At 43.4% G+C, this 72,089-nt stretch overlaps 1 protein-coding gene across 1 annotated transcript; it reads right to left on the reverse strand.

The window, feature by feature from the left end:
- Positions 1 to 11,607: 11,607 nt before the first annotated feature.
- Positions 11,608 to 49,451, reverse strand: APOB (apolipoprotein B). The gene is made up of 29 exons (XM_047745761.1): positions 49,266 to 49,451; positions 48,967 to 49,005; positions 47,867 to 47,982; positions 46,708 to 46,853; positions 44,486 to 44,639; positions 43,481 to 43,636; positions 41,851 to 41,975; positions 41,076 to 41,161; positions 39,690 to 39,909; positions 38,692 to 38,919; positions 38,354 to 38,471; positions 38,101 to 38,247; positions 37,226 to 37,437; positions 36,716 to 36,953; positions 35,965 to 36,141; positions 34,421 to 34,612; positions 33,164 to 33,331; positions 32,279 to 32,490; positions 29,378 to 29,560; positions 28,193 to 28,314; positions 26,203 to 26,413; positions 25,232 to 25,407; positions 24,923 to 25,110; positions 24,325 to 24,470; positions 22,962 to 23,335; positions 15,258 to 22,439; positions 14,760 to 14,874; positions 14,470 to 14,653; positions 11,608 to 13,528 (listed from the first exon to the last, which is right to left on the reverse strand). Exons 1-29 carry the CDS (start codon positions 49,339 to 49,341, stop codon positions 11,903 to 11,905), a joined length of 13,317 nt encoding a protein of 4,438 aa, XP_047601717.1. The 5' UTR covers positions 49,342 to 49,451; the 3' UTR covers positions 11,608 to 11,902.
- Positions 49,452 to 72,089: the final 22,638 nt, after the last annotated feature.

Genomic DNA, 72,089 nt, shown 5'->3' on the forward strand with positions numbered 1-72,089 from the left:
GGGTGCCATCCGGCTTTGCATCTCCTGAGGAATTTTCAGTTTGATTTTCTATCTGTGGGCTGCTGGGAATGACCGTGAAGGGTTCTTGTTCCAGTGGGCGAGAGGCTCCTTCCTCCCCGGCCCCCCGGAGGGGACAGGCCTTCTGCCCTAGCCAGGCCGGTGAGAGGGAGCTGCTAGGTTCTCAGGGGTCTGCGGACTTGAATTGTAGCCTCTCCCGGGGCTGTGTTATAGTCTCACCTCCAGGTTTTTATTTTGTTTAGAACCACTCACATTATACTTTAGCACTTAAGTCAACAGCCATAGAAAATATGCTCTTTTTACTTTTTTCATCTCTTTGACCTAAGATCATGTTAAGGCCAATTTCCTTTAAAATAATTCATTACCTGCAGGCCATTGGCGTGAAATCTCAGCGGTAGTCCCCACCGACCCTCTCTCTGTAATTCCAAGGCCTCCCCTCGCTCACCCTCCCCTTGGGGAGCCTTGGCCTCTGTGTTTATACACTAATGTTTTTTCTCACACATTCATTGTGCGGCTTTCCTTAATTTGGTGTCCCACCGGGCGCCAGCGGGAGGCCACTCAAACATTATGTCAGTGATCTCAAAATTGAACCCCAGGGCTTTCTTCTGCCAGCGGCCTGAGCAGATGTGTGGCACACTTTATTAACTCAAGTACCCACGAGTTGAAAATTTCATTAGTTTGAGGGGAGGGCTAAGTCCCATCCAGAGACCTGGTCTGGACAGATTCTTTGTGTCAACCTGACCCCTAGCAAAACGGATTATTGTTCTAAGTGAGACAAGTGACCTAATGTTCTGCCTGTTACGCACACATGGTCTGTAACCTTTTAAAATATGAGTGTGGGAAAACAGCGCATTCTGCCACATCCCTGACCGCAAATTCCTGACAGGTGGCAGCCAGGCTCTTAGCAACCCACAAGAAGCCTGGAATTATCCAGGGGCCACAGTGGTTCCCTTAGGCCAGGTATGGGCCAGGTCAGGAGGCTGCCGGCTGGGGGAAAGGAGCCCTCGGAGGCAGAGCCTCAACCTCCAGTGTCACCCTATGACAGGCCAGAGCACAGCCTTAGCCCCTGGGGGTGAGCTGGGAAGGGTGTAGAAGCAGCCCACCTCCCTGGTCCCCAAGGCATGGGTCCTAGGCTTTCCAGCAGCACTGGGGCGGTGAGGAGTGGGGGGAAGCTTTACCATGGAATCCTGGAGACTCATGCAGAAACAACGTTTGTTTGTTGTAAAAAGAGAGTTGGCCAAGGCCCCATGAAGAGCCTTGGGTGCAGCCACACCCCTGCTGAGAACAGTCTGTACAAACCTGCCTGCTCACCTGGGCCCCCTCCTCTCCTGCTGTTCTTAGTGACCGCACGTTCTACCTGTTAGGCACACGTGGTCTGCAACCTTTCAAAACATGGGTGAGGGAGAACAGCACCTTCTGCCATGTCCCTAACTACACATTCCTGTCCTGTCGCAGCTGGGCTCTGTGGGGAGAGGGAAGGACACGCTCAGCCGGGTTCAGTGACCTCCTGTGGCCTCCCCACCACGGCCCCAAGCTGGAACCTGGGGAGGAGAGACAGGTACTCTGACCATAGCCTGGGGGTGCATCGCGGTAGGGGATAAGAGGATGGCTGAATCACCAGGTTGACCTGGGAGGTACCATCTCCATCCAGCAGCGAGTGACTGGAAGAGAAAAGCAGTTATAACTGAGGGACTTGGGTAGGACCCGCAGGAGAGAAGGACCTGAGTAAGGCTTTAACAGACCAGAAGAATGGGTAAGGAGGGTCCTGAGTAGTAAGGGGATGAGCAGTGGGTCTTGACTGGAGTTTTGGGGGTGCTAAGAGGTAGCTAAGATTATTCATAACATATTTGTTCTGGACTATGCCTGAACAGTTAGTTCTTGGGCTAAGAGAGATTTCCACTTAGGTCTCCAGCGGGGTCTGTCATGGAGATGCACCCGTGGAGGATCCCAGCCCCTGTAGCTGCATAGGAACACCTGGAGACCTAGGGACACGGCCCCCGGGTCTGGCCCCGGCTCTCTCCAGAGTCTCCGTGACATGGCCTCCCAGGGAGCTGAGAAGAGGGCTGCCCTGGCCCCTACCTTCTGACAGACACAAAGCAGAGCTGGTTGTAAAATCTTAATTAAATGAAATATTTTAACAAGAAATTCCAAGAACAGAATGCCCTGCTCGTAAGCAAGCCCTCACAGAAATAAAAGCTGACAGGAAGCGTGTGTTCTGTCTGACAAGAGAAAGTTTCTGCAAGAATCAAGATGGTGCAGACAGTTGGCCTGAGCCGGACTAACAAGGGAGCCAGGCTGGTTCCTGAGGTCAGAGCCCAGAAGGAGAAGGGTCACTGTTCTGGGACAGCATGGATCCCTGACCATCCTTTATCCAGTTAGCACACCTTCATCAAGCATCTATCTTGTGGCCAGCGGTGTGCAAACCTGAGTGTGCAATGCTGTCAGCACCCACCAGATGTTTCTGTGTTCCTGTGAGAGAGATATATCACGAGATGAAGAACAGGAGTCTCGGGGAGGTGACGTGACTTCCTCGCCGTAGGTCAGAGCTGGGACTAGAACCTGGTCCTCCTGATTCCCAGGTCCAGGCTTTTCTTGACCTGACTTGCCCTTTCCACCACGGTGGACTTGCTGGTTGGCCGGAAGCAGGGCCACATCTAGGGCGGGGGGATGCTACCCTTGGGGGAGCACAACCAAATTCTGTCCTCGAGGGGGGCTGGGGGTGTGCAGGGAACGTCATCCCACTCTGAGGAGAGGGCCTGCAGACAAGACTGATTCAGGCCAGTGCTGCTGAGGTGCTGTGGCATGCCCAGGCTGGGTCAGGCACAGAGGGAACCTCAAACCTGACAGGGAACAGTGGGCTTCCACTGTGGGCAAACAGATGATCAAGGCAAGGGCTACCGGTCTTGGAAGACTTCCGGGAGGAAGTGGGACTTGAGGAGACCTTGACTATTTCCATAGACGGTCAGGGAGGGGGTTTCAGGCACAGGGAAGGGACTGAAAAAAGCCTAGGGGTGGATGGCAAAGCATGATGGGTAGCCAAGGGGGCAGGAGACTTCCCTGGAGGTGAGAGTGGATCAGCTGACTGACTCTCCCAGGAAACCTCGCTCTCGTGTATGTGTCAGTGATGACGAGGTGACAGGAAGCATCTCCTGTTCCTGTCAGTCTAGAGCCTCTGTAAAGACAATGCATAAGTAACTTGCTTGATTTTCCTTGATTGATTATTCCCTGGACTAGAAGTATTTCAGTAACAATAGAACAAATCCTTCTTGCTACGAAGGTGGGCTTACTGTGTACAGTGTCCCAGTGGCCTCAGTAGGACGTGGCCTGGTGCCAAGCTGACTGAAACACACTCTGTAAAAAACCCAAAATCTGCAGTGACGATTCATTTTAGGTACAATGGTTCACAGGATAAGGGGAAACTGCGTTATAAGAGTATTTCCCACCTGGTTCTTGTACGTTGTAAATTTCGAATATTCTTTGACTTAGCAAAGAGAATGCCCCAATTTTATTAAACCTAGTAAATGTGTATGGAACCTGAGGCAGAGCTGTGACTGGCTCAGCCACCAGCTTACAACCCAAGTGACTCTTAGATTAGGAAATTGCCTGCCTAACTGAATGTAATAATGGAAGAAAAAAGAAAGAAAATTGCCTGCAAATTCTATCCCCTACCCTCTCCCACCTGTTTCCTTCCTTTAGGCCCAGAAAGGGCACAGGCAAAGAATGTGCTATCAGGAACCTGAATCGTTCCCTTCTATGAAGTCCTGTCAAGCAACTCACTCAACACTGGCACGTGCTGTTTGTTGACTGACTAACCATTTCACTGAAGTGGTACTTCAAGGCTTTCCTCTCACAAAAACATTTGAATGGTTGGAGGAAGAAGCTGAGAATCCAGAGGACCCATCTCTTAGAACAAAACCAAAGACTTCAGTAATTTCCCCTGAGCAAGGCTCTCATCTTGACCTCTTAGGAGAAGGCAAGTATATGTGGACGTCTCTTTGCCAATCTACCTTGATCCAGGAAAGTTGTGTGCAGAGTTTTAGATCAATAGATTCTTTCAAATACATGATAAGATGAGTCATCGCTCTGTTTTATTTGTAAAAGATAAAAAAAAAAAGTATTTTAAATCTGGCTGCATGCAATTGGGAGTCTGGGGCCTAAAAGGAAGGCAACATGATTCCTAGTAAGAAAACTGCTTGCTTTTTCTTAAATGAAAATCGGTCAATGGGCCTGTTGGTTATAAAACACAAGAGCCCACCCCCTCCCTAGATATAACCACGGAAGAGTCAAACTGCTCCTCACGCCACAGGGGCAAGAGTCTTCCTCTGTTGGGTTGGGCAGACAGGGTTTGGGGACCTGGGGAAAGTTAAACGGGGGACACACAGAGAGACAGACCTAGACAGACAGGAGCGGAGAGCTCACAGGACATTCATGCGTTAGGGAGCCTCGGGAAGGCATGTGGGATGGCGCTCAACTGCTGTGTTCAGATGTCAAAGAGGGAAGATCTTGAAGGCTGGATTTTGTGGGCATATCCAGGCAGCCAACACTTGGTTGCAGAGTGAGTTTTAGGCTTGCATTCTAGATGGGTAGGTTTTGCTTAAAGTAGGGCCACTGTGGTCATATTCAGCCCACAGGCTGTCAGTATTGGGAGGAACATAAGGATAGAGACTCCGAGAGGACCATAAGGACAGGTCTCTAATTCACAGAAGTAGTCAGGTCAGGGACAGAGATGGAGCAGGAGCCAGGCCTCCCGACAGCCATGAAGGAGCTTCTGGAAGAGACAACTGTGGAATCTGCCAAGTGCTCCACTGATTGGATGGAGGACCGGGAGGCCTGGTGTCCACTGGGGTTTCTGAAGACTCAGTTGGGAGTTGCAGGGGAGTCAGGAAGGAGGAGGCCAGTTCTTGGGGGGATGGGAGCAGTTCCTAGGATGGGAGCAGTTGTAGAGGAAACAACAGGGGAGTTTTGCCTCCCCACCATCCTGAGCAGCCCCTGGCCGCTCATCTCCTGGGAGGATGCGGATAGTCTTCCTTCAAAGGACAGAAGTCAGCCTCAGGGGTCCTCAGCTTCTTCCTCCGACCATTCAAATGTCTTTGTGAGAGGAAAGCCTTGAAGTACCACTTCAGTGAAATGGTTAGTCAGTCAACAAACAGCACATGCCAGTGTTGAGTGAGTTGCTTGACAGGACTTCATAGAAGGGAATGATTGTTTTAGCAAAATCAATGAATCCCCAAGAAGGGCTGGACCCCTCATCTCCCCAGCCCTAAGATAAAACATAGAGGAAAACTGACAAGGCCCTAAGGGAAGCCCATGGCACATGGCCTGGTTGACTTCAGGGTTAGGTCTGGGGCAGCAACATGAGTCGGTAAAAAATAGTAGACCAATGCAAGCACAAGTCCTGGGTATGCTCCAGAGATGATCGGAGAAGACTTTGAAGACTAAGAGACATTGTTTGCTGGGCCTTGAAGGATCTCCCTAGTGAAGATAAAAGAGAGCCAGTCGTGGAGGCTCTCCACATGCAGGAGGACCCAGACTAATTCAGTGCATCTGGAGTGCATTACTGTAGAGCTCCCATTTTGCAGATGAAGAAACTGAAGGTCAGAGAGGGAAAGTGACTCTCCCAGGCCCCTATAACTAGTCTACCTTTCTCTCTCCCTGTCCCCATGGTTCCCCAGGGCCCCAGGATCCCTGTTAGTCTTCTTCATTTGGGCCCCTCCCACACTGAGGGCCTCCCCCAGCCAGTACCCTGAATGCCTAGGAGAGTGCCTGGCCCAGAGAAGGAGTTTAATAAGTAGCTATTAAAGACATGAGATGATTTCCTCTCCAAAAGAGGGCTTGTCCATCCCAAAATCCCAGGGTGATGCCCTGAAGGGGAAAGGGAAACACAAAATAAATTAAGTGCTTCATATGTGCTGGGCACTTAAAGGCTTGTCTTTTCTGTCTTTTGTTTTACATAAATAATCAACAACATAGCTAAAGTAATTAGTAACATATTAAACGCCCCCCAAACTCATCAGTCCCCACAAGAATAAGAACATGGCATAATTCACATCTACTGCACCGTCCTTGGGATGGCTAATGGCGGGTGTCAGCTTGACTGGGCCAAGGGATGCCCAGATATCTGGTGAAGCCTTCATTTTGGTTTTTTGTCTATGAGGGTGTTTCCAGAAAAGATCAGCATTGGAAGCAGCAGACTAAGTAAAGTAGATGGCTCTCCCCAGGAAAAACTTTCACCTTCCAATCTGTTGAGGTCTGAATAAAACAAGGAAGGGTAAATTTGCTCCTTTTGCTTGAGCTGGGACATCTGTCTTCTCCCTCCCGCCCTTTGGATGTCAGTGTTCCTGGTTCTCAGTCTTTGGGCTTGGACATCACCTGCTGGACAAAACCAGCTTTCCTGGTTTTCCAGCTCACAGAGGGCAGATTCTGGATAGTCTTATCCTCTATTTCTTAGCCAATTCCTATACTAAATCTCTCATATCTTACTGGTTCCATTTTCCTGGCATACTCTGACTAATATACCCATCCTTGCCCCTGCCTGTCTCCACCACATAGAACCTCTCCTGACTCTTGAGTTTATCATTCCCTGTCTTCAAAACTATAATTCTAGAAAACAAATTGTTTGGTTTTACTTGATTTTAACTTTGTGAAAAGGGTATTATGCTGCACTTCATCTTACGTTTTCACTGCATCCTTTATTTGTGAAATCCCTTTACATAGTTGTGTATAATCGTAACTGTGTATCATTCCTTTTTACTTCTGTGAATATGACACTATTAATTTATCCACTCTTCATATGCCAAGCACTTGATATACATTCTCTCTTTTAATTTAATTTATTTATTTGAGAGAGAGCGAGCAAGTGGCGGAAGGGCAGAGACAGAGGGAGAAGCAGACTCCCTGCTGAACTGGGAACCTTATGTGGGGCTCCATCCCAGGACCCTGAGATCATGACCTGAATACAGTCATAACTGAATGAGCCACCCAGGCGCCCCTACATTCTCTCATTTAATCTTCATTACAGCCCTATGAATAAGAGGCAACCACTTTCTACTACTGCTCAGAGTGGCTCAATCTATTCTTTCATAACTCCCATTTTAAAGATGAAACTGGAAAAACCAAGTCACTTTCCTGACATTACAGAACCCACCCATGGTGAAGCCTGAACTTGGCCCCAGTGCTGAGGCATTCTTGTGAAAAGAGATGAGTACAGGCTGCCCCAGGATTCCTTCTCTCTGTGAAGTAGAGCCACAGATAGCACTCAGTCGTCTTCTTACTGTGAATGAGTTTCCATGATCTTCTCGTACCTCCTGCAATTCCAGAAGTGCTCTAATGACCTCAGGTCACACCAAGCTAGCTCAGACCCGCTATAAGGCTCCTGGAGCTGTCCTGGTGTCCCCTGCTCTATAGGGACCCACATGACACCCTGAGCCTGACCTTCCCTGCCTGCAGAGAAGGGGTGGCGTGCACTTGGGGAACCAGGGGGAGTTGGTGGAGCTGGATTGTTCACCGATTACCCTTCCCTCAGGCCACTTTCTAGAGTCTCAACTCCAAACCCTTCCACTCAGTGTAGCTTAGAGCTCACACTGCACAGCCACAGCCCTATCCATAGCTTAAACACGAGGGTGGGGACACCAATCTACTGCTCATGGACCAGGCCACCTCCCAGGCCGGAGTCATCCCTTTCACCGAAACTGAGTGGTGCCATTTGAAGGTGTAAAATTGACACAGAGGTCAGGGCTTAGCACGTGGTGTCCCAGGCATCACTGATCTGCAGCACCGCTCAGATCTGAGCAGGGCATGAGCCAGTCTGTGCAGGAGGAGAAGGCAGGGCCCTTTCCTCACAGGAACATGTGCACCAACCCCACTAACTTTTATGAGGAACTGGATGTTATTTGCTGGTGACCACCCAACCATCGCACCAACAAATGGAGTGCTCAGAAGGGAGTTGTAGCTGACCTCTTAATGTGAAACAGCAAGACAAGGAGATGAGCTAAGAGGTAGGGGCTGTTTCTGCACATTTATCTCTGGTTATTAGACACTTTTAGAGGGAACATCTGCTTGACCACTCCAGCTCCCATACTGCAGGCCCTATTTGAGGGCCAGCTTGGCCTCTTCTTTGACTGAATGGGGACTAAGTCATAAATTAGAGCCAGAAGGGGGACCTAGAATAAGAAGTCAGGTGGGGGGTGTTTTGCTCATCTCATGGGTAAAAGGCCACTGGGCTCCTCACCTAACCAGCCTTGCTCTAAATGCACCTGGGGGTGCCCACTCCCAGTGAACTCATTTATTACAAGGTTTATTGTGGGGACAACACCCCTACTCCAGGCAAGAACCAGAAGTAAAACTAAAGCACACAGCCCGATCATGCTTTCTTCCAAGGTTCCAGGGACCTGGCCTGGGCTCCATTATTTCACTCTCCTTTGGTTTGAAACATTGGCCATTTGTTTTACAGAAAGAAGATCTGTGATTATAGTAGGATTTTCCATGTCACCTCACGATATGTTTTTAAAAGATGTATATGTTGGCTCACTCTCAAGATCATACCTAATTAATTGTACAAGAAAAAAAAACCTCTTTGTTTTCTTGTTAAGTTTCTAAAGATACTTATAAGTCATAAAATTAATGCAATATTAGTTAAAATTCTCCTTTGTCTCTATTCCTTTGAATATTGTCTCTCTAGCACATATCTCCAGCTTAATAGCTTGCTTGTAATTTCTGCTTAGGCATACCACCTCAACTTGAAACCTACCATAGTCCCTTTCCAGCTGTGATAGTCTGTGAGTCCATGCCTTACACTAATAATCTGCCCCCAGCACATTCCTTCTGTTTCCATGATGCCCCATAGCTCTTCAAGTTATTCAGGTTCAAAATTTTATAACTCTCCTGTCTGTTTCGCTCATTGTTCTCCTTTGCTCTTCTGGTGTCTCCTGTACCCTCTGCAATTCTTGGTGCTGGTGATTTATCAAGGCAACTTCCTTTCCAATAGCTTCTGCACTATCCCTTCTGTTCTAAATAATCAGCCCCTTAGTTCTGTCAAATATGCCTTCACGATGCTTCTTATGTCCTATCCCTCCTCAACATTCCTAGCAATCATGACTTGGCTAAGGCACTTAGCATCTTTTATTTGGATGCTGACAGAGCTTTGTATCCATATTCATCCGATTACGATTTATTCTACATGAGTTGCCATAGCAGTTTTCTTAGATCAGAACTTCTATCACCCCTCCTGTTCCAAAACTTTCATTGGGGGCCCTTCTCCAGCAAAGAAGGTACCACCTTATACCCTGGTTTTTGAGATCTCTGCAAACCTGCCAAACCTGCCTTTGCAATCCTGTCTCCCTTTACATTTCCTGTGCTCTGGCGACTAGATGAGCCAGCGTCTCTCTCACACACACCAATCTTCTTTTCTGCATGTTTTCCTTCATCTAGAATGCAGTTTCCACCTTATCACTTGTCATTGCATCTTCAAGATTCATTCCAATTTCTTCATGAAAATTTCTTGATTCTCATTCTTTCCTGTTATAAGCCCTCATAGTACTTTCTTTATGCCCATCACAAGATAACACATTCTACCTTTCATAGGCAAATGGGCAGGTACCTATGAACTGCATCATATGGACCTTGATTTCCTCTATAAGCCTTTGTGCTTAGCATATGGAAGCATTTAATGAAGGCTCATTGAACTGGATAGGTCTCCCTGCTTCCATTTCCTCTCCTTGCCTTAAACTCATTTAAATTATCAGCTAAAAATCATGGCACTTAAAAAAAAAAGTTAATGGTTGTAAAAGTTCTTTCACATGTATTATTCCAATGGATTTTTTTTTTTTTTTTTTTTTTTTTTTTTTTTATGAACAACCCTTCAAAGGCAGGCAGGATAGATATTAGCCTCACTTGGTAGTTTAGAAAACAGGCTCACTGAGGGGGAATAAGTAATCCAAATCTATAAGCAAATAAGGAATGTAGCCAGTAATTGAGCCCAGGGAAGTGTCCTGATTTATGGTAGAAGACCAAAGAAGAAATCAAAGTCGAAGTCCTCCCAAGTATCCCTTATCCCAACTTGATTGAGCATAATGAAGGTGTTCTAAGTCATCCAGGAACACCATGTGAAGGGACAGGTGGGCACTGTGGGATTACATGATCATTTCAGATTTGGTTCTATTTCTTCTTTTTGTTATGCCCTCGATGCAGATATCATTACATGAACATCAGAAACCTTGGACTACCCCTTGCCCTCCAAATTAAGCTGCAATTCCAGGCCTCCTTTCAATTTGGCACTTAGTACGTTCTTGCTACTCAGAGCTCATCAGGGGAACTCTTCTAGGGCTATACCTAGAAGCACTCATGTGATGCCCTGGGACCTGGGGCTAATTTTCCTCCATCTATCACATTTGGCATTAACCCCTCATTTACCCACACATTCACTCAACTCTCTGTCCATTCATCCATCCATCTGTCTGTCCATCCATCTATTGATTCATTATCCAATTCATTATCTGGTTCCTTCAGGACCAGATCCATACACTACCATGAATTCCACTTCCCTAGGACTATTTCTGGCTCCTTAGTTCTAAAGAATCCTGCTAAGATACCAATAGGTTAATGTGTTTTTCTTTTCCAGGTAATGCTTGTGTATTTAAACAGTGGGCTTCACCAAGGGAATGTGAAAGTTTTAGGAAATAATGAAGTTTGAAGTAATTTTGGGATAAAAAGAGTCATTTCCAAACAGACCTCATTTAGGATTCAGAAGGGGTGGTAATCTCCAATTTCCTATTCTCCAGAGGCCACACCCAGCTTTTGTTGTTCAATGCCACTGAAAGGAAAGATAGAGCTCACTTTCCCCAAGATATTGGTGATGGTTGTGCTGCACAGGTTCTCTGCAGCCTTCCCTTGCTAGAGCTCAGCTTGGATGCTCTGACGGGAGGTTGCCAAGGTTTAAAACTAAGAGTTTGAGGTGAATGGATGAGGCAGGAGACATTCTTAAGTTTTGATTATACTTGGGTTTGTTAGATACTAAATTTGGGGGAATAAGGAAACTCAAGAACATCAATGTATGCTTGGTCTCAGAAATGTTAGGAATTTATGTCTCCATGCTCCCTCTTCCACCCTTATTTTCTGTACTTTGCGTGGATGTTGCTAAGCTGCAGAGAGACATCTGAGGTTCCTATTATCATGAAGCCCTTTGGGCCAGGATTTCCTTACCATCCTTTCTCCATTCCTGGCAGGCTGATGAAATAAAGAGCCCATTGTTTTATCTCAGAGCCCAATAGAGCGCCTCGCCTGGTGAGGGCAGACTGGTGGGTGAAGAAGACTGTGGCACATGAAGACAAGTAAGTTGCTCCTTGGAATCAAATTACATGAAAGCCTTTAGAAATAGTTCTTCCTTTTCACTTGGCAAATACAATCCTTGATATCAGCTACCTTTTTAATCTTTTAGGTGGCAAAATATTTCCCTCCTCAAATTCTCCCTTTCCTCTTTTATTCTATTACTCTAAACTCTGCATGTATTCTTCTAGAAGTTTTGAAATACCAGATATTAGAATCAAAACCTTAATTTGTTATTTTTCAATATGAGTCAAATTGAGTGCTAGTATATGCAATAAAGAATTCATTTATTTGTTTTCCCCCCCCAAGTTTAGCAAAATAACTCAGATCCTGATTTTTTTTTTAACTGGCAAAAAAAATGTTATTTCCCAGACTTGAGAGACCTTCAGAGATCTGATACCAGCTTCCATGCAGATCCAGTTCATATGGGCTTCTGTTTATAGTGAGCTGCTTACCATAAGGTTGGCTCAGTGTGTGGTTATATCAATAAGTACAGTTTGAATTTCCCCCTACTATATGAAAGTTTAATTGAAACAAAAGAATGAATGAGAATTGCTATAAACAATTAGAAGGTGATAGTAAATTCTCCCGGAGAAACCGTGATGTAGGGGATCATGTTATTGACTGTGGTCAATTGTATCTCTTTCAGTAATTCAGTGATATATGTTAGAAACATGTGGTATTTTTGAATGGACAGGTCAATCAATCTTTTGGACTCAGTAATGAATTTTTCATTGTAATCAGAGAGTTGTTCTGAAAAATCTTGTAGTTTATATCTGAACTGCTGATGGTAATCAGAAATGATTTCCTTCATTGCAGTGGCCCAGCTTTTAATTTTTTCCTGAGCCCTGGTAGAGAGCTCTGCAATCTTCTCTTTCCCTTTTCTGTCTGCATCGGTAAGGATGCTAAGGTATTCCTGGATATCTTTCTGCAACTGCTGAACATGATTTGAGACTTCAGAAGACAACATAACAGTGCTGACAATGTAAGTGGAGTGCAAGTCCTTAAGGACACCCACTAGGTTCTCGAGGAAGCTGATGATCTTTTCTTCAAGTTCATAAAACCTCGCTGTCCAGCTGAACACACTTGGATCAACAGATTCTTTGTGAAGATCCTTTATGAACTGACGGTACTGCTGTAACTGTTCAGAAGCTTCCTGAAGCCTGTATTCAAGTTCATTAAACTTGCCAAGGTAAAGGGACAGGAGTTCAGAAACATATGTGATAGATTCATTGAAAATTATGCTGATCTTGTCTTGAATATAATCAATGAGATAAGTAAATTTTGTCCCCTTTAAGTATGGAATAACTTCTTCTATGTTTTGGAAAGTGTTTTGTAAGTGGCTCTGAAGATCACTTAGCATCTCTGTAGTCTTGAGAGACTGAAGTTTATTAAATATATCCTGTAGCATCTCTGATAAATATTCCAACAGACTCCCAAACTCTGAGATTATATTTTTTAGTTTAAAGTTCTTTGACTGAAAAGGAATTTTAATTTCTAAGTCCTTGATTAATTCAGATTTCTCCATCAGGTCTTTGAAATAGGAAAACAGTATTTCTGACCCACTGTGGATTTTTGAATATATTTTGGACAGCACCTGCCCTACTTTCTTCATGACCACAGTGCAAACTTCATCTATAGTGTATGTCCCGGCTTTTCCCGGGAGCTGAAATTTGGTGGACTTCAGGAAATCAACCAACGAGTCAATCTGATGACTGACTAAGACTTTGTATTTCTGAGTAACTCCTATTAATCTGTCAAACGTGTCATTCTTGAGTCCCTGGAAATCAACTTGGTCTCCCTGAGCCAATGACAGTTTCTGGTACAAATCCTGGGCCTTGTCCTTCCACTGCTGGTAGGTTCTAGTGGTGTCTCTGGCTATCCTCTGGAGCTCTATTTCTGCCTCATCAATCTGCCTCATGGCACCTTGATAGGCCCACTCAGCGCTATTCTGCAGACTTCTTCTCAGTTTTAAAGAAGCATCTCCCAGATCGAGTCCTGTGTACTCCTGGTGGTACTTGTTAGCATAGTTATAAAGAGCCCTCGTGGCCTTGGGCACATTGTCTTTGAGAGAGTTTAGTAGTTCAGATGCTGCTTCCTCTTCCCAGCTAACTTTGATCTGATGGTTCTCACCAGATTCCTGGTACCTCCATTCAGTTTTGAATATGTCTAGTTTTTTATCTAGAGAGGACTAAAATGAAAAAAAAAAAAAAGAAGATGAAAAGAACATGTTTTCCATTATCCTGATACATAATATACTACACTAAAACTTCATTAGCAGTTAAAAGTAAAGATCAGAGGATCTTTCATACTCTGAAGGGGATTTATCTTTCATATGTCAGTTCATGTGTTTGTGTTACGGTTAAACAAATTCACTGTTGTTAATTCCTCTTTATCATGTAACCCAGGAAAGATAAAATTATGCATGGCATTTACACAGTAACACTTAACATTAAGGCCTTCTTAAGGACTGAAGATTAGAAGAAGGGGAGAGTGTTGGGGAGCGGGAGGAGGAGGAGGAGAAAGTGGAAAAAGACACAGGAGAAGACTACTTCAGAGAAAGGAGAAGTAGCAAAAAGGAAAAAGTCCAGAGCCCATCTAGCAGAGTTCTAGGATACAAGTATGAGGAGCCATTCATTCTCCAAACCTGTGACAAACTCTTGCACTAGAACTTTATTGCTTCTTCATTTCTACTAATGGCAACTTTGATTTGGTCCCGGTAGAAGGTGTAAAGTACATGAGAGAAGTGTGGCATATCTCAGCTAACACTTCTATTGTGGGGAAAATTTCTGAAGCCTCAGATACTCTGGAAACCACTATGAGAAAACTGTACTCAGGAGAGTTTGCTCATGATTTAGATGATGTGGCATAACCCTCCTCACTCTAAATTTGCCATAAAGTAATAAAATAATTGTGGAAATAGGATGTCACTGTGCCCATCATAACTAAAATCAACAAAATCATGGTAGTACATTCTGGAGAGTAGTTTCTCAGAGAAAAAGTTCAGCCCGCTCATTGCTTGTTTTCCCCTACTTTGGAAAAGCCTTGAGAGAATACTTGTAATGAATTGAATTGATCTTTCCAAATTCGCTACCCATTCTCAGGGTATGTAACCCATTAGATGGGACTCACCTGAGGGCGATAGTACAGGTTCCATTTTAAGGTACTGTTATTTTCTTCCAAGTCCAAGGCTACAGTGCCTATGGCTGGGGAGGTCACAGAGGAGGAGAGGCTGTTCTTGCTTAGTTGGTGGTGCAGATGGACATCAGTGAATGCTGGGCTGGTGATGTCAAGGTGAATCTCTTTTTTCCAGTCCCTGAAAGTAGAAAAGCAGATGAGCCATCATGAAAGGGGCACGGAGTTGGGGGAAAAAAAATCACAGTGATTTGAAAAGAGGTGCGATTTCCATAAAAGTTCCATACTTAAGTCCTTGATATTTGCTATCTTCTTTATATTCTGCACTGATGTCACGGTGTGCAAATGTTCCTTTCGCCCTACAGATGAACATGCCATCTTCAACTTTGTGTGTTCCCACAACTGTAGAGGAGAAAAGCTATATTTCATTAGATTAAGAATTTCAAGACATAAGCATTTTCATTGAAAACCAGGAGAATTCCATCTCAACTACATGCTTTACATGTTTGAAACATGCAGTCCATATTTAACAACGATAAACAGAAGGAGACATTTTTAGTCCTCAGGTCATCACAGAAAAAAAAATACACTTTCTTGGAATCTATTCCTCTTGAATGTCATAGGTTTTCTATAGGATGGTTTTTACATGTGGGGTATATACCCTTCTCCTTCTCTCTTTTTAAAATTTTGCTGTGGAAGTAATTTTGCTTCCAGTCTTACAAAAATATCTAATTATTCATTCACAACTCTCATGCAAATATAGAGCATATAGGAGAGGATCTTACCATTTAGATTATATTCCAGGAATTGAATGGTTGAACTGCATGTGGCATTCAGGAATGTTTCAACATATTCTCCTTTGTTTTTCAAACCAGCACTCCAATTACCATTATACATGGGAGAGGCCACTCCAAAATGTGCAGTCAGTCCTCCAAAAAAGGGAATGAAAATTCCAGCAGGTACAGAGAACGTAAGGGTAGGAATCTCAATAGTCTGCTCAGGTATGGTAATGGCTGGTAACTCAATGTCTGCAATTTTGCTGGCCACCTCATGTAGATACCCAACAGCACTGTCAGCTGAAAAACTTTTTGGAAAGGTGAATTGGGACACAGTTAACTGAGATGCAGGCATAGTTATCTCAAAAAAGGGAATTGAAGAGTCTTCTGGTTCAGAATACTTTGTTAACACATCAACTTGGGGGAATTTTACTTTGGGTAGTGTTGGTATATAGAGGGAAAATGGCAAAGTGCTTAGCTTCTTATAGATTTTTATTTCACTGAAATCAAACGTGTAGGATGGAACCTGAAGATCTGTAAATGGGACTTGGAATGTAGGTATGACAAAACTTGAATTTAGATCACTTAGTTTCAGTCTGGGAATAATAAATTTATCAGCTAATTCTTGCAAAGGGAAAGAGAAATGATAGCCATTGGGGTTTTTGGTATACACAAGGGCAGTTGAAGCATGAAGATATTGTTTCGTATCAATGCTGGTGGTGACATCCAGCTTTAGAAGGTCCCATAAGCTCTTGTCATAAACTGGAAGGACAATATCTTTGAGGAACCATGGGGACACTTTTAAGGAACTTGCAATGTCAAGGCGTGCCTCTTCTTGGCCATTGGAAATTTGTATGTTGTTCTGAAAGAACTGAGAATGAACCTGGACCTCACTTTTCCAGCTGATCTTCTGGTTCTCAGTGTTAGCATGCAGGGACACCTCCTGGCCAAGGTAATTGATTTCAAGGAGGGAATGGGGCTGACTTTCATGGACCTGAACGAAGGCTGATATTTTCCATGGAGAGAGCAGCAGGGTGGCTTTGCTTGTATGCTCTCCAGATGATAAAATGAAGCCACCTAGCTGTAAATAGTTTTTTGTGTTGTGTTCCCAGGTGGCATAGATGCGTTGCAGAGTGACTTCTCCAGCAAAATTTTCTTTTACTTCAAGGTTCCAGATACCATCAGCTTTGGAAGCCCCTTGCAGCTTCACTGAAGACCGAGTACTCTTGGAATTCAAGTAAGTGCTGGCTTCGCTGGCAATAGTTCCTGAATATTCTATTGAAAGTACTGAGCCCTTGATATCTCCTTTGGTAGATGACTCAATGTAAAAGTAAGAGGTGAGGCTCTCTAAGTTGAGTTTGTGGTTGATTGTTCCTGTAGCAGTAGAATTGAGATCATACATTAATTCAATGGATGAAGAGACAGTAGGCTTCGACTTGGTATTTCCTTTAAGTTCTTGCTTGAATTTCATTCTCAAAATAGGAATTTGGACTTCTGCAGATGTTGTCACTGATGCCTCCATGTTTTTCTTGGTCAAACTAAAAGTACTGTCATGATTTCCTTCCACAAATTTATTACTCAGAGACAAAGCTGTGGCTAGCTTCAAGCCTCTTTTCCTCGTCAAACTTGAGGTGCCCTCTAACTTGTACTGCAGAGCATCAATGACAGAAGAAGAGGAAGTTAGGAAATAAGCAACAATATCTGACTGGTTATACAGTCCAACATTGGTATTCAGCGTGATGATGCCTGACTTAAAGGAAAAGTCATAGGTAATATTGCCCATGGCTGGAATGAAAATATCATTTGGGGTACTCAGTACCTGGAAATCTTTTGCATAAAAAGGAATTGGGATGATGTGCTCGTCTTTGTTTTTCTTATACTGAGCCTTTACACTTAAATCAAATGATTGCTTTGTTGTCTTCAAGAAATCCTTCAAGCCTGTTTTTTCCCAAAGGGAGAAATCTTTCACCTGGGGAGTTGTGAGTGTTGTGTAAGGTAGAGTCATTTCAGGAATCGTCAAAGGAATGTTGAGGAAATCCAGGTTGGCTTCTCCATTTATTCCTATGTGGGCCTCAATGCTGTTCTCATTGTTTCCAGCAGAGAAATTCTGATGGTACTTATACTGATTGAACCTGGCACTTGCTTGCCAACTTGCTTGTTGGGTGCTGGGACTCAAAAACAATGCGTAATTATTCAGGAAGTCTACCTTGCCTATCAATTTTAATGGAAAACTAACTTTCAAATTCCCTTCATTGTTCGTGGATGCAGTAATCTCAAATGGCTGTGCTGCAAAGAAAAGAGAATTTTTCAAATTTCCAATAACTTTTCCATTTAAATGAGCATCATGGTTGCCAGTTATCTCTGCCTTCCTTTCTCCAAGCAGTGCTGTGCCTTTAGCAGCCAGAACACTGCGCCCCACATGCTGGGATTCAACCTGTGACTGGACTTCAAATTTAGCAAAGTCGAAGAAGCCAGATTCATAAACCAAGATTTGGCTTAATCTTAGGTGTTTGCTATTGATCTTATTAGATAATCCAAAGGAAGCACTGGATCCTTCCACAGTAAAGCCAGCTTGTGATTCATGGGATCCTTCATCTGAGAATGTGTGGCATGCCCATTTCCATGACCCTATGCCAGAAGAATTCCATGCTACATGTCCGGCTCCCAACAGGGTCTTGATTTCATTACGCAGCTCAGCCTGGCTGGAAAAGTCCAGCTTGGGGACGTTCAATTTGTGAAAGTATTTTGTGTTGCTGTCCAAAGTAAGCTGATTATTTATCCTGACAAGCACACCATGACTAAGCTCCAGTGTATTTTTTTCTGTGTGTAAGCCTGCCACCGTGTTTGATTTTCCCTCAATCCTATTTCCAAAAAACAGCACTTCACTCTCGTGCTCTGTTTTCAGGTACTTGCTGGAGAACCTCATGGATTGCTTCATAATCAGTGGGTTAATCTCAGGGTCTGAAAGCTGTGCGTTGGCTTGAAAATCGAAATTGAGAACTTCTAACTTGGACTCTCCTTTGGCGGTGACGGAAGCTGCAATCTCTGCCCTGTTCCCTGAAATTGTTACATTCTGAACGTCAGCATTTGCATCTAATGTGAAAAGGGGAGACTGGATTTTCAAAAGGCTATGAAGCTTGCCAAAAGTAGGGACTTCAACTGTGGGTGAGATGCTGGGAAGCTGGAATTCTGGTATGTGAAGGTCAGGAACTTGATAATCTTTAAAATCAAGATTTGGGATTATGAGTTCTGGAATTGTGATTTCTGGCAGATGGAAGTCTGGCAGAGTGATGCTAGCAAGAATAGTGTCCACCCCCATCAGGTCCCTCAGGTCCACTTCTGGAACTGGCCACTGCAGCTTACCATGCAGCATTTGGTCAATGGTTCTGATGATCTTTGCTTTTATTTCTACCAAGTCAATTGTAAAGGAAGGCACATGGAAGGTATTAAGGACAGTAAATTCTGGCGTGGCAAACTTGGATGGCATCTCTATATCTTTCAACCTTTTGAAGTTGATCTGAATTGATGGAACCTTCAGATCTGTCAGGGGGACTATGAAGTCCGGGGTCTGATACGTAGCTTCCTGAAGAGCACGGAGACTGACTTCAAAGGCAGGCATGGTTCCGAAAGTGGTCTGGATTTCAGGAATAGTGAATCCTCGTTCTACCAAGGCTTTCAGGCTCTCAGCCCAGTCTTGGATAGAATACTGTTCTGCAAAGTCAGTGAGGTTCTTAGCGGCGAGACTCCACCAGTCAGAAATAAAAGTGACAAGTGTGCTGTAAGCCTGGCCGATCAGGGACAGGTACCGTTGAACTTCCTGCTGAATGTCCATTTGATACAACCGGTCTCGTATATCTTCTAGGGTTTCTCGGAATTTTTCTTTCATGTAGATTAAATATGTTGAACTTAAAGCTTCCTGCAACCAATCAAATAATATGTTTATTTGGGTGCCCTTCAGGTGTTCCAGATGGACTGAGACCGTGGCCTTGATGTCCTCTACAAACAGTGTCAGTGCTTTAGCTTTCTGTGAAAGTTCCAGGGCCTGGATTTCACCATTGAGTCTCTGGGTCACCTCATGGATTTTGTTATTGGTTTCATTTACAAACTGGTGGTAATCAAATGACCTTAATCTCTTTACCAACAAGTCAAGGGATCTGTTTACTTGTTCAATAATGTTTTTAAAAGACAATGCTTTAAGTTGTTTGATAGCATTATCAATAAATGTAACCAATTTCTCAAAGTGATCTTTTATCTTAACTTGTTGTAGGACACTGCTTAGCTTCTGAACAGTCTCTGTCAACTTATATTGGTGGGCCAACTGTACCGATTTATCCATTAAAACCTGGATGTGTTGGTCTATTTCATACATCTTAATTAACTCATGGGACATGGTTCCAAGTGCACTGATTTTCTCAGCTACTTCAAAATCTTTCATAAGATTTATAATATAGTATTTGACATGCTCAATCATTTCCTGTATTCTTTGAAATGGAATTATAGTTCTCAACCAATGTAAAAGAACTCTGACATCAGTAGCCTGGACCTGCTGTTTTAACTGTTCAGCAAGGTGCTGGAGGTCTAGATTCTCAATCTGTGTCTTGATCTGTTGCAATTTCTCTTGTATCTGGATTTTGATTTTATACTTTGCATCCACATTTTGAATCCAAAATGCAGTACTATTTCCAATTCTGCTAAAGTCAGTCTTTTCAATAAACAAACACACATCATGGATTGTTTTTACTAAATTTACATGGATATGATAATGTTCATCAAGAATTTTCAGATTTTCAATGATTTGATCAATAATCTTAGCAATAGCAGTTTTAAAATCATCTAAGTCATAATTATCATTAATATACTGATCAAATTGTATCACATATGTTTTTAGTTGAGACAGTTTGTCATTAAGGCTGATTTTGGTATTGTCTAATGTGATTTGTAGATCATTTTCTGTAATTTTATAATTCTCCGCGAGAGCAATTAGTTTCTCCTTGGCACTCAAAATTTGTCTCTCCCAATTAAGTGCATTCAAATAACCATTGACTTGTTGTGGGAGCTCGTCCAAGGCTGTTCTGTATTTCCTCACAAACTGATCAACATCAATGAGTTTCAGTTCTCTCTGTATGGTTTCCAGTGCGGTTATAATCACCATTCGTTTCTCCTCAAAATATTCTGGCAGGATTTCAAAGAATGGGAGGTTGATGGTGTGAACATCTTGATTCTTATCATATTTTACAGAAGCAACAAGACTGAATTCTTGGGGCTGGTCAACAGCATCCCTCAACCCTAAAGCATCAATTATGTTGGTGTGCTCACTGAACAAAAATGGCACTTCAATGGGGAAGTCTAGCAGGGTGAGGTCAGCCAGGGCTTGTCCTCGAAGCTCCACACCAACTTTGTCTTTATTATTGTAAGCATCGAAGTCCTGGCTGTATCCATTTTCATTCAGCCTGGTCTTGAGCTTCCAGGTGCTGGTTTGCTCAGCCGGAGTAAGCAGGGTGCTGACTTTGTGATCAAGAGCAGTTGTGATGCTGCTCTTCAATGGGAGATGGTGGCTTGTGGATCCTTTGTAATCATGAGAGAAAGTAAGGGACAGAGGTTCTGCTTTCAGCAGGAATTTGCTATACAGCTGCCCAGTGTGCTCTCCCCAGAGACTCAGTTTCCCATTGCCATTTGTGTGTATATCAACGGTCATTGTAAATGGGGCCACGGCAGAGTGAACAGCATTGCTGAAATGGAGTGAGTCTGAGTTGTAGTTTGTACTGATGTCGATGGTCGAAGCCAGCCCAGCCATGTTTGTGTTGACCCGATGTCTGAACTCTGTACCCTGCCCTTTAGCTACGGTGTCTGTTTTATAACTTGCAGATAAGTCAGCGTAAGAAATGGTGTAGATGTGTTTTATTTCATTGTTTTGGTAGAGTCCTTTTATGTTCCCACCCACGTTCAGCTTCAGGGGTTCTAGCCGTAACTTCCCACTGTTGGTCAGATCCAGGGCGTTGAATTTCAGGTCATTGTTTAAAGTAGTTACGAGAGAATAGGGCTGTAGCTGTACATTAACATTTTGCTTATAAAACTTGTCAGAGCTGTAAATGTTGTCAAGTTTTGAAGAGAAGTCCAGAGATAACCCTGCAATATTCAGGTTGTTTGTGTAGTCAAGCTTCATCTCCGCGTAAGATCCCATCATGTCATTTGAAAGCTTCAGGCCCTCCCGGCTAATTTTGAAATTGAAGACATTTTTGCTGTCGACGCCCAAAATCATGGCCTGATAAGCACTTCCCAGTGACACTTCTGTGAGGGCAGCTTTTCCATCCAGACTGAATTTTGCATTGTGTTCCTTGAAGCGGCCGTTCACTGTTAATTTCATAGATGCCCCGGAGAGGCCAAGTGCAGCATTCAGCTCATTCTGCAGCACCAGCGGGCTATACTTCAAGTTGGTAGTTGCACTGGTGGACAGTCCATCCTGGGCAATCCTTAGCGTTGCTTTGTGAGCACCACTGTTAATTTTGTCTGTGCCCAAAATATCAGCATTTAATTCAAGGCCATGGGAATTTAGTGATCCGGAAAGCAGGGTGAAGAACCTCAATGACTTGTAATCGGCCTGATACTCAGAACGTAGCAACGCATTTTGCCTGGAGAAGGTCATGTCCACTTTGTTAGAAGTGGCAAAGTCCTCATGCTTCCCACTGGTGTCTGATTTCAGGGTCAGCTCATAGTTCTCGTATCTTAGGAAAGCAGTATTTTTAATTATGCCATCTTGCAGATCCGAGGTGGAGGTTAAGGAGATAGCTCCATCCTCATAGCTTCCTGTCATCTGGTTGGTACCTTGGAGGTAGGAGGAGTTAAACCTCAGGATGGACTCTCCACTTAACTGGCCAGTGTTAGAATCCCTCTGGTAAGTCAAGCCATATGTGCCTTTAGCGTAGAACGAAGAGACTCTCAACTGCCCATCAATCTTGGCTTCCCTGACATACAAATGATGTTTCTTTTTTGAGTCCAAATGTACTGAAGCAGACATCTGAGGTCCCCAGGCACTAGAAGCTTCAAATGTGAGCAAACTTTTTGAGGCTGGATTATTTCTAATTTTTTCCACGTGGCTGAATTTCATCGTTGAATCCAGTAATCTGTGGCGTAGATACCCATCACATGATAATGTGAATGAATTCCTGCGGTCATAGGTTGTTTCTCCAGACCCTGACATAAAAATTAAAATTAGTTAAATTAAATAATAAATTTCCATAGCAATTTCTATGTCAAAAGCCTTTCAGTAATAAAGTACCCCCCTTCAAAAAAAAATAAAGTCCCCTTAATCTGGGTTAGTCATCTAAGAGTCTCCTCCATCCATAACACAAACATAAAATCTGACAGTAAAAGGCTTCCCTGACCACCACAGATCTTGTTGGGTTCCCTTATCAAGTGGGCCTTCTCTGGGCCTTGTACTTTTCCACTATACCCTTCATAGTATCTCCTATGCTGAATTTTCATTATCAGTTTAGCTGCCTTCTTACTCTGTTGCTGCCCCAGTAGAATGCTTGGTACATATTATACGTTTAATTAATATTTCTGTTAGTTGAGTGAATGAATGAATGAGTAGGATTCTAAATAAAAGGGAAATATCTGTAAGAAAGCCCAAGTCTTTTCCTTCCCAGAGGAGACTATACTGTCAGAGCATGCAATGAATTCACTCTGTGTACCCTCTATCCGACCATGGCTCACCTTGCACACTGTAGGACAGCAAGTCAATCACAGAGTCAGCCTTCATGTGGTACCGAGCCTGAAGGCTCAAGTGGTTGGTACTGGTGTTGCCACCAGTGTAGGAGGCAGACCAGTTGTACAAATTGCTGTAGATATTTGTAGAGAGGTCTAGAACACCCAGAAGAGGCACTCGCAGTTGATACAACTTGGGAATGGTAAAAGTGGGCACTTGGAATTCCCGAGATGGCAGGTGGAATCCTACGGACTTGAAGTTGAGGTCTGGTGTCCGAATGGTCTCTAACATCTTTAGATCTTTGGAGGATTTTCCACCAAAAGGCAAAGGAATCTCAATTATCATACTGTTCTTGTTCAATGTGTATTTGACACGGCCATCACTAAAATGAAAGAAAGACAACATCCCCACAGTCAGACATCAAGAACTCAAAGTTCCCTGCTCTCTGACAGAGGCAGTGGCACATGAGCCCCATTCCCCAACCCACACTGCTTTTTCCTCATGCAGCTCCCTGTGTCCAGAATCCTGCTTTTTACCTCCAACCATCACAGACTCAAATCCATGCAAAACCCTTCCAAGAGCCAGTACCTGAAATCTATCTCAAAGAACATGTCGCAATTCTGCTTACATAATTAACTTGTTCAGTTGTCAGTGCCTACATGTTCTTCCTGGGAGGAAGGATGACACTTTATCTGGTTTCTATCTCCTCACTGCACTTAGTGTAGCATCTTACACACACGTGACACTTGATACTTCCTATTTGCCAAACTGAAATGAAACAACTGGGTGTGTGAAAAGAGTGTGGTGTAGGGGCAGTAATCTTGGGCTATAGTTTTAGCTTCCATGGAGTGGTGATGCTATGTGTCTATATCTCTCTGAATCTCAGTGATGTTATCTGTATAGGGAGGATAATCGTACCCATCTCACAGAGCTGGCCTTGCATACCTAAAAGCCCTTTGAAATTTTTTCAATACTATGCACATATAGTGGACTATTATAATAGTTCATTTATAATGGAGGAAAACTAGATGGCTTTCAAATTCAGTCTGCGGTACATAAAACCTCTTTGTGGGAATGTACCAGAATCCCCCAATTACTTTCTTAGGTTCTTTCTGACTGGACTGGTGTTCACATTCAGATCCCATGACCCATAAAGCAAAAATACCATCGTGCTTATGTGAGAGTTATCAATCTCCTTAAGATGCTTCAATTATTTCCCTTAAAAAGGTAAATTTAAAAAGAGTCTAAGTTATGCTAAGTAAAACCTTCCATTTACTTTCCATGGTTCAAGAAATTTTTCTTTTTTCTTTTTTCTTTTCCTTTTCTTTCTTTTTATTTATTTATTTATTTATTTATTTATTTATTTTTTACCTTTTCAAGAAGAGGTTTTCTGGGATGTGGAACTCAGGCAATCCCATTTTCTGGAGGTACAATTCTTTTAGGCCACTGAGTTGATCTTGCCAATTCTGGACATAAGGAAGATGATTCGATGCCTTCTGAAGCCATGTGTTTGTTGCCTACAAAATAAAAGAAGCTTTTAGAGCAAAGGGTATGGAGGGACCTCAAAGTACAATTAACATCAGGTGATAATCTATATTCGACAGATCAATCATTAAGCAGAATAATGCATTGAAAGTTAAAAATAAATCACAGAAAATTATGAATTTTGGGTGTTCATCATTGATCTCTTCTTGGATTTTATAAAAAGAATATATAACATAGGCAAACTCCTAGCCAAGGTCTTGAAGCTTCCTTTGAAGCTTAGTAATATTCATTAGGTATTTATCACATATGGCCTGTGTAACTGGGTAACTAACCATGCATTCATGTTTGTTTGCTCCCCAGAAATTCCCTGGGGTAGGAAGCATACCTTATCCATCTTTGGATACTCTTCTTCACCTAACTCAGAGTTGAGTATGTAATTAGTTCTTTTAACTATGTATTTATCAACTGACTGATTTGTACTTACAACTATTAATTTGGAACCCATGTGCCGGAAAGTCATGTCTGTTTGAGGAACTCTGTGATCCAAGAGACTATTGGCATACATATGCAAGCTTTTAGGATAATCAGAGACATCTACAGGGAAATTAGAAGCTGCTTTTTTGGTATCCACGTTGGTGCCTGTGTTCCATTCAAATTCAATCTTCTCTTCGTCTGAAAGTGCACATGTGAGACGTCATTTGTAGTACCAGGTCAGCTCTAACCCATGCCTCTCGGAAATACCCTCCCATCCACGGTGCTCTCGGAAGTGCTCACAGGGAGAGGAGGTACATACCATAACGCCAGACCAGCTTCTTGGAAATTGTTGAGCCGTAAGCTGTGGCGGACGAGTCCATTAGGAGGAGTAGTTTTGTGGGAGACCACTGGGTAAGGATTTCACTTCTGACTTCTGCTTGCATACGGGGCACGGAAATAACACCTTTGATTTTGCCTTCTTCCTTTTTGTTGTAGCTATTGAAAAGAAAATGATTTGACATCAATGACTATCCATTCCAAGGGGATACATAGGATTAAACAAAAGTGTCATTTGTGGCGACAAAAATGAGATACATGAACGGCTCCGAAAATGAGCTCATTAACTTCTGAAGCTGACTTTGGCACAAATGCGGGACTTTCCAAGGAGGTGTGGGAGAAAGAAATGATTTTCAGAAATTGTCTGAATCCCACTGTACCATTTACTAGCTCTCTGGCTTTGGCCAAATATTTAGCCCCTCTGAGCTCCCATTTTCTTATCTATAAAACATGGAGACTCATATCTAGGTTGCAGTTTATTATAAGAACTGAGATGATTCCTTCAGAGAACCCAGCACAATGCCTGATGAGTACTAAGTGCACAGTGAATAGTAGGAAGGTCCAACTAGACATGTGTAGACGGTCGGAGTATTGAGGGCTCTCTCTGCCCCTCAGACCACAAACTGGGGATGCCCCTGGTTTGGTCAGCACTTTTTAAAAAAAGTTTTAAAAAGACTTATTTATTTATTAGAGAGAGAGAGAGAGAGAGAGAAAGCATAAGCAGGGGGAGCAGCAGACAGAGGTAGAGGGAGAAGCAGCCTCCCTGATGATCAGGGTGCCCGACGTGGGGCTCGATCCCAGGACCCTGGGACCATGACCTGAGCTGAAGGCAGATGCTTAACCGACTGAGCCACCCATGTGCCCCTGGTTTGGTCAGCCTTACAGCTAAAAAGGAAGCAAGGACAGAGCTACAAGGGCCTGCAGTTCAGGTCAGATCATCTAAGCCTTCCATACCTCATGCGGCCAGTGAGAGCGACCTCAGTGATTTTCTTGTTCTGAAGGTCCAAAGTGAGCTTGTAAGACTTTTTTTCCACAGTAGATTCATCACTAACTCTGAGGACTGTCCCAAGGTCAACGTCAAAATCTGGAATTTGGATCTCACTGGACAACATCATCCTCTGCTGGTTATATTTGAACGTCATAGTAGCCTCGGTCGGCTTTGCACCTAGAAAGGGTATATGAGAGAATGAAGACATGTGTATTCAGAAGCTATGTTTAGGAAGGAAGGAGAGGAAAAGGCAGAGAAATCCTAAGTAATCATTCAATGTGCTCAAATGAGGACACAGTTTAGGATTTTACCTTCAATTCCTAACTATACATTTGTTCAGTCTGCAAATATTTATTGATTGCCTGTCACATGCTTGGCACTGCTCTTGGCATTGGGGAGTCCTTGTACTCATGGAGCTCACATTCTAGTGGGGGGGGTGCACAGACAATAATCATATTACTTATGTCAGATGATATTAGATTTCATGAAGAAAAGTAAAACTTAGGAAGACAATAAAGAGAGGGATAGAGAGGTGCTATTTCCTGTGTGGTGGTGAGAGTTCTCTCTGATAAAGCAAGGTGTGGGCAGAGACCCAAATGAAGAGTAGGTCTGAGCCATACCATGTTCTGGAGGGAGAGCATTCCAGGCACTGGGACCTGGAATGAAAAGATCTGACATGGGGCACACCTGGCAAAGTCAGGGAACAACAAAGTCTCGAGGTCCTTCTGTGTCAGGCAGACAGGACATCTCTATATGACTCTCTACCTGTGACACCCTTCTTGGTTCCTAGCCATGCCAGTCCTGGCTTCCCCTCTCCCCAAATTCTCCTTCCTTTGTCACAAGATTCCTAGGTTTTCAATTCACAGGATTGCCCATTTTATACCTTTGGAAAGTTGTTACGTGACCTTTTTTTTCCCAGCATGTACCCCATTTCCTGTGGGTTTTGTTTTTCTCATTTAATTTTGTGACATACTATTCCTACATTAAAAAACCTTCCAAAGTGAGCATGTAAGTTTGCCATGTCCCCTAAAACCTACTTCTCCACCAGTCATTTTGTATCTAGGTACACAGCAACTCCACTCAGTTCCTCAGGCCAAAAAACTTAGAATCATCCTGATTCCATCTTCTCTCTTACTTTCAACACCCACCTTATCAGCAAATCCCGAGAAACCTAAACTTCAAAATATGTCCAGAATCCAACCATTAGATCTCTTCTGCCTCTGCTCTAATCCTAAGTGCCCATATCTTTGGCCTGGGTCACCACAACAGCCCACTGCAATGTCCCTGTCACCCCAACGTCTTTCCCCACTATAAACTTAGATCAGCTCATGAAAACTCTCCAGTGACTTCCTATTTCACTCACAGTAAAAGCCAATATCCTTGCCACGATGTACAAACACGTCCTTCCTGTACCAGCCCCTATCTCTGTGACCTCACTCTCTACACTTTTCCTCCCTGATCTCTCCTCTTCAGTCATACCAGCTTCCCTCCTTCTCCTCAAACTTGGCAGCCATACACCTGCCTCAGGGCTTTTGCACCTATGAGCCCCTCAGGCTGTTAACACTCTTTCTATATGGCTCATGCCCTTATCTCCTTCAAGTCTCTTTTGAAAGTTCTTTTCAATGGTCTTTTCAGTGACCCTTTCCCTTATCATGTCAAATGGCACTCTCTTCCCCCACCCCTCCTCTTCTCTGTCACTCTAGACATTCCCTAGATCCCTTTAACTATTTTTCTCCCCAGCACCAGTCTGGCATTCTGAAGAGTTACGTGTTTGGCTGTCGGCTGTAAACGGTATGCAGGCAGAGACTTGATCACCGCCGTTCATTGCTCTTGCCTCTGCTCTTACAAGTGGCCTGACCACAGTAAATATTTGTTAAATTCAGTAAATTAGTGCTCCTTGTGAGTCCTGGATCTGAGACTGAGGCAGAGCTCGAGGAGCCCTTTCCGGATACTTGCCTTCTGTCTGAGTTACAAAGGTCAGTGTGTCCACTGGGGCGCCAGCCTCTCTTTGCAGTTCGTAGGTTACGCTGGCCAAATACTGCTGGACTTCTCCCGTGGGCTTCAGTTCCAGTTCAAATCTAAAGATGTCCCAGGGCATGTACACAATGTTAGAGCTTTTGGTGACGATGTTAACCACCCCCAAATAACTCCCCCTCCATGGCAACCAACGTATGGCCCTTATTTTAATGTCATCTCTTGTCTCTCACTCAGGAGGACCTTTCTGATCACTTTCCATCCCTCCAAGAACCCAAGGCCGGGGGAGACCCCAGGGGGTTTGGACACACAGAGCAGGAGCTGGCTGGTTGTGTCAGCAAAGCTGACAAGAAGGAGAGGGAGCAGAGAGAGTTGAAGACAAGGAGCCCTCAAGCACGGCCAGCGCTTCGAACACTTCAGTGGGCTCCCAGGGGAAATCCAGCTAATGGGTGTGGAGGCTCAGAAACCTGGACACTGAATTAGGAGCGAAGTGGAATCTGTGTTCTGATTCCACTCCCTAATGCATAAGGGAGAAAAGGGAGACACCATCTATAAAGAGATGCTTTCAAAGGAGTACAATGGTACAATTGTACAAGTACAATGGCTTTAGCTCCCTGGAAGGAGTGTGCCAGAATCATCTTGGTTGTTTATTTTCTGAGCTAGGACCCTCTTTTAGGCTCATGATTTACCTTCCAGCTGCCCCTACCCCCACCCGCCCCACCTCACCTATGAAGAAACTCAGTCCTACTCAAAGTTTACGGGGGAATATAAGTGCCTTTCAGGTGTGCTGGACAGAGGACCGCTATTTTAAGTAATTATTATTATTTTTTTAAGATTTTATTTATTTATTTGACAGAGAGAGATCACAAGTAGGCAGAGAGGCAGGCAGAGAGAGAGAGAGAGAGAGGGAAGCAGGCTCCCTGCCGAGCAGAGAGCCCGATGCGGGACTCGATCCCAGGCCCCTGAGATCATGACCTGAGCCGAAGGCAGCGGCTTAACCCACTGAGCCACCCAGGCGCCCCTATTTTAAGTAATTAAAGGATGGTGCGGACACCCAAGGCTGGTGGCACAGGCCTCTTACAACACACAGATTTCCCTTCACCGCCATCAAGTGGCCATAATATGGAAGGGGAGCAGATGCAGGGTGGGACACTGAGCGACTCTGACCTGGTGTCCCTGGTCAGCGGATAGTAGGAGGCCAGTTCTAGGGAGGTGACGGTGCAATAAGTGCCTGAGGTACAGTAGTCCAGGCCAGGAAAGAGAGGCTTGCAAGCTGACCAGGACTGCCTGTTCTCGTTGAGAGGTGGAACCACTTCTGTCTTGTCGGTGGAGACGAAATGCAATGTGTTACTGGGGAAGAAAGAAGAAACCCGTGTTACCTTCACGTTACCAGTGGGAGTGAACACCACTGATGGCCGTATGTAGGTCGCAGTGCCAACATGTGCCCCCTTAACCTGCTCTCTGTCTCCCCTCTGTCGGCACCCACCTCAGGTTATCTCATTCACTCAGAAACAACGAACAGCACAAACATCAACAAGGCAACAAACACAGTGACTCTTCTGTTTCAGGCATTGCCCTGAGGTGTTCGCTTTTGTTCGCTGGGATCCCCACAATGGCAGGCATTAGGAGGCTCCTTATTTTACAGAGGAAACAGAGACTCCGATGTTGAATAGGGATCCCTGGGCCCTGAACTCAGGTGTGCCCCTTCCTTCCGTTAGTGAAGGGAAGCCTAAGGGTAACTCTTACTGTATTGGCTTATTTCTACATCTTTCCCACACGGAACAAGTCTAAGTCACCTCTCCCTTTGCAAGCCTCCCCCATCGCACACCTCCTTCACACACCCCTCCCATCACACATCTCTCCCATCATGCACATCTCTCCATTGCACACCTTTCCTATCACATGTGTGCACATGTGTGCACATGCACACGCACCCTTTTCTTTCCCTGCTCCCCCCTCGTCTCCCTCACAGTCAAGAAACGTGTCGGCCTCATGGTCTTCACTCTTTCAACACGCTTCTCACGAACTGTGATTTGACACCACACCATCATGCTTCTGGGCCTGCCTCCGTCAGTATCTCCAACCACCTTCTTGCTCCTAACTCCAGAGGACCTTCTTAGGCTTTATCTTCCTTGATCTCCCAGGAGCATTAGGGAGACCTGCTCACTTAGGGCCAGATTAAGACTTTAGAGTCCCTGACCTCTGAACAGATGATAGATAGAATCCTCCTCTCAAGTATGGACTTAAAAAAATTAGTAAGTCCAACAAAGTTCAACAATGTCCTGATTTCATCCAAGGTTTTTTTGGGGGGGGGGAAATATCATGTTCTTTTCTCAGTATCATTTCCTCATTTTAAGGGTACTTGAAAAGCTAGCCTTGCCGATAGGCTGGAACTCTGTCAGCTTTAGCTGCCTATGAGGTAATCCTGGCGGTCTCTCTTGGGTCTCTCTTGGGTCTCTCTTGGGCTGCTGAGACCCTTTACAACTTTGGCCCTTCTTCCGCCTCCCTGAATACTACTTCTCGATCTTTCCTGCTTTTCCTCTGCTGCTTCACACATTCACATTTTCTACATGTCTGTCCTAGTCCATCGCGTCTCACCCTACACCAGTTGTTGTTTGACCTCAACAACCTCCTTCTGCAGGTGATGCCCAAATTGGTATTTGTAGCTCCAGCCTGTTTACTGAGCTCAGACCCATTGGTCCCACTCCCAGCTGGATATTAGAACCGGTGGTCTCACAGGACTTCAAATGAGGCACATCCCAAACTGAGTTTGTTAACTTCCTCCAAACCTCTCCCTGTCTCAGCGAGAGGCACCCCCAGTGCTCTTCCTCTTCTTCCTCACCTTGCAACTGGTCAACCACCAAGTGCTCATGTTTCTACCACGGAAGAATTTCTGGAGTAGGTTTGCTTCTTCCTACACCATCCCTGGCCCTCATCTGGTTCAGGTCACAAGCATCTCTCAACCACATTTGGATGTGACAGACTCCAACCAGTCTCCCCATCCCCACCCATGTTTCTTGTCCATCCATGCCCCACTCTGGAGTCAGAGCATGTCCTCTAAAACACCAGCCTTTCTTTATCTATGCTCCCACCTTTAAAGTCCTCTGCCTTCAGAAGAGTCCACCATCCTTCAGGTGGCTCAGAAGGTGGACCCTGGCCAGCCTCTGCCACTTCCCTCCATGACCCCTATGTGCTTTGCCACACTGAGTTTTGACTTTCTTGCAGCTCCTGAACTGTTCTTTTTCCTTCAAGCCATTCTCTTGACCTGGGAACACTCATTTCTTTCTCCTTGGTCTGCAGAACTCTGACAGCCTTCAGGTATCAGTTCAAGCATGGCTTTCTTCAGAAAGTTTTCCCCGAGTGCCACAGACTAGGTCTTACAGAACTTCATGTCCTCCAGTGTTTCCTCTCAGCATGCACTTGATACTTCTATGTCCTTCCCATGAACTAAGTGCCAGAGGTCAGGTATATCTCATTCCATGTGTAAGCACTAGAAGGTCAGGTGTATCTCATTCCACATGCTTCATGCATTAGGCACTTAAATACTATTTTTACTCTTTTTGAATCAACAAATTAATGAGTCCAAGATATAGAAACTAAGATAAATCAGTGTTTAAGGATATCATTGAAATGGAGTTCTCTATATATGCTGCATCCCATAATCATGAGATTAGGACTCTCATGCTCTATCCACTGAGCTAGCTACCACAGATTAGCACGTTCCCTGGTATTTTTCCTATGAAAAGAATGTTCATTTCCCAAGGATGATTTCTCTAGAGTTTATGTTTCTTCATTCTCAAAACAAACACACAAACAACAAAAAAACATAACCTATTAAGTGATTAATCAGTGAGTCCTAAATGTCAATGTGGTGAAACCTGGACAGTCGAGGAAACTGGAATTATTTGGTGACTCTAACCTACGTTAAAAGTAGGTAATTCACTACCTTCTCTTCCCCCACACCCCCAAGATCACGGGGCCCTGAATTATCTCAGGCAGTCAAGTCCTACGGATCCAGTTTCCACTCTCCCTCTCATACTGGCTAGTCCTATCTGGCGGACAGATTACCTGCCACTGAGCAGCTTGACTGGCCTCGTTGGAGAAGGAACGATGAACTTTAGCTGCCCAGCTTTCAAGGCAACTTGCATCTCCAGGCCTGTCTCATGGAAGACGTTGGTGTTCATTTGGATACCGGTCCTTGAAAAGTCTGGGATGACGATGCCCATGTTTGTCACAAACTCCACGGACACAGAGGGCTTTGTCACCAGCTCCATCTGCAACTGTAAGTCAGAATATGACCTGTTCAGCTTCATTAAATACCTCTGTCCCTGTGTAGTCAAATCAACTGCCCTTCCCCATCCCTGGGCAAACATGTTTGGACCACTCATGCCTCAGGAAACATTATTGTGATTTCTTTGGAGGAAGAAAAGCCATGTTCTCAGTTCCCCAGAGCCAGACTACACTAATATCCAGCACCAGGAAGTGCCCGAGCTGCTTAAAGTTAACGTAATAGGATGAAAAGAGGACAGGAATCTGATTTTCTTGAGAATAGCTTGTTCCTTACTGCTAGGAGCTAGCCAGGTAGAGCCTCCTAGTGGAATCCTAAAGTTTTTCATAAAAATGAATAAGGGGGAGATGAACCATGAGAAACTGTGGACTCTGAGAAACAATCTGAGGGTTTTGGAGGGGCGGGGAGTGGGAGGTTGGGTGAGCCTGGTGGTGGGTATTATGGAGGGCACGTATTGCCTGGAGCACTGGGTGTGGTACATAAACAATGAATTCTGGAACACTGAAAAGAAATTAAAAAAATAAATAAAAATTTAAAAAAATGAGTAAGGTGATGACAGTGATGATATACTTCAACTTGAACTACACACATTTTAAAATGGTACAAGAAACCCGCCACGGAGGAAATGAACAACCTGAGGAATGGAAAAGTGAACAGGGTCTTACATTGGCTATTTCTAGCTTCATTCCGGCCTTGATTCCAGGAGTGATGACCCCAGAGGAGGAGACTTGCAGTTGTAACCCAAGTCCGGTGGGCAGTTCAAAGGCGTTGTCCATGAAGATGTAGTGAAGAAACAAGTCATTCACTGAGCCCTTCCTGATGGCCTCTCCAATCTGTAGATCCAACAGGGGATGGTAACGACAAGTAAGCTTCAACCAAGCGGGATTTGTGAAAGGAAGCCTCCTACATATCAGACAGTAATTGTTCTTCTTTATCCAGAAAGGAACAGACTAGCATATTTTGATTAGCTGAGGATTTGATCAAATGCATGATTACTGGTTTCAACAGATTGGGATGCAAGAAATTGCTCTTCCCAGATACCATGTCATTTGAACTAGTGGTTCAGAGTCACTTAAGAATAGGGCTCTGCCTCAGAGCTTTCTGAGCTTTAAGTAGCCTTGGATGGCATGGATTAATTCTGGTTATTTGGAGTCTACATGGAAATGAGGGCTTACTGAAGTACAATCTATTATGATAAAACAACTCTTTTAAAAGATTGATTTATTTTAGAGTGGGGGAGGGACAGAGGGAGAGAGACAAGCACACACACTGCTGAACACAGAGCCTGACTCAGGGCTTGATCCCAGGACCCTGAGATCTTGACCCGAACTGAAACCGAGAGTCAGCCACTTAACCGACTGAGCCATCCACGTACCCCAAAACCATTTTTTTTAACTGACAAGCTACTGAGATGATGAACATATTAGTATGCATTTTTTTAAAATAAAATTTTTAGAAAATAACTTGAAATCTGGTTTCTTAAAGCCAACATTATTATTTATCAAATACCAGGGAATATATTTACACGTTTTCTCCCTTATGAATAAATTAATAATGATGGAAACTATAGCTCATATTTAGATAGTGGATGACAGTTTGTCAAATACTATACCAATGATTTCATAATCATTTGATATAGAGAACTTGTAGCATATATAGAGAAACACAGTTAATATTGTTTTCCATATGAACAAATGGATGCCCACAAAAGATACACCTAATATTATCAAAGGCCTAATTTCTAAATGTTACCAATTCTTTGCAATCTAAGACTCTTCCTCTCTGAAATTCAAAGCAAACTGCTTCCCTGAAGGAAGTACAAGCACCTTCTCTGGTTTGTGGGACAGGATCTTAGGGGTCTGGGAGATCTACAAAGGGCATGGGCTAATCTCATTGCTTGTGATGGCGCCTGGCCTACTTACCATCTGGGGAATACCAGGAAGAGTGTGAACACCATTCAGCAGCAGCCTTCCCAGGAGCTGGATATCATGGAGCCTGACAAAGCCAAGCTCCTCTCCCAGGATGCGGAGGTAGGCTCTGGCTTCTGGGAATTCTTTGGATTTCAAATCTTTGATCAGTCTCTCGACATTGAGCATAATTCCATTGACCATGTCCTGGGATTTTAATAATAAAATGTCTAATGAGATGTCAACATCGTCAAACACTTTTAGAGTCCTCCTGTGGGGCCCATCTGCTGCAGCCGTGGTGGGTTAAACATAAATACACAGGTGGGGATATAGGGAAGACGCTGAAATCACTCCCGCCTTTTACTGAAAGATAGATAGCTCTACCAAATTGAGATGAAAAAAAGAAACTGAGGTCTTATCAGGGATAGGAGGTGTCTCCATGGTGTTGGTAACTTGAATGCAGGCATTATAAGAGGGACCTCTGTTCTCCAGGATCCCAGGATTCCTAGGGCTCACCAAGAGTAGAAGATATCTCCCGATTACCCTTTTTCCTCTGATGAGAGATGAATACCAGGGGTTTCTTGAGAAAATATAGCCGCTATATAAATTGGCCAAAACCTTGAAAAACACCTTATCCTAGATAAGTTCTTCTTAGAGATTAGAAGAACACCATAGACTGATGCTTATACATGTGAAAAAAAAAAAAAAAGAACGATTGACAGACTCCAACAGAGCAAAGAGCCCCAGCCTCATGGGGAGATGAGTAAATTAGAAAGTGGAGGTGGGGCCATCTGTTAGCATCTAGGAGTAAATTATTGCCCTGCTTTTCAAACTGAAATGTACATACAGGTCACCTAGGGAGTGTCATTAAGATGCAGGTTCTGATGCAGTGGGGTCTCAGTGGGGTCCCAGAACCTGCGTTTCTAACAAACCCTGATGTGAGCCAATGACTGAATCAGACTTGGAATAGCAAAAAACTAAAGAATGAGAAACTCCAGATTATACAATCTATTTTCTACTCCTTAAGTGGGGGCTTATGCTAGCTTCAAAGTAGATTTTGCTCCCACTATACGAGGAAGAGCCCGAGAAAGCGGTTAATAAGGAAAATAAGAATTCAAAAATAAAAATAGTATCTGTTTATTGAACAATCAGTACGTCATGCACTCTGCTTAGCATTTTACATACTTTATTTCATTTAGTCTTTAAATAACCCAGTGAGGTATGGATTATTAGCATTCTGGGGATGTAGAAATAGACAGAGTATCAAGGAGTTTTCTCAGGCGTGCACAGTTTGAAAACAGTAAGGTCAGAATTCAAATCCATGCCCCAGAATTTCCACTGGTAATCATTATGGGAGAGTGCCTCTACTGAGTCTGGCTCCTGGGCACATTGAATCTCTAGGAGGCTTATAACTGCAGAGGACCCTAGTCTTTACTTCCATGGGACTGGTTAATAATAGCCACAATTGTCACTTCAGTTAGATAGCTCCTTGACGACTTCTAGGCTAGGAGGAAAATGTTTTGCATTGAGATCCAAAGCTTTTCTTAATGAAAACATACCTGCTCACGTTTATCATCTTTGGTATAGCCGAAGTGGTCAACTAAGACCTTGGAGACATGATCAGGAACTTGGTTATCAACCCAGTACAAAGCCTTGTTCACACTGTCTGGGAAAAATCCTTGCTTTCCAAAAAGAGCTTCCAATGTTGGCTCAAAACCTTTCCCTTCCAAACCAATCTGAGAAAGAAAATCAGGCAAGAAAATGCCATCAGGTTGCTTTGTTCTATGTCAGCCTCCAATCGCTCTTTAATGTCCATTTAATTAAACAAGTACTTAATGAATACTATGCAGTAGGAGCTGAACTCAGCAACCACAGGAGTTGGCTTATTTAAATCTTATAAGAATCTTGAAAGGCAGAACTTGTTACTTGTTCTTTTTCCAGAAAAGGCTAAGGTCAGAGAGGATAAGCAATTAAACAAGAGATTCAGATTGGGAATGAATTTGGGGTTTGAACCAGATCAGTCTGATTGCACAGCCCATGTGTTTTGTTGGCTTTGGATCTAAGGGCTTCCCTAACACATCTACATTTCCCTTAATACTACAGCGTCATGCTTCAGGTGACCTTTAGCTAGAAGGCAGGAGGGCGAGGGAGGAGGGAAAGAAGAAGGCCTCAAACTGATGGTAGGAATGAGCTGCTTGATCTTAGCTCCTCCCCAGGCTGGCTCATGCCTCCCCACCCCTTGACTTTCTATTTATGGAGTTGTACAGAACTGGAGAGAGGATGGGAGCTTCTTCTTAGTCTCACACATACCTCAAAGAGGTCCCCTGGAGCAAATCCAAAGACAGTGAGGGTTGTTTTCAGCATGCTTTCTTTAGGAAGGTAATTATTTGGATCAAATATGAGATTTCCCTCAATTTTGGCTGAGACAGGGTCAAGCGATGGCAAGGAAACAGATTTGGAAAGCTGATAGTTCCGGGAAAATTTTGAGAAGTCCATGATGGTTGGGAGTTGAGATCCTTTCAGAGCTTCTTCCACTGACTTTTTCAAGCTAGATGGAAAGAAGGAGCATATTTTTAGCTTACACACCATGTTACAAATCCATGTCTCTCTCACCCCAAGGAAATATGGATTGCCGAATGCTACCAAACGATCTGGATTTCATTTGCCCAAGAGCTTGGCTCAGGACTGCTGCATTTTTGTGTGCATGTTGTCCAGAAGAAAGAACACTCCATAAAGGGCAGGCATCTGCCTTTAAGAATGAGGGGGGGGAAATTACTCTTTGCCCTTTGTGGCAGATGTGGGAAAATTACTGTTACTTACTTTTTGATATACAGTTCTTCTGAGTTTAAGATGTTGGCAATGTGAGAAGCCACAAAGTTCTTCACTTGCTCATTCTGTTCCCGTGGAAGAAGCTGGATGATTTGGTTAATATCTGACTGGGAAGGGCCCCTCATCAGCATGAGATAGGCAGCCAGTCGCTTATCCCCTGGAGAGGCATCATTGAGGAAAACTTGAAGAAGAACTTCCCGGACCTGTAGCCAAAAAAGGAGACTGTTACCACTGTCCTTTGGTCAGAACACAGAACATGCCTGGCAAACACCAGTGTGGTCTGCTGGTGGTTTACTACATACAAGTCAAATTTCTTTCTGATAACTTTTCAAATGCTGGTATGGTATCTTCTAACCAGTTTCCCTCAGAAAAACCAGCTCAAGGAAGGGTCTCAGATGACTCCTATTAAATGCATGTTACATCCAACTGCATTAACATACTCAAGTTGGGACTTGAGGAAGATCTGCTACTATAAGTGAAAACAAACCTGTTTAACCGTAAGTTATTTCAATGTGGGAATGTAGGTGGGAAGGGAAAGTGAGAGTTTGGAGTGAATAAATAAGGTGTTTTCTAAGCTCTGGAGTCATTTGCACCCAATTTGGGAAGATGGTGGAAATCAAGCATGTTTTCCTAAGTTGAGATTGATGGTTGATGAGGGACAGCATGTAGCTAAAATCTCATATTCTGAGGCTAGAGTAGGAGTGTGGTCTATTATTTCTGTCTTGTCCACATACTACTAGGCAGTCAAGAGGCTTGTTGAAATTGGCAATTAGAAAGCAGTAGAATGATGAGATTTAGAATCTCTTTCCAAGTCCTTGTTAATCTGACTAAAATTTTTATATTCGGACTTCCTCTGTGCACTTCACCTCATCATTAAGCTCCATTTTCCGCAAGGCCTGGATGGCAGCCTTCTGAATCAGCAGGGATGGCTCTGTACTTTTGATACACTTCAGGACTGAAGACCTGAGTCTTGGGGTTACCGTCTCCATGGTTCTGCCAATATTTCCAATGACCTGCATTGAAAAGAAACAAGGGCAAGTCAGGTGCAGAAGGAGAAGTAGGGGGTGTTCATGAAAATGCTTCTGAAACAATGCATGTCCTACAAAAGACTGAAAGTACCCTCAGAATCAAGTAGGTGTGATCTGGGTTCCCAGTGCAGTCATCACGAATCTGTTCCGACAGGTAATCAGCAATATCCAGTAGGTCCTGAGTCACCAAGGGGTTAGCCTTATGATAGCTGCGGAATGAGAGTTAGGACTTAGCAAGCACAGCCGAGTTTATTTATGATACAAACTTGTGTGTGAAGATTTCTTATTTCAAGTCTTTGCTCTCAACATAGCTAGTGGAAAAAACAAGAGTACTCAAGAAAGTCTGAAAGTGGAAGGTGGGGTATAATCTTAGTACAGAGATGTGGGTTCTTCCTCAGCTTCTACTAGGAGAAGCAGTGTGAAACTCACTTGTTGACTGTGTGACTCAGAGCATATAGAGTGGCCCGGCTCTGCTGCTCCTTTGCTGTGCTGAAGATCTCCTGCAGCCTCTCAGCTGAGGGCTCTGGCATCAGGGCCATCAGGTAAGTCACTGCATCTATCAGGAGGGGGTTGGCCTTCTCATTTCTCAGCCACTGGAGGATGTGAGTATAACACTGGGGCTGTCCACACTGAATCAAGGCTTGTAAGGTGATGGGGCTGAGAAGGAAAGAGCAGAGAAGGTTACAGAGATCGCCTTCAGGCAGCTCCAATATCCTTGGCCCATGATTTCTGAGATTCACTCTCCAAATCTGACCATCTTCCAAAATCCAACACAGATCCCAGGAAGCAGGAAGCCTTCTCTAAAAGCACTGTCCACTGGAGAAGCACCACGGAGGAAAGTCTCAAGAAGGACCCCAGAGTTACTGACCACAGAGGATTATCACTGCCTTTCATTCAGAACATAGACCGTTGCCAGACAAGCCCTGGCATGGCCTCATTTCGGTCCTTAGTCCTTCCTCTGGTCTTCCCAGCAGTTAGAACCAGTGCCTTAAAGTATGGAGAAATCACAGTATCACTTTGTTTGCCTAGTTCTCTCTCCACTAGTGTAGGCTTCCAGAGGGCACAGACTTCTTTTTCTCCCCAACTTTCCAAGATACTCACAATAGAATGAGGAACTAGAAGATACCCATCAAAATGTGGGAAACATTGCTCTCCCATTTTGACACACAAATGCCTATCTGCCTTGAATGCAGCATTGGGGTGTGTGTGTGTGTGTGTGTGTGTGTGTGTGTGTGTGTCTCCCCCATGGAACTCTAAGCACATTAGCTGATATTTCTCTATCCAGCAAACATTAATTGATTGACTAGTGGAATTATTAGATTGATATTTCAGTGGCCTCTGAGATTTTCTGCTTGGCCAAGGTTTGAAAGTTTAGGCCCTTACCACAGGTCATACAAATTATATGGCTACAACCATTAAAGAAATACCTGGACACCTCGATCAGCTTTGGCAAGAGGGATGTGAAGGCCTCGTTGTTGAGACTTCTCAGCTCAGTAATGAGTTTACTAAAGAGGTTAGCTCTCTGGGCATTCTTCTCGGAGACATGCAATGCTTGCAGCTCCTGGATAGTCTTCACAATGGCCTCAGCCTGCTGTGGGGGTGGTGTGGACTTGGTGCGCTCAAAGGCAAGACCCACCTCTTCAGTGCCTGGAAGCGGGGGAGGGGGGAGTGTCAAAGGGGTTCTTGCTTACCTCTACATTTCAACCACCTCCTGGTCTACTGAAAATTGGAAATTAGGGAGATACAGCAAAGAAGAAAACTATCTTATACTCAATGCCTGTTATATATCTGGCCCTGTGCTTGGTGTTCGACTTCAGTGTTTGTACTGACTCATCACACTATCCTATGGGTTCATTATTATTCCTCAATTTAAAGAAAAGGGAACTGAGACCCAGAGATGAGGAACTCACCTTGCCTAAGACCTCTCTGAGTGTAAGAGGCAGAGCTGCAATTGAATCCAGGCTTGTCTGAATTTGATCAGATTACCTCTCTGCTGGAAGGACCTAGACATGACTGTGGCGGCCACTGACATGACTATGGCTGAGGCTAGACCCATTGATGCTCACCTGCCATTTTTTCCAATGGGATCTATAAGAAGCTGATGGGGGAAAACACTTCGGTGTCTCCTTCATCACCCTGCCCTGACCTATGCCAGGATGGGGGTTAATGTGGAAAATGTGGGGGCAATGGGGGAAATGTGGTGCAATGGAAAGAGTCCTGGCTTCAATTAGACCCGAGGGCTGATTTTGCACTACTTCCAATATTTGGAGACCTTGGATATATCACAAGCCTCTCCAAGTTTCATTTCACCCTCTGTAGAATGGGTATAAAAGCACACATGGCTACCACATGATGTCACAGGTTGCATATGAGGGAACAATGAGGGGATGCATAAGACTGATTTAAATATAAGACAAATGCAGGGTTAGGGTTAGACTAGAGATTGCTAAGGGTTTTTTCCTGCTCTAAAGACTAATTCCTGACTCCAAAGGGCCTCTCCCACTTGCCCCACCTCATCCAGGTCCCAGGCTTATTTCAGAGTGTAGGAGTTTGTCAGACCTACCAAAGGTAGACTTAGGAGGCCAATTTCCTTTTTACGAAAACCTAGGTAGCTTTGGGATATTTCTCCTTTTCGTTTATTGCATTGGCACTTAACATTTTGAAAGGGATGTGCTTTCTCACTAGAGGAGCCCATACCCAGAACGTCAAACCCCACTTGACTCATCAGTCAGCAGACATCTCCTAGCCATGATACATGCTGTGTCTTGGGCAGATTTCCAAGCCCTGGCAACAATGTGCATATAAAATCTTACCTTCCTCAAAGAAGCGGCTGTTGATCTTAGGTGTGTCTTCAAGTTTCAAAGTTTGTGTAACTTGTGCATTCATCCCATACTGACTCCTGGTAACAAAGGAAGCACATCATGTCATGGATAGCCAGTTCCCTAGAGAGTAATATTCTTTTCATGTTGAATGTTTTCCTCTCTACTTCTACCCAAATCCTGCCTCCCTTTCAAACCATTGAATCCAGCCTCCTTGACCTCCTTCCCTGCCAATGAACACCCTCTACCTCCTCCTGGTCATGCTACCTGCCCTTCCATTAGAGGGACATCTGTAACTTATCCCTTTCACTACTCTGGAGTCCCCAGAGGGTAGGGACTAACACTGTGCCTTGAAACTCCTGTGTTTCTCCCTCAGCACAATGCCAAGAATAGAGCAATTAATCAGTAAACACTAGTTGATGTCTCAGGTTTCAAAATGGACTGGGATATACAAGTCTCTGGTCCCAATCCCAAATCTTCGATAAAGCCTTTTTAACCAGGGCAGCCTGCAATGATCCTTGGCTTTTCCTGATCCATAACCCTTAGAGTCTGGGTCTAAGATATCTTTTGTTGGTCTCAAACTGTTTTGTATACCTAAGATTTTCTTGCTTAATTATCTGTTAGCTTGAAAAGAGAGATGGGCATGGGCTCTGCTTTGTACCTCCTCATAGTCTCCTCCAAACACAGCCTTGCTCCAAACAGGGTATTGAAAAGCATTCGTCTCCCATCAAACCATAAATAATGAATCAGGGTGCAGAAGGTGACCTACTTGGAGGATAAAGGCAGTAACAGGTGTTGCTCCTTGCAGATGGCTTCTGACACATGCTTCTTCTTGGGGTCCAAAGTGTACTGGCAGGACTGGTTACTGCTAATCAGAGTTGACAAGGGGTAGAGCTGTAAATGAGATTAGAAAAAACGTGTTGATCAGCCTCTGGGGGTTGAACCTGATTCTTCTGCCATGGGCATTTAACCTCAAGGAAGATGGGAGATGGGAGTTCTGCCCCACTAGATAAACTCAGTTGAAGAAGGAAACTTGGTACTTGGCACGTAGACAAAGGGATGCAATAACTCAGTATACCCAAAGCTGAGTCAAGCTGTAGACTTTTCTTATTCCACCCCAATGGACATCTCATCCTGCACAAAGTATGTCTAACCAGGTATTGTACACCTACCCACCCACCACACATTAACACTTCACACTGCTTCTTAAGTTTTCTTTGCCTAGAAGCCTGTACTTATGTCTTATGTCTCTCACATCCTTTGTATCTTACAGGTTCATTCTCCACATCCCCCATAAATCTTTGAGGCTAGACTGATGGATACCCGCCCACCATTCCTTCTAAGCAGATCTACCACCAAATTTGCCCAATGAACTACGTGAATAGTGCTTTCTCTTTCCTGGTCAGGCCTAGGATTGCTTGTCTGCACTGGTCAGTTTATAACTTTATCTAGTATGTCATTTATTGTCCTTTATTGGCATGCATAGGAACCTTGTTCCTGGATTAGACTGTAAGTACAAAGGGAAGGCCCATGGTTCATCTGCACTGTCTCTGACCTTCAGTTCTGCCCAGAGTGGGGCTAAGCATACAGCAAGTTCTCAGAAAAGACACACAGGCCAGTGCCTTGGCTTCTTCTGAACACAACCCTTATGGTTGTCAGACATCATATATTCAGCCTCAAGGACAATGACCAGGAACATTGCCAAGCATGGCAGTGATTGCTCACGCCCTTCCTGTTTATTGAGATAAGCTGTGATTCATGTCCCAGAAGATTACAAGGCACTGGGTAAGCTCTGGTAATATGGTGCTTAGAGATCCCTGTTGAGGTGACAGGAGAGAAGGCTAATACTAAGGGGCTGGCCTAGGCAGGGAGCAGAGAGGCCAGGCATTGATCAGGGTCATACATGGGATGAAAGGATAGGACACTGGAATGCTCTTGGTAATGTCACTTCATAGGAGTGAGGGAGAGGAGGGCAGAAAACAGGTCCTGGGACTTCCTCAGAGGTTGGATGCCTGGAGCTGGGGACATCTAGTCCTTTTATAGGAAACAGCAATAGACAGCTTTGTTATCCTCCATTAAGCTCTAGAACCTTTTCAGGGATGGACAGTCATTACTCTCCAGGGATGGTGGATGGTTTGGTGTCAGTGACAGAAAGACAGTAAGAAGGACAGAGCTCTGGACTGGGAAGTCAGGAACCTGACTCTGGTCTTGGTTCAATTAATAACAGGTCACGTGGCCTTGGGCAGTCCTTTCCTGTCCTCAGTTTCCTGCTATAGTCTAGATGAAAATGAGTCTGGGTTGATTCTTCCCTAAAATTCTTACCAGCTCTAACATTCCAGAATTTTAAGACTCAAGGGGACAGTGCTCATTGCAAGGAGCAATGTGGATGTGAAACTTACCATGCCTTTGATCAAAGCAAGTGGGCTAACTCCTGTGCTGATGGCCTTGAAGTGATCACATTTCTCCAGGTTCCTTTCAATGGATATTTCTGTTGCCACCTTTGCCTCCTTTGTTTTAACAGTTAAGTCACTGGAACAGTTTCCATACACAGTATCCTATGGGAGTAGAAGATATAACAGGTGTATTCAACGTGGGAAAACAGCTCTGGATGCTTTAGAGGGGCTAGGAAAGGAGCCTGGGAGAAAAGGCAGGAGCAACATGGATTGGGAAGGGATTTTCCTCCTCCTAGGCTGACAGTGGGCATTGATGCTACTCCAGAGCTAGACTATGAAGGCCATGAAGGGTGGTTCTGGTTCTGAGGCACATCTGCCTGGCCTCCTAGGACCCAGCCGACTCTGACTATATTCTGTGCTCTCAGAGGATTTTCTCTATTGCTCCTTTACAGCATGGATTCTAGTCGCCTTGTGCTCAGTGTGTCTTGGTTCTCTCCCCAGATCCTGAGCATACCCTGAGGGAAGGTCTCTGCAGGACACATCTCTGTCTTCTCCAAGTAGAGCAGAATATAGAACTTAGAACACAGTAAGGGCTCAAAAATGTTCATGGAATTCAACTAAATTGAATTCTCTCTCGGATCAAAACTTGAAATTCTTGAGAGAGGCTGGCAACAGATTCCATTATTTTTTGAGTTTAAAATACACAGAGCTTTACTGTGTTATATCTTGTGGGGACACAAAAAATCAAACAGAAGAGTAGGGTGGTCAGGACTCCTCAAATACTGCTTTAAAATTAGGCTCTCCTCTCTATCTGCTCAGGAGGGATCCATCAGTGAGCCCAGGGGACAGGGAGAGCCCTGGGTACCAGCACTTCACACCAGTACAGGGCCTCCTGGGTGTAGCTAGTCATGTGGCTAAGTTAATAATCCACTTTATATACAGAGTGGGACCCAGCTCAAATATGTGAAGATGAGTTCAAAGGGCACGGTTATCAATTTTCTGCATTCTCACCAGAAACAACTCTTGTTTATCTGCTTCTGTCTCCAGGGGAACCAGGAGGGCAGAGATGATGCCCCTTTTGATGTTCAGGATATGTGTAGGCTCTTCCTTCTCTGGGTAAAGTAAAACTTGCTTCTCTTCAAGAATGGCCAGCCTGAGCTCGTACCTGTTTCAGAGAGAGTGAGGTCCCAGACGTGTCCTTTTTCCGCTGTAAGCCTGTTGGATGTAAGCTAGGTAGCTTTGCAACCTCCTTTTACTTACTGTTTTTTTTTTTCCATCTTTCCTTTATAAATGTACATTTTTCAAAAAAGTGTACAAATATGTGTGTGTTTTTGGCGTTCTTTGACTTCTTTACCTGTTTTGCTTGCTTCGTGTATCCTCCCTCTGTTTTCTACCCACACCAGTCTCTGCTGTCATGTTCCTCACAGAATAACCCACTGGGTTTTCCACTTCTCTCTCCACACTCAGGCAATCCTATCTAAAGGTGTGGGGTAGAAACATTCACACATAAAGATTTTTTCTTTGCTTGTTTTACATAGACGACGTCATGTTTTCACATTTTTTTTTTCTATCTTTCTTTTCTCAATTATACGCCACAGAAATCCTTTGACTCCATTGGTACAGGTCTGACAGATTTTTTTTTTTTAAGCTATGGAACTTTCTCATTTTATGGTTATATGTAATTGATTGAGACATTTCCTCTATTTGATGGGATTCACCTTCTTTCCAGATCTTTCCCTCCCACGTGAACAACACTGAAATAAACACACTTATACATATTATCTTCACACATTACTGCTCTTCTTTTCATGGGCGAGAGTACCAGCCTTTTGAAATTGCTATGTCAGAGGTAGTAAGTTTTTAATTATAATAGATATTGACTATTGGCTATCATTTCCACCAGCAATGTTCACTTTTCCTCAGAGGTCACCAGCAATAGGCGCTTGGCTGTTTTATATTTTGGCAATCTTATGGGCGTAATGTGATAAATATATTGTTGCTACATTAATTACACTTCCTGACTAACAGTGAATTTGAACTTCTTTTCATGCATTTGTTGGGTAATCACTCTTTAATAAGCCTTGAGACCATGTCTGAAGCCCATATTAACTATGGTCTTAGGGACTTCCCTTCGGGGACGTCCTTTTGGAAATTCAGGGCTGCAACTGCTCTGGTTAGGTCATAAGGAGGAAAAGGAGACCAGGCACATCTTCCATAGCTCAACATCTTTGCAGAAAGTTCCAGATACTGCAGTGTAGGCTTGGAAAGCCAGTGATAGTCAAGAGCAGGAGTCCCTTTTGTTTGGAGAAGGTAAAACCTGAAAAGAAACTACCAGTCCCTCCTGTCACTGCATCCCTGTGCTGCAGACATATTCAGGTCTTGGATAAAATACTGGAGACAGACAGAAGCATGAAGGCTTACTCGGCAGAGAAAGGACTGGCTTTCATGTCTAATGTTGAACAAATCAAAAAGATGGGGGGGGGAGTTTCTGATGCTCCCAGACCAACGAACCTATGGCTGTCTGTATTTGCACACACTTAGGATACTACCAACTGTGATCTGGACTCGAGGCAGGGGTGATGTTCACAATATTTACAACAGGAACAACACAGACATGGATCAGTCAGAAGACAGGCCAGGCAAACACCAGGGTGACCTGGTCACTATGCTTGGGCAGAACTACAGCCCTGGGCAGGGCAGGGAGGTGGGTGGGGGGGAGTACTTGGCATTCCCTGCACTCGCTGAGGCTGAGCCATGCTGCCCTCCATGGAATAGACCCTGCACCACACCAAGTCCTGCTGGACCTTCCCTGAAGACCACGGGGCTATGGGGCTATGGGTCTTGTTTAATTCTTTAAACAAGAATTCACCTGTTTAAACAAACCATCTCACCTTTATTGTCTCAAGGAGATTTAAAGCATGGGAGTTTTTAGAAACATATTTAAATGATAATTAGGGGCACTTCGCTAGGGGAGGGTAAATAATGTTTACCTCTTTCTGATTCTTGGGACAACTTAGCAATTCCCTGATCCATAGTGAATACAGAATGAAATGTTTATCCTCACACACAGGCCTCACATAAAACACAAGCATCCATCCCTCCCTGGATACACACACACACACACACACACACACACGTGTGTGCACACATACACATGAATGCACACACACACATATCCACAACACATCCAGCAAATCCCAGAGCTCAGAAGTTCAGACAGGCCCACGCCTTACTTGGACATGGCAGCAGCAAACTCCTCCGAGTTCTTGGTCTTATGCAGTGAGGGCCTGCCCTTAGGGTTGAAGCCATACCCTTCCTTCAGGGTGCACTGGCTTGTCCTGAGGATAAAGCTGCAGAGTTGGGGGACCTCCAGCTCAACCTGAGAAGAGGGTAGTAAGCAGCACATGAAGACTCTCCATCAAGAACATGAGACCATTCACAGCCCAGGGCTTACTCTCTAATCAGGACACAGAGGGAAGTACTGTTGGGGACCACTGGTTAGAGGGAATACAGTCTAAGAGCTAGAGGAAGAACAAAGGAGGCAGGAAGAAAGCCATCATTGGTTTCAATGGCAAATGTTTCCTTAATGTCACCAAAAAAACCAAGCAACCTAACTGTTCATATCTCTTGGGGCCTATTCAGAACTTCATGTATTGATGGAGTTTACAGAGATCCCTAAGGGTTATTTGGCACTGTTCAAGAACTTTCTGCAATGATTGAAATGTTCTACATTTACCGTGTCTGATAGGAGAGCTGCTGGCCATGGGCACTTGAAATGTGGCTGGTATGACTAAGAAGTTTAAGTTTTACTCAATTTAAACAGCCATATGTGGCCAATGGCCACCTTATAAGACAACACAGACTATGGGGCCCTAGAAAGAAGAGGTCTGTTTTCAAACTTGACTTCTCTTTCCCACATGGCCCCTAATAGTGACCCTTAGATCCATTCCATGTGAACATGGACAGGAATACAATCATTTCAGCAATAGATAAAGTTTTGAAAACAAACTACATATTCAAATTTTTCTTTTTTTTCTGTTTGTCTTAAGCAAAGTTTCTGTTTGGCTCCGAGTCTAAAAACTGTACTCCAGAATGCTTTCCTGAGATGCCCCCCTCCTTTGGCTTACCCACTGAGCTTCTCTCATCATGTTAAATCTACCATCTTGCAATGCTAATATTCTAGATCACGTATTTCAGTTACATCTTAGAAGCTAATGGAATAATAAATCTGGTTGGCAAAATTTTTTTGCTGCAGAAAACTCAGCAGAGTGGCTGACTTTCAAACCTAGGGACAGGCCCTCACTTTGTGATTAACGGCAGTCTTGGCATGAGCGGGGTCTGCTAGGACAGGAGCCCTGGGTTTCTCCAGTGGCTCTTCCTGTATCCTCATACCTTGCAATTGATCCTGGTGGCACTCCTTGAATCAGCGGCCGTGGGGACACCAGTGGAACTCTCAGCCTCATAGCTGTATACGTACTTCCTGAGGTGCTTAAAGCGAGTTGCACCTTCTAACATGGGGAGAAATAGGTCAGCGACATAGTAGATAATTCCCCCAAAGAGTAGTCTACTGGGAAGAGAGAGGTCGTGGCAAAGATCGTAAAAAATGGTAATTAAACTTAAATTATTTTTAATTGACTTTGCATTATATTGAATTTCCCTTTACAGATTTAACTTCCCCACTATGTTTTGTTGAGGATAATGCTTAAATTTGCCAGTATTTTTTGAATGTATTATCTGAGGTGCAGGGAGGGGAGTGTTAAACAATGGGGCTGAGAAGGTCTATAAGAGAGACTGGGGAATTAAGAGTCAGCAACATAAAGGAAATAGCTCTAACGCCTTTTCAGCTTGAAAATACCTCAGTTTTGTGGGTCTTTTTTTTTTTTTTTTTTGGTTCTACAAAATTCCTGAGGCAAAGTTCATTAAGTCTTAGGGATATCTGACTGTCTTAAGAAATTCTGGAGTTTTCCACTGTGAGAGGAATTGGCTGAACAATTTGAGGAAAAGAGCATTTGGGGCACGAACACAAGGGCAGTGATGCCAGGAGGCCACAAGATGGCAGTGCTGTCCCATCAGAGGCCAGCCTCCCGCTAGGACGAGTGCACTGGGTACCACCTGGAGGCCAGCTCCTTTGACCCCTGGAGGTCAGGTAAATATGAAGGAGTGGGGGTCTGGATTTCTCCACAAAGGTTAAAGTCAGCATTTCCTCACCCTCATGTGCTTCGAATCAATGATTAGCCACTGATAAACAGACGGTGATGGGACCAAGAGAGTGACAGTCCCTGCCCCAGGCCAAGCGCTTGGGACAGAGTAGAAATGCAGGCAGAAGGAGTTGAGATCCCTTGGAGGTGGGTAGAGTCCCAAGGAACTGGCTTCTTGGGGCTCAAAGCTGTGCACACCCATCATATCATCCCAGCATCTTAGCGAGGTGAGGTGCAGAAGGAGGGGCTGGGGGCTGGGGGCGCCCTTCCCCGCCCTGTGGGGAAAAGCCTTACTTGGGCAGCTGGGACTGGCATTTTCCAGCACCTCGTCTTCTGTAAGAAAAGGAGAAAGACACTGGTGGTGGGTTTTCTCCCCTCTTCCGATGGGACCCCGGGTCTCCCGCGCAGGGGGCCCGCTGGCGTCTTTAGAGGACAAGCAGGTTCTGGAGAACCCTCTCCCTGGCCTGCGCTGTCCCCGCCCCCCACTGCGTTGTGCGTGGACGAGCCACCGCCGGTCCGGGTCCCCGGCCCCCCAACCCCTCTTCCCGGGACCCAGGCCCCCCGCGGCCGGCAGGCCGGGCCGCCCCACTCACGCGCCCAGGCGCCGGCGACCGCCAGCAGCAGCAGCAGCAGCAGCACCCGCAGCAGCGCGGGCCTCGGAGGGCCCATGGCGACGGGGGCGAGCGGCTCCCTCGCTGCGCCTCGTGTCGCCTGGCTGGCCGGCTGGCTCCTCAGGGACGGGCACCCGCAGGCAGCCGCCCGGCACTGAGGAGGGAATGCGCGGCCGGCGCCCGCGCCCCTTTTATACCAGGTCGCCCGCCCAGGCCGCAGCGCCCGGCGAATTGCAAAAGGTCCAAAGGGCAGCCCGCCGGGCCTGTTTGCTTTTGCACACCAGTCTCCGTAGCCTCTGAGCTCCAGGAGGGGCCGGCAAGGGGCTGAGCCCAGGCCCAGCCAGCAGCACCACTGCCCTCCTCTCCTCCGGCCTGTTTAGAATGGGGGCCCTGGGAGGTGGGGGTGGGGGAACTTGGACCCTGCCCCACCGCGACCCAACAGTGCCTTCAGGAGATGACCAGGCATCCGGACAAAAACCACCCCAGCTCCCTGCTCTGCCTTTGTAGCCATTTCCAGAACTAGTCCTTAACGGCCTCTTGGTTGAGACATTTTCCTTTCTGTTCCTTTTTCACCAAAACGGTGACTTTGTTTTCACCAAAACTTTGAACTTTGTGGTGGCCCGGTGCCCCTAATCTTGATCAGTACCTGTGGCTATGGGTCACCTGCCTGGGGTTCAGCCCACCAGGAGGGAGCAGAGGGAAAGGGGAAGGAGGCCTGGTGAGTGACTGACCCGGTGTCCTGAGGGACCTAGTCCCAGTCCCAGCAAGAGTCCCAGGGTCAAAATCTTCAAGAAATCCCACTGAGGTGCCCCCTCCATCTTCTTGGGAAACTGGGGAGAGGGGTTTTTCCCTGCATGCACCAGCTCCTGGGTTTCCTCCAGGGATGGGGAGGCCAGTGAGGAGAAACCGAGTGGTGGATGAAGAAAGCATGTTCCTTGGAAACAGCCCAGAGCCTCCTCCACAAATCCTTCCCTTCTTCCTCCAGGAGACATTTAACAAGGTGCCTTCTCTCGCAGCTGTAGGGAATCCACACAGCATGGATATTTCCGCTGCAAGGGCTTTATCCACCCAGGAGCCGTGCTCAGGTATGATAGATGGGATGGACCGACATGGGAGACTGGCCTGTCCACAAGGCACCTCCAGTCCACTTGGTGAACAGATGCAGAGACGGGAAACTGCCAGAGGGCCCTGAAGGTAGGCTGTCGGGAGCGCTGAAGCGGGTGGGGCGTAAGGGTTGGAGGAGTGCAGGGCAGGGGTTGGGACAAGGAGCCCCAAGCAATGATGACCTGGAGACAGGGGACTACCAGATACACAATCGCCTGTTGCATGAGCCAGTGCTTAGTAGTCACAAGTGGGTGCTTCTGTATCCAGATGGAATAAACTACCTGTGAGGGGTTGCAGTCTTCTGGTGGTGAGAAGGGTGGTTCCAGAAGGGTTCCTAAAAAAAAAAAAAAAAAAAAAAGAAGAAGAAGAAGGGTTCCCTTCGTGCTCTCAGGGGAGATGCACACTACAACATAGGCCTTGTTCCTGGCACTTGTTTCCACATTTCTCCTCATTGGTGTATGGTGGTCTTCAGCCAGGAACTCCTTGGGCCTCGGAACTCCCTGCTGTGACCAGCGGTTTTGCATTCACACTGTATTAAAGTTGTTATTAGGCTGATGGTACCTGAGCCACTGAATTGTGGAAGGTCTGGAAGAAGTATCCGCCCCCCAAATCATTTCTCTGAGCATTTTATTAGAACGATTTTATGACTGACTTTCCATTCGAGGAGCTGACGTTCAATTTTTGGAAACGCATGTTCACTTTAAAGAGAATGAGTGAAAAATTTAGGTAGGAAGAACCAGATGGAGATGATGAATGAGGTCTCTGTTCCATTGTCTGTGTCAGCAGAGAACATAATTGTTGTGATTGGGGAATCAAAAATGAATCTGATAACTTGGATGTTGGGAAAATTTGTGGGGTGTTTGGATGCTTCTGAGCTGTCACCATCTCTAAAGGAGAAAGCCCAAGACAAGGAAACATGGGGGTTAGCTTCTCTGTTTCCCTCATTTCCTCTAGAGAGTCACCCCGTGCTGGGCTCCATCCTCTGATGGGACCCAGGACACAAGCACCACGGAGCAAACGTTGAATCGTTGAGTTGACCTGAGTATGTTCACAGAAATACTGTGAGGATTAATATATGGACTTTTCTTAAATTATGAATCCACTTAGACCCTTTGTCAAAAGCTATTGGAAAACATTAGCATTGTTTGTGACCACAGGCATCCCCTTCATCTTTTTCCTTTGAGTAAAACATTTCTCAGTTCCCTCTCCTCAACATGTTCTAAGTTTCAAAGGATATCGACTAGTTTCCATAGAGACATTAAATAGAATTAAGATTCAGGAAATCTTATGGTATAAGCTACTCATTGAGCAGAAAACATACTGGTCCAGAGAGGTCAGCTGATGTAAAGGAAACCAGTGTGAGTATTAGACTCAGGAAGACCGGAGAGATTGAGTCCTGGCTTTCTTGGGAAGTTTATAACCTTGAGCAAGTGACTCTACCCTCCTAAGCCTCTATGTAGTCATCCCTAAAATAGGATTAAAATTGTCTACCTTCCTCCTAGCTATTTTTGTGAGAATTAAATGAAACAATTATGTAAATAATTGCACTGATAGCATGATATCTGGCAAAAAAAAAAAAAGAGAAGAAAGAAAAGTAACTTATTATGTGTGTATCAGAGCGGAAGTATCTTTGTAGTATACCTATTGAACTAGTTAACCCTGCTGTATACAGAAGCAGAGATTAATAGAACAAAAATAGGAAATCTGGGTTGAGGAAAAGCCAAAGCAGAACAGGGCATCCAGGAGGGTTAGGCATAGCTGTCTGTTTGTCTCTTTCTTTTTTTATTATGTTCCGTTAGTCAGCATATAGTACATCATTATTTTTTGACGTAGTGTTTGACAATTCATTAGTTACATATACAGCCCAGTGCTCATCACAACACATGCTCTCCTTAATACCCATCACCCGGGTACCCCATCCCCCCACTCCCCTCCCCTCTGTAACCCTCACTTTGCTTCCCAGAATCCAGAGTATGTTTGTCCAGAGTTTGTCTCTTGATGATTCCTTACATTTCTGAGTATTTGAAATCACTGCCCTTTCTGAGACACATGGGGGCCTTCCTACAGCAGGCGGACTAGTGACTCTAGCAGAGATGCATTCTGGTGTCACCAAGATTAATCCCAGAGAGTAGCTGCGATTTTGTGGCTCCTAGATGCAAAGTTCCATTGGGTGAACCATCAGTCTGAGTAAACACAGAGCAATGGGTCCCCATTAGGAAGCCACCTGACCAGTTTTCAAGGAATTAGATAATGTTGAATAGTCCAGCTGCAGCCTCTAGAAGTGAAATTCTGCATTGGGTTCACCTGCAGGTGACCAGAAGGGAACTCTGGGAGTTAGTAAAGGCCCCCCAGAAGCCTGATATTTTGAGTTCAGTGCTGTTCACATCCTGATACAGATGTTCAGTACATGATTTGCTGCGTACTATTGGATGATTCTGAGGCATTCATTTATACCCCATTGCTTCCAGGATATTTATGAACAGTGCATGATGCAAAATATATCTTCTCAGTGACATAATACAAGGAAATACAATCTGATACAAATTATTCCCAGCTATGCTGTTCAAAAAACTCGTCTGACAAATAGGTACCAGTACAGACAAGTACTAATTAGCCTATCTTTTCTCTGCCTATGACTACATCGTATTTGCAAATGATCCCCAGAAGCTGGAAAGGAAACTTCAAGAATTGTAGCTGGAACAATGCAAGCCCAGTGTGGTCTGTACATGTATGCATGCACATACCGTGCACACACACACACACCATGCACATACACATACACAAATAAGAATGTCAAGAAAAAAATGGGGCCTGCATTTAGGTGGAGGGCATAGGTGGAAGATAGTGGGTAGGGCATTGTCAACCAAATGAAGGCATACGGTTGGGTGATGAACTCCTGTGAGGAAGCAAAAGAAAAATTTTCTTACTCCCTCATTCTGCTATCCAAGAGATAAGGTCAGAATGCAGAGCAGCAGCTCTTACAAGGGGTGGGGGGACCTCAGAAATCAGCACTGTTGTCTGGGCAGTGAGGTTCTGTGCCCGTGAAGTAGCACTTCCTGGATTATGCCCATCTCATCCATTTACCTGCCAGGGCAGGCTGCAGCCCCACCTACTTCAAGGAACCTTTCTCCTGGTCCAGCCCAGCTGGACCTCAGGGCTTCTGACTCTGGTCTCTTCTCAGTTTCATTTTAGAACAACGGGTCATGAAGAGCCTTCATACAAACCTTCTACTATTGCCCCGAACTTATATTTTCTCTGGTAATATGATTTCATGTTTCATGTATTTCCATATTACCTTGCCAACCAGAGACATAAGTGAGGAGGGTAAAAATTGTGTGTGGTTTTCACTTACGTATCCCTGGTCCCTCTTGCTCACCAAGACCTTGTATTAGTCTGGGCAGACAGTAGCGAGGATGTAATTACTGTGATTGTAATGTGAGATGGTAGGTGTGAGACAGGTACTTTTTTATACGTGCACTTCACGTGCACTTTACTCCTGGGTGCTGTCTGCGTGTGTCTATATCTTTTTTAAAGATTATTTATTTATTTATTTATTTATTTCACAGACAGAGATCACAAGTAGGCAGAGAGGCAGGGAGAGAGAGAGGAGGCTCCTCGCTGAGCAGAGAGCCCGGTGCGGGGCTTGATCCCAGGACCCTGGGATCATGACCTGAGCCGAAGGCAGAGGCTTTAACCCACTGAGCCACCCAGGCACCCTTATATCTTTTTATTTATTGTATTTAAATTTTGTTAATTAACATACGGTGTATCGTTAGTTTCAGAGGTAGAGTTCAGTTATCCATCCTTTGCAGGTAACACCCAGTGCTCTAATGGAGAGTTACTGTATAAACTGCACAGTGTATATTTGGCATTAAATATAGTGCATATGCCACAACACTAGGTTGTGTAGAAGGCCATAAGTATTGGGCAGAGTTCTCCTTTGCAGAGCCATAAAGGGAAACAGAGGAGCAGGGATTTATAGAGGGTTAGACACAGAGATCTTAAAAGACTGACTCTAGATGCACAGGGAAACTGAGGCCTGGGCAGCCTGTGGTCGTGGTTGTAGTGTCCAAGACAAGGGCAAAGTCAGGACAAAAACTTGGTTCTCCTCGATTATAATCTAGATCATTCATTCTACTCTAATTGCATTAAATCTATGTTGATTACAAAAAATTGCTTGGAGACTATTTTATGAAGATGACTCCTTGACATCGACATGTTTCCTTGTAATCTACTGTTCATTAAAATTTTTGTGGATTCATATTCAGAATAAATATTGCTATGTGACTAATGAAATAGACTCAGAGATTCGGGGTCTCAAAGGGCCATTAAGGTCATTGAATCCTATTTGTCTCCCAATACAAGTGTCCCATCAGTCTGAGAATTCCTGGGCACCCATTAGCAGACCACCTAACTGGTGTACTTTTTGTGAAATTAGATAATGCTTCAGTCAGTATAGCAATTCAGAGTCCCTAAAAAGGAAGCTTCCCAGCCTGCTTACCTATAGATGGACAAATGGTCCTGTGCATGGACAGCAATGTTTTGTGGCCATATCTCAAATCTCTCTCTCTTTTTCTTCAAAAGATTTTATTTACTTACTTTAGAAAGAGTGACGGTGAGAGAGAGTGGGGGCGAGGAGCAGAGGGAGAAGGACAAGCAGACTTAAGACCCTGAGATCATGACCTGAGCTGAAATCAAGTGTTGAATGTTTAAATGACTCAGCCACCCAGGCACCCCATCACGTCCTTTCTGTTTCTGCCCCCTGTCACAGACCATCTACTGCAGGGAAAGCTGAGAAAGGTGCCAATCTGGGAATGGAAGTTTCTCTGACAGGTCCTACTGATATTCTGAAGTCAAAACCAAGTAATTACCAGATTGTCTGATGGTTTCACCTTACCTCCTTCCTCCCTATTAACATAGGGTGTGGCAGTGGTCGGGTCAAGCCAGCCCTACAACCCAGGCTACTTTGATTTCTTGGTCTCTGAAACAGAAAGTGGGTAGAAATATGTGCCATTTAGTATCTGGGGTCCCTTGTCATTATTTGTTTGTTTGTTTGTTTTTTTAAATGGGGGCACTCAGCCTTAATACATTTACTTTGAAAAATATTGGCCACCTTCAGTGTTCTGAGATCTGTCCTTGAAAGGGATTTCTTAAACAGCTTTATTAATATACACTCATTTAAAGTCTATAGCTCAATCATTTTTAGTATATTCACAGAATTGTACAATATTTACCAGAATAATTTTTAGGCATTTTTATTACCTCAAAAAGAAATTCTGAACCAGTTAACCAATACCCCCTAAATTCTGCATTCCCCAGCCCTGGACAATCATAGGTCTATTTCCTGCCTGTCTCTATAGCTTTACCAATTCTGGACATTTCATATAAATGGGAGCATACAATGTATGGTCTTGTGACTGATGTCTTCTCACTTGACATAAGGTTTCCAAGGGTCATCCATATTGTAGCATTCCATTCCTTTTTATTACCAAATAATATTTTATCATGTGGCTATACCACAGTTAATTTATCCATTCATCAGTTGATGGACATGTGCTATATCCACTTAGTGGCTGTTATGAATAATGCTGCTATGAACATTTGTGTATCAGTTATGCATGACATATTTTTTCATTTCCCTCAGGTAAGAGTGGAATTGCTGGGTCATATGGAAACTCTATGATTAATCATTTGAGGAACAGCCAGACTTCAGACTTTTCCAAGGTGGCTGCACCATTTTACATTCTAACCACTGTTGTATGAATGTTTCAACTTCTCTGTGTCCTTGCCAACACTTATTTTTATATATCTCTTTGCTTACAGTCATCCTTTTGGGTGTAAAGAGGTAGTTTCATTGTGGTTTCAACTGGTATTTCCATGGCAATCAATGATCTTGGGCCTTTTTTCATGTTCTTTTGGGAAATTTGAGAAAGGTCCTGTAGAGGAATGTCTATTCAAATCCTTTGGGTTTTGAACTTTTTTTTGTTTTAGTATTTTTAAAATAATTGTTATTTATTTATTATGTTCAATTAGCCAACATATAGTACATCATTAGTTTTTGATGCAGTATTCAACAATTCATTAGTTGCATATAACACCCAGTGCTCATCGCATTGGGTGCCCTCTTTAATACCCATCACCCAGTTATCCCATCCCCCCAACTCCCTCCCCTTTGTAGCTCTCAATTTGTTTCCTGGAGTCCAGAGTCTCTCATGGTTTTGAACTTTTTAATTGAGTGTTTTTGACTTTTGTTATTAAGTTCCATGGGTTCTTTATATATTCTGAATATGAGTGTCTTATCAGATATAGGATTTGCAAATATTTTCTCTCATTCTGTGGATTCCTTCTGCCTTTTTTTTCTTTTTTTTAATTTTATTTTTTATAAACATATATTTTTATCCCCAGTGGTACAGGTCTGTGAATCGCCAGGTTTACACACTTCACAGCACTCACCATAGCACATATCCTCCCCAATGTCCATAATCCCACCCCCCCTCTCCCAACCCCCCTCCCCCCATCAATCCTCAGTTTGTTTTGTGAGATTAAGAGTCACTTATGGTTTGTCTCCCTCCCAATCCCGTCTTGTTTCATTTACTCTTCTCCTACCCCCTTAACCCCCCATGTTGCATCTCCTCTCCCTCATATCAGGGAGATCATATGATAGTTGTCTTTCTCCGATTGACTTATTTCGCTAAGCATGATACCCTCTAGTTCCATCCATGTCATCGCAAATGGCAAGATTTCATTTCTTTTGATGGCTGCATAGTATTCCATTGTGTATATATACCACTTCTTCTTTATCCATTCGTCTGTTGATGGACATCTAGGTTCTTTCCATAGTTTGGCTATTGTAGACATTGCTGCTATAAACATTCGGGTGCACGTGCCCCTTCGGATCACTACGTTTGTATCTTTAGGGTAAATACCCAGCAGTGCAATTGCAGGGTCATAGGGTAGTTCTATTTTCAACATTTTGAGGAACCTCCATGCTGTTTTCCAGAGTGGTTGCACGAGCTTGCATTCCCACCAACAGTGTAGGAGGGTTCCCCTTTCTCCGCATCCTCGCCAGCATCTGTCATTTCCTAACTTGTTAATTTTAGCCATTCTGACTGGTGTGAGGTGGTATCTCATTGTGGTTTTGATTTGTATTTCCCTGATGCCGAGTGATGTGGAGCACTTTTTCATGTGTCTGTTGACCATCTGGATGTCTTCTTTGCAGAAATGTCTGTTCATGTCTTCTGCCCATTTCTTGATTGGATTATTTGTTCTTCGGGTGTTGAGTTTGCTAAGTTCTTTATAGATTTTGGACACTAGCCCTTTATCTGATATGTCATTTGCAAATATCTTCTCCCATTCTGTCAGTTGTCTTTTGGTTTTGTTAACTGTTTCCTTTGCTGTGCAAAAGCTTTTGATCTTGATAAAATCCCAATAGTTCATTTTTGCCCTTGCTTCCCTTGCTTTTGGCGATGTTCCTAGGAAGATGTTGCTGCGGCTGAGGTCGAAGAGGTTGCTGCCTGTGTTCTCCTCAAGGATTTTGATGGATTCCTTTCTCACATTGAGATCCTTCATCCATCTTGAGTCTATTTTCGTGTGTGGTGTAAGGAAATGATCCAATTTCATTTTTCTGCATGTGGCTGTCCAATTTTCCCAACACCATTTATTGAAGAGGCTGTCTTTTTTCCATTGGACATTCTTTCCTGCTTTATCGAAGATGAGTTGACCATAGAGTTGAGGGTCTATTTCTGGGTTCTCTATTCTGTTCCATTGATCTGTGTGTCTGTTTTTGTGCCAGTACCATGCTGTCTTGATGATGACAGCTTTGTAATAGAGCTTGAAGTCCGGAATTGTGATGCCACCAACTTTGGCTTTCTTTTTCAATATTCCTTTGGCTATTTGAGGTCTTTTCTGGTTCCATATAAATTTTAGGATTATTTGTTCCATTTCTTTGAAAAAAATGGATGGTACTTTGATAGGAATTGCATTAAATGTGTAGATTGCTTTAGGTAGCATAGACATTTTCACAATATTTATTCTTCCAATCCAGGAGCATGGAACATTTTTCCATTTCTTTGTGTCTTTCTCAATTTCTTTCATGAGTACTTTATAGTTTTCTGTGTATAGATTCTTAGTCTCTTTGGTTAGGTTTATTCCTAGGTATCTTATGGTTTTGGGTGCAGTTGTAAAAGGGATGGACTCCTTAATTTCTCTTTCTTCTGTCTTGTTGGTGGTGTAGAGAAATGCAACTGATTTCTGTGCATTGATTTTATATCCTGACACTTTACTGAATTCCTGTACAAGTTCTAGCAGTTTTGGAGTGGAGTCTTTTGGGTTTTCCACATATAGTATCATATCATCTGCGAAGAGTGATAGTTTGACTTCTTCTTTGCCGATTTGGATGCCTTTAATTTCCTTTTGTTGTCTGATTGCTGAGGCTAGGACTTCTAGTACTATGTTGAATAGCAGTGGTGATAACGGACATCCCTGTCGTGTTCCTGACCTTAGCGGAAAAGCTTTCAGTTTTTCTCCATTGAGAATGATATTTGCTGTGGGTTTTTCATAGATGGCTTTGATGATATTGAGGTATGTGCCCTCTATCCCTACACTTTGAAGAGTTTTGATCAGGAAGGGATGCTGTACTTTATCAAATGCTTTTTCAGCATCTATGGAGAGTATCATTTGGTTCTTGTTCTTTCTTTTATTAATGTGTTGTATCACATTGATTGATTTGCCGATGTTGAACCAACCTTGCAGCCCTGGAATAAATCCCACTTGGTCGTGGTGAATAATCCTTTTAATGTACTGTTGAATCCTATTGGCTAGTTTTTTGGCGAGAATTTTTGCATCTGTGTTCATCAAGGATATTGGTCTGTAGTTCTCTTTTTTGATGGGATCCTTGTCTGGTTTTGGGATCAAGGTGATGCTGGCCTCATAAAATGAGTTTGGAAGTTTTCCTTCCATTTCTATTTTTTGGAACAGTTTCAGGAGAATAGGAATTAGTTCTTCTTTAAATGTTGGGTTGAATTCCCCCGGGAAGCCGTCTGGCCCTGGGCTTTTGTTTGTTTGGAGATTTTTGATGACTGTTTCAATCTCCTTACTGGTTATGGGTCTGTTCAGGCTTTCTATTTCTTCCTGGTTCAGTTGTGGTAGTTTATATGTCTCTAGGAATGCATCCATTTCTTCCAGATTGTCAAATTTGTTGGCGTAGAGTTGCTCATAGTATGTTCTTATAATTGTCTGTATTTCTTTGGTGTTCGTTGTTATCTCTCCTCTTTCATTCATGATTTTATTTATTTGGGTCCTTTCTCTTTTCTTTTTGATAAGTCTGGCCAGGGGTTTATCGATCTTATTAATTCTTTCAAAGAACCAGCTCCTAGTTTTGTTGATTTGTTCTATTGTTTTTTTGGTTTCTATTTCATTGATTTCTGCTCTGATCTTTATGATTTCTCTTCTCCTGCTGGGTTTAGGGTTTCTTTCTTGTTCTTTCTCCAGCTCCTTTAGGTGTAGGGTTAGGTTGTGTACCTGAGACCTTTCTTGTTTCTTGAGAAAGGCTTGTACTGCTATATATTTTCCTCTCAGGACTGCCTTTGTTGTATCCCACAGATTTTGAACCATTGTGTTTTCATTATCATTTGTTTCCATGAATTTTTTCAATTCTTCTTTAATTTCCTGGTTGACCCATTCATTCTTTAGAAGGATGCTGTTTAGCCTCCATGTATTTGGGTTCTTTCCAAATTTCCTCTTGTGATTGAGTTCTAGCTTCAGAGCATTGTGGTCTGAAAATATGCAGGGAATGATTCCAATCTTTTGATAACAGTTGAAGCCTGATTTAGGACCGAGAATGTGATCTATTCTGGAGAATGTTCCATGTGCACTAGAGAAGAATGTGTATTCTGTTGCTTTGGGATGAAATGTTCTGAATATATCCGTGATGTCCATCTGGTCCAGTGTGTCATTTAAGGCCTTTATTTCCTTGTTGATCTTTTGCTTGGATGATATGTCCATTTCAGTGAGGGGAGTGTTAAAGTCCCCTACTATTATTGTATTATTGTCGATGTGTTTCTTTGATATTGTTATTAATTGGTTTATATAGTTGGCTGCTCCCACGTTAGGGGCATAGATATTTAAAATTGTTAGATCTTCTTGTTGGACAGTTCCTTTGAGTATGATATAGTGTCCTTCCTCATCTCTTATTATAGTCTTTGGCTTAAAATCTAATTGATCTGATATAAGGATTGCCACTCCTGCTTTCTTCTGATGTCCATTAGCATGGTAAATTCTTTTCCACCCCCTCACTTTAAACCTGGAGGTGTCTTCGGGTTTAAGATGAGTTTTTTGTAGGCAACATATAGATGGGTTTTGTTTTTTTATCCATTCTGATACCCTGTGTCTTTTGATTGGGGCATTTAGCCCATTAACATTCAGGGTAAGTATTGAGAGATATGAATTTAGTGCCATTGTATTGCCTGTAAGGTGACTGTTATTGTATATTGTCTCTGTTTCTTTCTGATCTACTACTTTTAGGGTCTCTCTTTGCTTAGAGGACCCCTTTCAATATTTCCTGTAGAGCTGGTTTGGTATTTGCAAATTCTTTCAGTTTTTGTTTGTCCTGGAAGCTTTTAATCTCTCCTTCTATTTTCAATGATAGCCTAGCTGGATATAGTATTCTTGGCTGCATGTTTTTCTCGTTTAGTGCTCTGAATATATCATGCCAGCTCTTTCTGGCCTGCCAGGTCTCTGTGGATAAGTCTGCTGCCAATCGAATATTTTTACCATTGTATGTTACAGATTTCTTTTCCCGGGCTGCTTTCAGGATCTTCTCTTTATCACTAAGACTTGTAAATTTTACTATTAGGTGATGGGGTGTGGACCTATTCTTATTGATTTTGAGGGGGGTTCTCTGAACCTCCTGGATTTTGATGCTTGTTCCTTTTGCCATATTGGGGAAATTCTCTCCAATAATTCTCTCCAATATACCTTCTGCTCCCCTCTCTGTTTCCTCTTCTTCTGGAATCCCAATTATTCTAATGTTGTTTCATCTTATGGTGTCACTTATCTCTCGAATTCTCCCCTCATGGTCCAGTAGCTGTTTGTCCCTCTTTTGCTCAGCTTCTTTATTCTGTGTCATTTGGTCTTCTATATTGCTAATTCTTTCTTCTGCCTCATTTATCCTAGCAGTGAGAGCCTCCATTTTTGATTGCACCTCATTAATAGCTTTTTTTATTTCAACTTGGTTAGATTTTAGTTCTTTTATTTCTCCAGAAAGGGCTTTTATATCTCCTGAGAGGTTTTCTCTAATATCTTCCATGCCTTTTTCGAGCCCGGCTAGAACCTTGAGAATCATCGTTCTGAACTCTAGATCTGACATATTACCCATGTCTGTATTGATTAGGTCCCTAGCCTTTGGTACTGCCTCTTGTTCTTTTTTTTGTTGTGAATTTTTCCGCCTTGTCATTTTGTCCAGATAAGAGTATATGAAGGAGCAAGTAAAATACTAAAAGGGTGGCAACAACCCCAGGAAAATATGCTTTAGCCAAATCAGAAGAGATCCCAAGTCGTGAGGGGGGAGAAAGGGGATAAAAAGAGGTTCAGAAAGAAAAAAAAAAAAAAAGAATTAAAAAAAGAAAACCAATAAAGAAAAAATATAAAAAGAAAAATATATATATATTAGATAAACTAGTTAAAAAACGTTAAAAAAGAAAAGGGTAAAAGTTAAAAAAAATTTAGTAGAAGAAGAAAAAAAATTAACTGCAAGGCTAAAGAATCATGGGGAGAAAGCCATGAGTTCCGTGCTTTGCTTTCTCCTCCTCTGGAATTCTGCTGCTCTCCTTGGTATTGAAACTGCACTCCTTGGTAGGTGAACTTGTTCCTGGCTGGGTTTCTTGCTGATCTTCTGGAGGAGGGGCCTGTTGTAGTGATTCTCAAGCGTCTTTGCCCCAGGCGGAGTTGCACCAGCCCTTACCCGGGGCCGGGCTGAGTAATCCGCTCGGGTTTGCTTTCGGGAGCTTTTGTTCCCTGAGCGCTTTCCGTAGAGTCCGGAGGGCGGGAATGAAGATGGCGGCCTCCCGGTCTCTGGCCCGGAGGAGCCGAGAGCCTGGGGCCCCACTCCTCAGTTCACCCTCAGAGCACAGCGCCCAATTACTCCCATCACCCTGGCCTCTGGCCGCGCTCCGAGCTGACCGAGCCTGCGACCGGTTCAAGGTAACCCCGAGCTGAGAGTCACTCCTCGGCTCTGTCTCTGTAGCCAGCTTCCCTGTTCTAGTACCTGTAAGCTCTGCGACACTCAGACACCCCCGATCCTTCTGTGACCCTGTGGAACCCGAGGCCATGCTGACCCCGTGTGGGCTTCACCCCGGTTAAGCCTCTGGAGCGATGTCCCTCAGCCGAACAGACTTTTAAAAGTCCCGATTTTGTGCTCCGTTGCTCCGCCGCTCACCGGGAGCCGGCCCCTCCCCCCGCGGTCTATCTTCCCGTCGCTTTGGATTCACTTCTCCACCAGTCCTACCTTTCAGAAAGTGGCTGATTTTCTGTTTCTAGAGTTGCTGTTCTTCTTCTCTTCGATCTCCCGTTGGATTTGTAGGTGTTTGAAATCTTTAGATAAGCTATCTAGCTGATCTCTGCTACCTGAAGTAGTCTCAGCTGCTACTTCTCTGCCATCTTGACTCCTCCCCCTCCTTCTGCCTTTTTTACTGTGTTTTTCAAAGTACAAGAGTTTTAAATTCTGGTGAAGTCTAATTAATTTTTTATTTTTTTGCTTGTCTTTTGGCATCATACCTAAAAAATATCATTTAAAACTAGGTCAAGAAAATGAATTTTTTTCTCCTTAAAGGTTTTCTCCTAAAAGGTTTATAGTTTCAGGTTTTGTATTTGTGTCTATGACCCATTTAGAGCTATTATTGTCTATAGAAGATTCCTTTTGAGCCTCATTTTTAGAAATGTCCAAGTTTTGTAAGCCTATGGATGGCCCTGAGTAACCTCTCCTTCCTCCTGCTAATAGGGCGTGATCTGTCTCCCACAAGGATGACATCAGTGCTATTGCTCAAGGAGCAGGATCAGTCCCTTATCAGTGTGCTGCTCCTCCCTGGTGCTTTCCAAGCAGTGACCAGTCACCTGGGACTGAGAGTCACAATCCTTGAGGGACAGGCCCTGAGCCCTTGTCATTTCAGAAAGAAAAAAGATATTTTTGGTCTCTCAAGCTGAATTCTAAAGCTTCTGGTATAGTCCAAAATGCCATAATGCTGTGAGAGCCATTCTCTCTTTTTCTCCAGAAAGGATCCAGAGATTAGGGAAATGAAGTCTTTTGTTTTGTTTTGTACCCAAAACAGTTTAACATGTTTTACAAGGAAACATACAAAACTAGTAAAAAATAAATAAAATAAATGAACTGACATCAAAAACCTTAAAATGTTTACTTTGGGAGTGAGGAGGAGAAGAACAGAAGTGGAGTGTGGGGGTAGGAGTTAGAATGGGGAATATACAAACCAGTAAACCAACAGACCAATGATAACAGCGTGCCAGCCACTGAGAAGGAAGAAAGGCCATCTCTCTGTTCCGAGTGGCAACGGAACAACAGTCATATCATGATGAATAGTTTTAAAACCCTAATATATATATTTTAAAGTTTTATTTATTTGAGAGAGAGCGAGCGAGTGAGAGAGAGTATGAGCAGGGGAAGGGGCAGAGGGAGAATCAGGCCCCCGGCTGAGCCTGGAGCCTGACATGGGCTCCAACCCGGACTCCAGGATCATGACCTGAGTCAAAGGCAGAGGCTTAACCAACTGAGCCACCAGGCACCCGAAAACCCTATTTATCAAACACCAGAAATGTACCAGTCCTTGTGGTAGTTAACTCATAAATGGTCTCATTTAATATTAAAAAGAAAAAATCTGCCAGTGGATATTTTAACCACCAGCCTTACAAATAAGGAAACCAGAGTTAAATTCTACATAACTCACCAGATTCCACTGTTGGCATTGTGCAAGCACAGATACCTACAAGGGCCGATTACGAATGTGTTAGAGGATCAAATAAGCAGCATAAGGTTGTATCCCAGTGACTCTGTTCACACACAAGTTGCCTACTATCTGGGGAGTAAGCTAGTGTCTTACTAAGAAGAGCTGCAATTCCACATTGTTTTGGTATTCATTATTTCTTTTAATTCTTCTAATAACCCGGTGTATTTTATGTCCTGTATCACAGGGAAGGCATCTGAGGATCTCTGGAGTTAAAGATTTTCCAGGATCGCCTAGCTTATAACTGGCTGAGCTAAAACTTGAACTCAGATGTTGTGACTTCATATCCCAAGTAGTTTGTACTCTTGAATCTCAATGAGAAGATTAGGAAATCCTGAACTCTTTATGGCACTTGTTAGAGAGTTAAGGCATGGGGTTTTTGGATTCAGCTGGCTTCCAGAGAGGACACTCAGGGAAGCAACATAAAAATATCCTAGCACTCACAACCAGAGAAGGAGATGGGGCCGAGTGGCATTTCCTAAGGTAGGTCTTTGATAGCATTCAGATTTCTGATGCCTTGTGCTTGGGAGGGATGTCCAGGCATGTTGAAACACTGGTGGTTGCTATTCTTTGGATGAGATCTTCATGTAAATGCTGTTGATTGCAATGTCCCCTTCTTCTTGCCTTCATGCATTTTCTCCAAGTAGGTACTCAAGAAGCTGGCTCAGATACCTCAGTTCTTTTTCCAGACTTGTTCTGTACATAATAGTCTTTGCATGGCTCATCCTACTGGATTCACCCTCTAGGATGTGAGACACTGCATCATACCCAGAAAACACCTCTGAGGATGACTCAGTATGAAATGATATGTCTGTTCTCTCCTTGCAGACCAGGTCTTGGGACTGGAGTCCCTTCGTGCAACACTGGCTGATAACATTCTCTATCACTGGCTGACCCATGAATACAGCTAAAGGTCATCTTTGTAAATTACTTTGGACAAGTCCAATATAAAATGGTAAATTGAGGCAATTAATTCAAATCAATCTATTCCTCTTGACTCTTACACTTTTTTTACCTGAACATTTTAGTTGAAAATGGGGATGGATGTCTGAATTATCCAGATAATTACTTTGTTCTCACTTCATTAATAACAGTCCTGTGTCTCCTTGTTAGAGGGTTGATGAACTATTTACTCCCTTACTGCTCAGAGAAGCTAGAACCTTCCTGAGTAGGGGGGGTATGGAGAGTCACATAACTAGAGTAGCTTCTGAGTTCTTCCCTCTGATGACTGGACCCCCATCTATTGCTCTCCTCAGCTGGCTCCTGGGCTTCACCCCCTCACACTCCCCTGCCTTACCGTTCTTCCACAGGTGGAGAAGGGGTGCTCCTGTGCGTGACTCCTCCCCCATGCCCTGACCTCACTTGGGTCCCTTTCAGTGTGCTCACTCCCTTGCCCTGGTCACCCGGTCTCAGCTCTCATCACCACTTTATTAAGGTTGTCTGTCCTATTCCTTTTCCTTCACATTTTCTTTATCACATTCACCATTTTGGTACTCCATTTTCTCTGAATTAATTATTGTTTTGAGTGACTTTATGGACTGTGATGCTGGTACATGTGGTATATACCACAAGGGCTCCCCCAGTAGCCTGAGTATTAGTTTTCCTAGGACTTCAATAACAAAGTTCCCCAGACTGCATGGCTTAAGCCACAGAAATGTATTTTCTCATAACTCTAGAGGCTAGGAGTCCAAGATCAAGGTGTTGGCAGGCTTGGTTTCTTTTGAGGCCTTTCTCCTTGGCTACCTTCTCTTCTGTGTGTCCTTACATGGTCTTCCCTCTGTGTCTGTTTCCTAATCTCCTCTTCTTATAAAGACACCACTCATATTGGACCAGGGCTCACCCTAATGACTTCGTTTCCCTACGTTGCCTCCTTAAAGGCTCTTTCTCCAATATGGTCATGCTCTGAGGTACTGAAGGTTGAGACTTCAACGTACGTCTTAGTCAGCTTGGACTGCCATAACAAAATACTGGGTGCTTAAACAACACAAATTTGTTTCCTTACAGTCTGGATGCTGGAAGTCTGAGATTAGGATGCCCCACGGTTGAGTTCTGGTGAGAACTCTCTTCCTGGCTTTCAGGAAACCTGTGTCCTCACATGGCGGGGAGAGTAGGGGTGAGGTGGGGAGAGGAGAGGGAGATAAAGAGGAGAGAGAAGTGCTGCAAATATTGTCACACTGGAGATAAGGGTCTCAACATATGAATTTTGGGGCAACACAATTCGGTCCACAGCAATATGTGAATTTTGGGGGTAGTGGTGGACACCCTTTAACCCATACTAGTCTGAATGGGGACCACAAACAGAAGTACATGTTCTCTAAGTAGTGGGCTGTGATATAGACCCACACTTTCTGTGTTTCCTGAGAAGGGTGTTTTTGCTTTCATTTTGTTTTGTTTTTGTTTGTTTTTTTTCCTGAGAAGGAGATCCTGTTAGCTGATTACCTGACTGTGGAGTATGATCCAAATGGTCTTGTATCTACCTCATAGAGCTAAGTATGGCTTCCTTAGTGTCCAAGTGCTTCTTGAGATAGGTTTTGGCCATGGTGCTTGCTGCAGTGGAAGGATTTTGTTGGAAAGTGCATCTAGGGCATACTGTTGGGCAGCATTTCTACTGCTCTCTGGGGCCATACAGCCATGAATCCGGGGGGATTTGTTCCAAGGGTAAGGCAAATCCAGAAAACAACTGCCCTGGGACATAAAACAGTCTGTCAACAATAGCAAAATAACCAAAGAAGAAGAATGATAAAACTTGTTGACTTTTGTTCTCCAGGTGCTAATTTTCTTCTAGTAGAGTAAACTCATCTCTGGGGATTAAACCCATCTCTGGGCAGGCTCCCAGAGAGCAATGAACTCCCTTCTATGTCCACGCCAGCAATTCACTTAGCTTCAGAGACAATGCAGCCAGTGACCTTTGCCTAATCTGGAAGGGCAGATTAATGCTTAACACTCTGGATGCTTTTGGTGGGAAACAGAGAAATAAAGGTGTCTCTGGCAAGAAAAGATTAAGTGCAAAAATTATAAATTAAAAAAGGATCATTTATGTGAAATATCAGGCTTCTTCAAAGAAATGCTGGAAGAAATATTTCTGGCTATGTAGGAGATTTAAAAAGTGACAATTTTGATATCAATCAGCCTATGAAGAAAAGTATGATAATATTTTATTTCATAAAAATGATATCAAAATAAGGCAAAAATAGCATTATATTGCTTGGCTGAGTAGTTTGACTGAACCCAACCATAGTTTGATTCCATTATAGTCGGAGAATTTATTTTAAATTTGTTGCAGTTTATTTATGACCCAGAGTGGGGTCTATATTGTTGAATATTTCATGATTACTTGAAGAAAAAAAAAAAAACGATCTCACTGAGTTGGGTGTAGTTTTCTATAAATGTCCATTAGATGGTATTGGTTGATGGTGCTATTCTTTTACATCTTTGGTTATTTTGTGTGTTGGTTCTATGAATTGCCGACAGTGGGATGTTGAAGTACTTGACTATAAATGAAGCTGGGGCTCAAAAAACAAAAAGACTAGGCTTCCTCCTATCAATCAGTCAATCAATTAATCAATTAGTAAAATAAGATATAACTCCAGTTAAGAGATTAGATGTTTTCATTATGTATGAAATTAGTGTGTATAGGCTGATGATGATATGCTGGAGGATTTATAACTTCCCTTTCTAAAGACTTTATATATGTTTGGTTAATTCATTTGGTTAGCTAAACTTGGTTCAAGGTAACCTATGGACTAAGGAGGAAGACAGAATTTCCACAGGCTGGACGGTCTCTTTGGAACTTACTCTTTTTTTTTTTTTTTTTTAAGGAACTTTTATGCTTGTTGTAGAGTAAGCTGATCATGGGCAGACTCAGAAACCCACCATTTTTTTTCAGAGCTGGATACTAGAGCTTCCTCTCCTCATGTATCTTTGCTTTTTAGGAAGTGGACCAGCGGAGGAGTTAAGAACAAATACTCCAGAAGCCAAAAGCCTGGGTTTACACTGCAGCTGTTCTTACTGGCTATGTGATATGGGGCAATATTTAGTCTCTTGTCCCTTCTGCTTCCCTATCTGTAAAAATCGAAATAGATGTTCCTACCTGATAAGGTTTTGTGATTATTAAATGGATTAACGCAGATAAAGTACTTGGCTCAGCTGTGGTGCCTGACAAATAGTCTGTAAGTATTTGTTATTATCTGTTCTGTCAATACATCCCTTCAATTTAGCTCCCTTCCTTCTTCCAGTGTCTGTGATCTGATGTGCACACATAGGTCTACCTCAGACATTTTCCCAAGGTGAATAAAAAGGGCTTCTTTTCTGCTAGATTTCACTCTTAGAGAGGAAGTAAGACCTGTAAGAACAGCCCAACTATAAGACCTACTGTAATTGCCTTAAGAGGGGTGCATCCACTGCTCGGGTCACAGGAGGTGGGGGAGGGAGGTTAACTGCTATGATGAAAGCCCCAATCCTATGAGGAATTTTGCAAATAGTTCTTTTGGATTTCAGCTAAATGGCCAGTTGACATTTTTTTGGTGATACTTGTGTTGTATTAAATATGTCCATGATATTTTCTTTATTAGGTTGATTTTTTTTTTTAAGTAGAAACACTAACTTCTCAGTTTTATAAAAATCTATTTGAGCTTCTGTCTGGTGTCTTTATGTTTTCAGTGGAGTTTCTGCAGAAATCTGGAAACTCTTAAATTATTTTTCAGGGAAGCTGTCCTTTCTTTTCATATTTATGAGAAACAATTCTTTTCCTGTTTATAAAATTATCATATGTATCATTATAGAGTTTCAATGCAATTAAAGTCTTCATGGTTGGCCTGAAAGGTGGGTTGCCATAGAACCTCCTGGACACCATGGGCAGGAATAGATAGGGCTGCCTACAGCTCTAGTCTCCAGTCAGGGATGGAAAGTGAATCCTCACAGATAAGTCCTTTGGAGAATAATCTTATGTTAAAGAATTTAGAATTGGAATTTATGATTTTATGGGTTTTTTTCTTTTGTAAAATAATGTAGAATCGCAAAGGTTAAGAAGAGAGAAAATAAGGTATCATCGAATTTTGGATTATTTAGTCATTCCCTAGACTTTGGAGTGAGATAAGAAGATCCTTAGAAACTAAGAGACTGGGGCGCCTGGGTGGCTCAGTGGGTTAAAGCCTCTGCCTTCGGCTCGGGTCGTGATCCCAGGGTCCTGGGATCGAGCCCCGCATCGGGCTCTCTCCTCAGCGGGAAGCCTGCTTCTCCCTCTCTCTCTCTGCCTGCCTCTCTGCTTACTTGTGATTTCTGTCTGTCAAATAAATAAATAAAATCTTTAAAAAAAAAAAAGAAAAAAAAAAGAAACTAAGAGACTTACCCAAAGTAAGTTTTTCTTTCTTTCTTCTTCTTCTTCTTTTTTTTTTTTTTTAAATGGCTATGTCTGAGAGAATCACAGCTTTAAGGAACGTTGGAACAACTGACAGGATTAGGAGAAAACTAGATGCTTTTGTCTTCAATGATTATTTACTCTTTCATGAAATTGAAACTTGAGAAAGTATTCCCCTACATAACAATTCACAAAACCATGAATTCTAATTATGAATTATTTAACCTTAGAATATTCTTTAATAGATTTAACTGTGAGAGTTCTAAGGAGGACAGAAATTACTGCGACTTGGAACAGTTTGACTGATATTTTTACCTTCATATTATAGTTATAGCATAAGACATCGATTACCACCTGATAGTACTTGCACTCCATATGCCTCATCGGGGTCCCTATCTTTGAAATTTTAATGATAATTTGTCTAAGTGACAGCTGTCAACTTCCAGTTTAACATTAAAACATTTATGTATCTTGAGACTACTTCCTAAACACACAGTAATGACTATTACAAAAAGCTATTCTTTCCACACCAACAGAAATATGGAAAAGTATATAAATAGTTCACGGAAAAGGATGTAATTCTTAAACATGTAAGGAGATGCTCTTTCTTATAATAAGAAAAATGTAATCATAATTACATTAAGATTCATGTTTTCACCTGTCAGGCTAACAAAGATAAAACAATTTGGAAAACACACTATGTCGTTATTGATGGGGGAGTTGTAAATCTGTCCAAGTTCCATGGAGGACAATATGGCAAGATGAAACAAAATATAAGATGTACATAACTTGAGACCCAGAAATTCTACCTGTAAACCCTTATTTTATTTTATTTTATTTTTTTATTAGCATATAATGTATTATTTGCTTCAGGGGTACAGGTCTGTGATTCATCAATCTTACACAATTCACAGCATTCACCAGAGCACATACCCTCCCCAATGTCCATAACCCAACCAACATATCCCCTGTCCCCAACAACCCTGTTTGTTTCCTGAGACACAATATGTATCTGTAGGTGTATGTAATATACCTACATCTATAAAATGACATGTGTACCAAGATATTCCCACAACATTGTTTATTATAGCAAAGTTTAGAAACATTAAATGTCCGTCTGTAGGAGATTAAGTCAATAACTCACTGAACAGGGGCCCCTGGTGGCTCAGTTGGTTAAGCATCCAACTCTTGGTTTTGGCTTAGGTCATGCTCTCAGGGTCGTGAGTTCAAGCCCCATGTTGGGCACTGTGTTCAGCGTAGTCTGCTTGTCCCTCTCCTTCTGCTCCTTCCCTTCATGCTCTCTCTCTCTCTCTCTCTCTCTCTCTCTGTCACACACACACACACACACACACACACACACACACGAGTAAATAAAATCTTAAGAAATTACTAAACAAATATACTATGGGAAACTGTGCAGTTCTACATGTGCACCAATATAGAACAGTCTCCAAAACAGACTGTTATATGAAAAGCAGATGAAAAGAATGGTCATAGTGTGTTATCTGTGTAAAACTATGTATACATGTACAAGGTAGCTGCAACATACAAATGTATGCTTAAATATGCATGTGCCCTTTTTATTTGTCAGAGTTCTTCAGAGAAACTGAACCAATAGGAACCCATACATGTATAAGTATATATTTTATATCAGGTTTAAGTATTATCTATTAATAAATAAATAGAATATAGTTTTTAAAGCGTGGTGAAGGGTAAAATGGTGATGGTGTGGCCTGGAAGGTGCAGAGGAGAGTGATAACCTTGCTCAGAATTTACATAATGTTGAGGGAGACAACGAGTGGACACCAGTTGCTGCAAGTGAGCCTCATGGTAATCAAGCATCCAGAAGCATGTATGTTCTAGTGTGTATCTTATATATACTTTTTGATGCAAGAAGGCATGAATGGTAGAAAAAGTTTGTAGACCTATGAGTCACACAAAGTACCTGGAACATAGCAAATGTTCAATAAATTTTTATTGACTGAGAAAACACAGAGGTGGACCCCTCTGCCCAGTTATAGCTGATAAAGCTTTGATGAGACTGTGAGGTGAAATAAATAAACTTTCCCGGAGACTGGAAGGGCTCTGGGAAATCCCCTTGGTATCTGTGCATTCCACAACCATCTCGACATGATGTGTTTGTTCAGTGAATGAATAAAGGAATGAATTTGTTGAACAGATCTCTTCCATCTTCTGCATCTTGAGTATGGGAAGGAGTTATCTTCCTGTTTGGTGGTTAATATTCAGTCACATGTCTTGATTGATGGAGATTCATAACTTACTATTTCTCAGCTAGCGTTCACAATTGGTCTCCTTTCCAAGTCTCAGTTGTGCTAC

The sequence above is a fragment of the Lutra lutra genome, chromosome 9, assembly GCF_902655055.1.
Source record: "Lutra lutra chromosome 9, mLutLut1.2, whole genome shotgun sequence".
Lineage (NCBI taxonomy): Eukaryota > Metazoa > Chordata > Mammalia > Carnivora > Mustelidae > Lutra > Lutra lutra.

Bases quoted from the DNA above. Each gene is read 5' to 3' on its own strand.
- APOB (XM_047745761.1), bottom strand. From the start codon at position 49,341: ATGGGCCCTCCGAGGCCCGCGCTGCTGCGGGTGCTGCTGCTGCTGCTG. The intron at 41,162-41,850 runs GTAGGTCACCTT...CTTTGTTACCAG, and splicing joins TTACTGCCTTTATCCTCCAA to GAGTCAGTATGGGATGAATG. The intron at 13,529-14,469 runs GTGAGTCCCATC...TTTTCATTTTAG, and splicing joins ACCTGTACTATCGCCCTCAG to TCCTCTCTAGATAAAAAACT.